The following is a 72089-nucleotide window of genomic DNA, read 5'->3' as shown; positions in this document are numbered from 1 at the left end:
CTTACAAGAGACTATTAATTCTCACCCTGTTAAAGGATTTAAACACCATGTCAGAAGTGTGCCTAGTTAAAGGACTTTAGAAAATTCATTTGGAATGTCACCCTATTAAAAGATTTTACAGTGACTATTAAGTCAACCTTAGTCTACAGGATTTCACTTTGTTGATACAGTTGTTAGAAAGTAACAGTAGAATGTTTGATTTGATGACTTACAACTTTAACTTGCTGGTTTCAAATCACCATTCTATCCTTCTTAATCCTTTCTAATATGATTTGCCAATGTTCAGTCTTTGATCCTTTGTTTTGTAAACTAATTCTACAATTCTTTCACTCTACTAAGTCACCTTGAATACTTTATGATCAATTCACCCCTTCTCTTCCTTCTACTCTTCGCTTGCATGCATACCTTCATACATACTAGATTATGGGGCTTCATCTTCTTAAAAATACTTTTTGGTTGCTTAGGGTTAGGTATGAATCTACAACTGAAATTCATTCATTTTTCCGCTTAATCCCTTCTATTTTTTTGATTGGTTGCATGTTGATAGCATAGGGAATCCAAATAGTTTCATCCTTATCTTCAAAGCTTCAAGATTTATCCATAAGTCAGTATAAAAATGGTTTACATAGTTGTTTATGCCATCATAAATAACTAGATCTAATATATGTTACTTGATACTTGATAATATTGATGCTCGGTGCATACTGTAGTTCTATTTTTGGCTTGGCACCTGAATTGCTCGGCGTCAACTACTTAATCGATACTTGAATCACTCAGCACATAATTGACTTGACACTAATTTCAACTCAACATCTATACATATTATACTCAGCATGTAAGCTTGGCATGAACTTAGTAAATATCTAAAGTGTGTTGACACTCAATTGTCAAAACCAATTTGAGATCAACAATCTCCCCCTTTGACATAAGTGTAAAAAACACTTAACTATATATACTAGATCTAATCTCCTCAGGTATAATACATTCATAGCTTAACATATACACAAAACTTCAAAAATTTCAAAATTTTGTAATAGACTTATATACCTCAAAATTTTGTAACTCTCCCTGAGTTAATGTGCCTGTTCTTTATCCAAAATCTATTCTCCATAGATCTTTTTGCTGATACTCTTTCGCTTCAAAAATACTGATTGATACTCTTTATATGATATAAAATCTATTTCTACACTTTTGTTGTTTACTCCCCCTTTTATTGTGTTCTCTTCCACTTTGGATTATCTCCCTATTTTGTTTATCTCTCCCTTGCATATTTATCTCCCCCTTTTTGACACTTATATCAAAGGGTCTATACACTAATTGTGTATTTGTTCAAAAAGTTCTTGTGAACTTCTATTATAATCTTCAAAGTGGTGTCCTAGTTGTCTAATGCAACATCGAATGATTTTATGTGGATGGCTATCTCTGCTACAAGGTGAACTAGTCCATCTAATGTTGAACGATTTGGATCCTTCTTCATCAATGTCTCTGCATATCCTAGTTCCTTGTGGAGTATCTCCATAATTAGGGTAAGAGAGGCTTGAATGTTAGTCAACATGGCTCTTATATTAGCCTCTTCTACTATTAATAAAACTAGTCGACTTTGTGTTTGTAGAAATGAATGGAAATGCTTCTCACTTTGAGCTAGATTTTTAGGTAATTGCATACCTGATAGTTTCAAATTGTCCTCTAGACTCATAATCTTATGGCCTATTTCTTGTGTGAAGAGTGTGGGATCACACAATTTTGTCTACAATGAGAATATGTTCTCAAGTACCTTCTTCACTTTCTCAATTTTTGTGGCCAATTTAACTTGTGAGAGTGCTATATCACCTAATATTTTCTCATTGACTTTGCCTTGGAATTTCCTTTCAGAACATTCCATTAATTTTACATTGGCTTTGTGGTCTTCATTATTCACCTATTCCACAATTTCTAATAATTTTTCTAATATTTTCTTAGATTCATTAGGTGTTTTTAAGCTAAAATAATCTAAAAAGATGTCTTTAATATGTTGTAATTCTTGCCTTTGTTTGTACTCTTTTTTGAGTATTTCCTATTGTTTCTTCTTTTCCAAGACTTCTTGCATTAAGCCAATTTTCTCTAGTGTCATGGTTGCATAGCCATATTTTGGTATCACAATTTCTTCATCTAAAATCACTTCTCCATAGTGAAATACCTTGGTAACCTTGGATGAGTTGGAGCCGAGTGCTAAAATTTGAAGTGGTATTACATCAGTACTTGGTTTGTGAAGGACTTTTATTGGAGTGCCAGATGTTTGTAATTTTACCAATGTTTGTATGGCTTCTTGCTCCTCCTTTGGTATGTCCTTTTCTTCAATTCTGCCTTGATCAATTATTAATGTTTGACCTACTCCTTGTGTTTGTGTTTTAGGTATAGATACCTCTTTTTGTCCTGTTTGTGCTTTTGGAACCTTCTATTCTTGAGCAGTCTAAGTTTGTTGTTCAACCATGTCAACTTTTGTAGTAGTGTTAACCTTTGTAGATGTATCATCTGATGTTTGCACTAGAGGTTAAGCACTAGTAGCTAAAGGATGGTAGAAGGTGGTTCTTGTGGATTCACCTTGTCCTTTTTTATATCAGCTACTACCTTCTAAATCTCTTCAACACTAGCCAATACATGATTCTCACACAACCTGACTTGTAGTGTGGATTGGTCAAGGATTTTCCTTAGATCCTCTATAGTTAATGGGTTGATGTTATGAGGTGAGTTATTAGGAACATCCTTTGTAGTTATGGTTTCTATAGGTGTGCTTGTATCATGTGGAGGGCTCATGGCTGGCACTTGTGTGTCTTCCACATTCTGTTATTCTTACTACTCTTGAGCTGTGGCCATTTCATCTTTCTTCTTTTGTGTCTCCTCCACATTGGTATATTCTTTTTCTTTTTCTAGCTCCTCTTCCTTTTCTTCCTCTCCTTCTCCATTATTTCTTCCCTCAAAGGGATCCTCTTCTCCCACTTTGATAGTTGTCAATCCATATATTGATTTCCACATTTGAGTGGATTTCTTTACAACATCTTCAATGTTGTTCTGAAGTATGTTGAATGCCCTTTATTTGGGTGCAATTCTAATACCATACTTCTTATTTGCCTTGATAATTTGCCCCTTTGTTAGGTCATGCATCACTTGGGCTAGGGTTGATTACCTTATGTATGAATTTTCTTTAGGGAAAGATTCACCCAAGATTGTAGAACTTGAACACAAACACAATTGTAGACCAAAAAGGAGTATGATCAATATATTAGAGTATGTCCTCATACATTGCTCTGTATTGTATTTAGATGATGTACACACTAGGAGTGCCTCTATATAAAGGCCTCTTAGGAAGCACCTAGAATGTCTCTAGAAAGAACTAGGAGACAAGATAAGCATGACAACTAAGAACACATCTTATCCATCATTCTAGATGAGAGGATAAGAATGAGAAGGTGTTTCTCAAGTGGAGATGTTGTAGACACCATGTGCTTAATTAGTGTGCTAACTCCTGTGTTGTAGACACCATGTGCATAAAAGAGCTGTGAATTCTTATGTTGTCAACATGCCAACTCACAAGAGTGTGCATACTCCTATGCGACTAAATAAATATTAAAATAATGCATTAACCTAAGTAAACTTAAGTAAGTGTAAATAGTGAATAATTATTTACATCAACACTACCCCTTAAGTGTAACTTAGGGGAATGTACTTAAGCTCAAAAAAAATAGGATGAAATGTATAATGGGTCCTAACTACTAGGCCATGTTAGGTACCCATGTACATAATGAAAATGCAATGCAATCTCTCATAAAGCAAAGAAAGAGGGAAAACCTCATGGAAAAAATCCTCCCCCAAAAAGAGAGATGAAAACTGGTGTAGGAGCACATCTGTGACAAGAAGTCTGATGGTGACAGGAAGGCAATCTAGAGTATTTGTAAAATGTAGAAGTTTTGTGACAGGAAGTTGCAGAAAATATTAAAATATAGAAGTTGTATAATGGTGAAAATGTTTATTTATTAAAGAAATATGCCTGATGGATGTGCCAAATGTAATGAAAGATCCTTTGTAATTGAAAGAGAATCCCAAGAGTCATTTGTAACTGCCCAAAATAATTGAAAAAGGGCAATGAGTAGTTCAAAAAATATATAGTTCAGAGGGAGAACAAAATGTGAGAATATTTCAGCCCTCTGGCTGTCAACAGTCATGTTGATAGTTCTAGTTGTTTTATGTATTTTTAATAAATTTTAGAGTTCTATGTTATTTCATTCTCTATTTTTTTTGTTATACTCTCTATGGTTCATGTTCCTAGTTTACATTCAAAGTTGGTTAATGTTGTCCATGTATTTGAATTTTTGTAAGGAAGAATCTGGTTGGTTTAAGTTAAATCTATGCACGAAAGTCAGTATTGCTACATGAAGTTGAATAAGTTCATGTCACATATCTACACATTTTTAGAAAAAAAACCATATTATTGTAGACTTGCAGAAATTATGTATGTTTACTTTGAGTCAAAGAAAAAATCAAATTTGGACATAATATTCAGATTTGAGGTTTACGGGTTATATATCATTGTGTTGATTAATAATTAGTTTGTAATTAGTTTGTTGTTCCATTTTTTGTATTTGCAGATGACCAAGGCATCCATGTATTTTAATATAAATGAGGAAGTGGTCGGGTTGCACTAAGTTGATGCAGGAAACCAAAATGTGGTTACAGGAGGTCAAGAAAATTCATATCGCATGACAATTTTCAGTGGGTATTGATAAAATCAGTTGGTTAATAGTCTGTAGGAGTTTTTAATCATTCCTAAAGTTCATGTTGCATGTTCTCATTTAAATATGTATAAGAGGAATCGGTTAGTTAATGGCTGAGATTGGTTTTACTTTGATCCTGGAAGATGTAGTGCCCCTTGAAGCAACTTAGTTGAGTGATTGATTTCCTCCTGAGTTTTCCAAGGTGAGGCTTTGCATCATTTTTGTTATGAGGAACTATTGAGTCCCTTGGTTTTACTTTGATCCTGGAAGATGTATGTGCCCCTTGAAGCAACTTAGTTGAGTGATTGATTTCCTCCTGAGTTTTCCAAGGTGAGGCTTTGCATCATGGTTTATTAAAAATGTTTCCATTGAAGGATGATGAAACATGGAAGGAAACAAGAAGTTTAGGTCTTATTGATAGGATAGCATTTCCAATGCATGATGAAGTGAAAGAGGAAGTGAAATAAGTTTTGGTAGAGGCAAATGAAACTGCAGAGAAGGTAGCCATAAAGAGTGTAGATGTATGTGAAGTTGCTACAAAAATCTCAACAATGATAGATGTAAGTTGTCCTTTGGAAGGGAAATAACATGAAGAGTAGAAAGAAGATAACTTGCAGGAAGAAGAAGTGCAAGAAGTAAATGTTGATGAGAAGAATAAAGAGGAAAGTCCTATGGGATTTGAGTGTGATAAAGTTATGGTTGGAATAGTAATGTATCCTTTGAAAATAGAGATGAGTACAATGCTAAAAGGTACTCCTATGAAAGAGCGTTTGGAGGAAAATAATGAAGCCTTCAAAATGCATGGTGTAGTGAAATGTCAAGAGAAATGACATGAGGATGGAGATAAAGATTGTGTAGCAGCAAGTTTTGAAGAAGAATCTGATTTATGGGAAGAGTTTATAGCCATCATGGGAGAATGGCAAAGGACTGGTGGTAGTATGGAGACTCAGCATGAAGAAGTTTTCAAAGAAGAGGTATTAGATGATGTTATGGACAAAGAAGATGAGGCTGAATATATTTATGAAAGGGCAACAAATTATTTTTAGGACATAAAATTCAGAATAAAAATTCAAGTGTATGCAGCAATAATAAAAATTCAGAATGTAATGAAGTTACAAGTGTATGTAGCAGCCATACAAATTCAGAATATGATGAAGTGGATGCATAGTGAGCAGAAAATAATTTTTATCATACCAATGGAAAAAAAACCGAAGGTAAAGATGAAGGAGAAAGAGAAAATTCAAATGATACAAGTTCAAGAAAGGCCAAGTTTTCTAATGGAGGAAAAGTACAAACCAAAAGTCAAGATGAAGGGATCCATATGTTTTTCTAATGCTTTGTTTTGTAGGTGTTTCCAAGGGACTTGGAAACGTTTGAAATTTGGGAGTATGGTGCAGGAACACGTCTGCGACAGGAAGTCTAATGGCAACAGGAAGGCAATTTGGAGTATCAGTAAAATGCAAAAGTTTTGCGACAGGAAGTTGCAAAAAATATTAAAATATAGAAGTTGTATAATGGTGAAAATATTTATTTATTAGAGAAATATGCTTGATGGATGTGCCAAATGTAATGAAAGATCCTTTGTAACTGAAAGAGAATCCCAAGAGTCATTTGTAACTGGCCAAAATAGTTATAAAAGGGCAATGAGTAGTTCAAACAATATATAGTTCAGAGGGACAACAAAATGTGAGAATATTTCAGCCATCTGGCTGTCGATAGTCATGGCCATTTTGTTTTAAAATATAATTTCACTAGGATTTTCCTGAGTCAATTTTTGCACATTTCAAATTATGTTTTGAGTTTTTTTTGAATGTATGAAATATTTGCATTGCTCTGTCATAGCATGGTATTGACATTGAAAGGTGTTGCTAGAACTAATTTATGGTTTATAAAATGTGGAATTTGGTTCATGATTTCAAGATATCAGCTTTGTTAATGAAATGAGATTCCAAGAGTCAGTTTCAATTTGGAAAGATATTGATTGGTTTGAAAACCAAAAGTGCAGATTTTTGCTTGGAAAGTTCTGATTTCTTTCTAATTTGGCACAAAGAAAAATCAGATTTGGACATATTGTTACAGATTTTCTTGATATAAATTTTTGTTTGACAAATATGATTTCCAAGGGATATTTTATTACCTCATGTGAATTGGTTTTGAAGGAATGATATTCTAGAAGTATTTTTCATTATGATAGGGTTGTTTGGGATTTAATAAGTTATAGATTTTGGTGGTCTGCATTTATACCCAAATCCATGATCAATATTAGAAGTTTCAAATTTTGTGAGGGTCCAAGTTTTTATCAAGAATCAGTTTTGAATGTTTTAGTTTGCTGCAAATCCATATGGTTCATTTGGTATCGATATATGGTAGTTTTGGGTTATACAAAATTCAGTTTTAATGTGTAATACTCTTGGTTATTCAAATTAAAAATGTTTGGCTTGCTACAGGAAGATGAATTTATGAGAGACTACATATATGCAGATTTGAATTTACTCTAAAGTTTATAATTTATGATGTAGAAAAGAAGATCCATTGTGGAGTCCCTATGGTGCAGGACCATGTTTGCGACAAGAAGTCTGATGGCGACAAGGAGGCAATCTGGAGTATCAGTAAAATGCAAAAGTTTTGGGACAGGAAGTTGCAAAAAATATTAAAATATAGAAGTTGTATAATGGTGAAAATATTTATTTATTAGAGAAATATTCCTGATGGATGTGCCAAATGTAATGAAAGATCCTTTATAATTGAAAGAGAATCCCAAGAGTCATTTATAACTGTCCAAAAGTAATTATAAAAAGGACATGATCGATAGAGAGAATGAGTTAGTTTAGAGGGAAGCGAAAAAATGTAAAAAATTATCCCACCCTCTGGCTGTTGACAGTCATGGTGATAGTTGTAGTTGTTTTAAGTATTTTCAATAAATTTTAGAGTTCTATATTATTTCATTCTCTATTTTTTTGTTATACTCTCTATGGTTCATGTTCCCAATTTATATTTGAAGTTAGTTAATGTTGTCGATGTATTTAAATTTCTGTAAGGAAGAATTTGGTCGGTTTAAGTTAAATCTATGTAGGAAAGTTAGTATTGCTACAGGAAGTCGAATAAGTTCATGTCACATATCTACACAAGTTTAGAAAAAAAACTATGTTATTAGAGACTTGCAAAAATCATGTATGTTTACTTTGAGTCAAAGAAAAAATCAGATTTGGACATAATATTCAGATTTGAGATTTACGGGTTATATAGCATTGTGTTGATTAATAATCAGTTTGCAATCAATTTGTTGTTCCATTTTCTATATTTTCAGATGACCAAGGCATCCATGTATTTTAATACAAATGAGGAAGTTGTCAGGTTGCACTAAGTTGATGCAGGAAACCGAAATGTGGTGACATGAGGTCAAGAAAATTCATGTCGCATGACAATTTTCAGTGGGTATTGATAAAATCAGTTGGTTAACAGTCTATAGGAGTTTTTAATCATTCCTAAAGTTCATGTTGCATGTTCTCACTTAAATATGTATAAGAGGAATTAGTTAGTTAATGGTTGAGATTGTTTTTACATTGATCCTGGAAGATGTATGTGCCCCTTGAAGCAACTTAGTTGAGTGATTAATTTCCTCTTGAGTTTTCCAAGGTGAGGCTGTGCATCAAAAATAGGATGCATGTATGGATGGAGTAATCAAGACCACCCCATTATGACATACATCAAGTATATACAAGAGAGAAATGGGAGAATGAAAAAACCCCCTTAGAGGAAAAAGTTCCCCCCATAAAGGAGAAGAGGAAGGAGACAAGGTAATCCACCCCGCACCCCCTAAATGTAAGGTGCCAACTACTGAGAAATTCTCCAAATAGAAGCTAATCTATGACCACTGAATGATGTTCCTCCCCTTTGGAAGAAAAAAATGCAAGGGTACAAAGGATATGCATCCCCTAGATGGAGAAAGAATCTTGATGACGTGAGGTATCTCTAAAACTAGTTCAAGTGTCCCTTTATCAATACTAATGGTGGCTCCCTCCAACAGTGTTGAGAAGGAGTGATGTAGAACCTATTTCAAGGAACCAACAATATTCTCAAATGACAAAGAGACCTCTAAAATTTTTTGTACATAAGTATCCATAATCATGCCAACATGTAAAGATTGATCATGTAGAGAATGGACATGATGGTTAGAGTGAGCCCTCACAACAACTGTAGAAGGATTGTCCTCAACAAAGAGAAGTAGTATATCATCAAAGAAGTCCTCCAAATCTATTGTGTATGACTCTACAAACAAACATGAAATGTTAGTCAAGAAGTCATCACCTGAGGTTAGAATTGGAAGACAAATTGTACCCTACTATTGTGAAGTAAATAAATCTATCACTACAACAATGAATGAAGTATTTGCCTCAAAGAGAAGATGAATATCATCAATAGTATCTCCCACACATTCAATGTGAGACTCCATAAATAGGCCTACAAGTGCAAGAAGGAAGTCATCACATGAAGGTAGAGTAGGAAGACATAAAGGGTCCTGTTGCACTGAATCCAAAGCATCTATGGCTGGAATAGGATCATTAGGACCAACATGAGTTGTAGGTGCGATCTCATCTAAAGAGGATGTAGCTAGAACTAGAGGTATAAGATCTTTTCGGAATGGAGGAATATGTAGGTATCCATATGTCTCCCAAAGATGAATCCAATGAACATATGGATTAGTTGCCTTAAGTTCAATAAGTGAATCCAAAACCTCCATATCCATATATAGAAAGAGAACAATACTAATGAAGGAAAAAGTCTCAATATCATATGTAAGTCCTTTTGCATATGGTAGTGCATTATGCTAACTAAGATATTTGATAGCCAATTGACTCCATTCTTGATAGTTGTTTGTGTTTAAATAAATCAAATCTTCGTCTTCCATATGCGAGAGGACTTACATATGATATTGAGACTTTTTCCTTCATTAGTAGTGTTCTCTTTCTACATATGGATATGGAGGTTTTGGATTCACTTATTGATCTTAAGGAAAATTCTTAAGATCACAAAAATAGAAAAGCATTGTCCGAGAGTGGAAAACGATCATAAAAGATGCCAACACAGTCACTGGGAATCTTTTATGCCACAAGAGAATCTATGACTAGAATATTCAACCACAGTGAGGTGGAGGTAATGATTTTGTATCAGAAAGAGTGTCTACTAGAGTTATCAACAAAGAAATGGTTGGGATATGCCTTTTTTGTTGCCAAAATGCTTGGAATAATCGCACATTCATGGGTGCATTGGACTCTAAAGGCTTTAAAAGGAAAGTTACATGCAATACAAATAAAGAAGTGCCTAGATTATGGGGACTGCCGGTAGGTGAGCTCAGCCAATCTGGTCACCAGTAATGCACACCAATGAAGAGTTGTGTGTTGTTGCCCCAATTTGAAAGTTTTCTACTGAATAGAGAATATTCCTTGTGCTAAATGGAATATGCCATGCTGTAGAGCCGGGGTGTGACTGCTTGGTTTTGCAAAAAAATTTCTCTACTAGGCCAACTGGCTAGAAAGATATTTTGAAAAAGCTATCTGAAAATCACAAAGAAAAAAAAATACTAGATCTAAATTAAATTAAATTGTAGATCTTAAGATCATACCTAAACATGCAAATTGGGGCCTCCAGGTGCCAATTTGCAATTTTTTTTTGCCTCACAATCGACTTTGGCCTAGGGTAGGTAACTTTATAGCCTATTTTCACCAAATCAGCACTCCATATGCAATGACAAGGTCAAATCTAGCTCTAGATGCTCCCAATAATAGCGATGTTCTAGATTTAGGCCATGGTGATGAAGCAAAAATGGTCTCGAATGACTATGTGAAGAGAAATTATCCAAGAGATTTGATACCATGTAAGAATTTGCCTTAGGGAAAGATTCACCCAAGATCATAAAACTCAAACACAAGCACAATTATAGACCAAAAAGGAGTACGATCAATATATCAAAGTATGTCCTCATACATTGCTCTATATTGTATTCAAATGAGTGTAAACACTAGGAGTGCCTATATATAAAGGCTTCTCAAGAAGCACCTAGAATGTCTCTAGAAAGAACTAGGACATAAGATAAGGATGACAACTAAGCACACATCTTATCCATCATTCTAGATGAGAGGATAAGAATGACAAGGTGTTTCTCAAGTGGATATGTTGTGGTCAACATGTGCTTAATTAGTGTGCTAACACATGTGTTGTAGACACCATGTGCATAAAAGAGGTGCAAACTCCTATATTGTCAACATGACAACTCAGAAGAGTGTGCATACTCCTAGGTGACTAAATAAATATAAAAATAATGCATTAACCTAAGTAAACTTAAGTAAGTGTAAATAGTGAATAATTATTTACACCAACACCTTATTTACTTTTCAAGGTTTAAGCAATAATTTTAGTAGTTGCTCAAAGTACTTGATGGCTTCATTTGGCTTGTTGAAACTTTTAGCAAATTCCTTTTCTCTTTTCAAGTTATTCTGTTGCTGTTCATTCTATAACTTTAGTGTGGTTATTTCAATGTCTTTGACATTCAACTCATGATGAGCATTCATCATTTGGCTTAAGGTGTCCAATTGCATGTTTGAGATCCTAGATAACTCTACTAAATTTTCCTCTAATCTATTTGCCAAAATTATTTTGTCTTCTTCAATTGTCTTCTATAGCTTTCTTCTTTTGTTTAGTCACCTCACACAATAGTATAGCTTGTGATTCTTGTTTCGACTTGAGAATTCTGATCTTTTCAACTTGTGCTTTTTTCTTTTCAATCAAATCTATAATTGCTTCATCAAATTCACTAGAGTTACTATCGATAAATAACTTTGTGGTGTCAATCTCTTTGTATTGTGTGTCATTGTCTACTATAGCAATCTCTTTCCTTCTCTTGAGGGAACTCGTCAAAGCATCTCTGGCTTCATTCAGTTGATGTAGTATGAGATGTATCTCAATCTCCTAGTTTTCAATGGTCTTTCCCAACTTGTAGACTTCCATTTCAAGATCTTTTCTCCAAGTTTTAAAGCTTATCCTCCTAAGAACTCAGCTCTAATACCAATTTTCAGAATTACAAATGGGAAACATACACTTCTGGGGGGGGTGTGAATCAACAGTTCAAACTTTAGCACTTAAAATTCTTATACAATTTATTAGATGCATGTAATTAACTAAAATTAAATATAAATAAAATGCATCAAATCATATAAGCATACACACATTTGACACCTGATATGATTACCCAGAAACTCTCCAAATATGAAGGTAAAATTGGGGTGGGAATGACACCCACAATTCTTCACTACTGTAGCAATAAAGTGTCACCTATTAAGGTTACAATATGTTGACCATGAAACATGATCTGCCCTATGACAGGCTTACCTTGTTAAAATCTTACAAGAGACTATTAAATCTCATCCTATTAAAGGATTTTAACACCCTGTTAGAAGTGTGCTCGGTTAAAGGACTTTAGAACAATCACTTGGAATGTCACTCTATTAAAGGATTTTACAATGACTGTTAAGTCAACCTTAGTCTAAAGGATTTCACTTTGCTGATATAGTTAGAAAGTAACAATAGAATGTTTGATATGATGACTTACAACTTTAACTTGCTGGTTTCAAGTCACCATTATGTCCTTCTTAATCCTTTCTGATTTGATTTTCCAATGCTAAATCTTCGATCCTCTGTTCTATAAACTAATTATTCAATTCTTTCACTCTTTTAAGTCACCTTGAATGCTTTCTGATCAATTCATCCCTTCTCTTCCTTCTACTCTTTGCTTGTGTGCATGCCTTCATACATATTGAATTATGGAGTTTCATCTTCCTTAAAAATACTTTTGGTGGCTTAGGTTTAGGTATGAATCTACAGCTAAGATTCATTCATTTTTCCACTTAATCCCTTCTAATTTTTTGATTGGTTGCATGTTGATTGCATAGGGAATACAAATAGATTTTTCCTTATCTTCAAAGCTTCAAGATTTATCCATAAGTTCACATAAAAATGGTTTACATAGTTGTTTGTGCCATAAAAAAAAACTAGATCTAATATGTGTTACTCAACACTTGATAATACTGATGCTCGACACATACTGTAGTTCTATTTTTGGCTCGGCACTTGAATTATTCGACATCAACTACTTAATCAACACTTGAATCACTCGGCACATAAGTGACTCGGCACTCATTTCAACTCAGCATCTATACATATTATGCTTGACATGTATTACTATCTTGTTATGAACTTAGTACATATCTTAAGTGTGTTGACACTCAATTGTCAAAACCAATTTGAGATCAAAAACTATGACATTGAAATCACTTGCAAGTGTCTTTGAGAATTTACAATTCAAATATTAGGAGGACTACAAGTTGCATAATTTTTCATGTATTACATATGCATTTACTTTGACATTGCTTATAAGAGTGTTTTAAGGTTGGGAACCATTTAAACATCCTTTGCATGGTTTAAAGGTAATTTCATTGTGGAAGACACTTCTACAAGGGAATGAGCTTCATGATTATGACATTTAAACATAAGAAAAACTTGATTCTTCAAATCCTTACACTCAACTCTTCACTAAATTTATTCTTCTAGTAGTGAGAATAGTTTCTACAAATTCCTAGGAGGCAAGGGAGCCTAAACCTATGCTACACTTTTCTAGAGACAAGGGAGAAGTTACTACCAACTTCAATACTTCATGACATTCTAGATCATATAGTGATGCCCAAATTAATAGCAGTAGTAGATACTTGGGATCCTCACAAGGAGACTCTGCCAATACATTCATGGTTACATCATTGGATTCCATTTTTCAGCCACTTTATGGAGCCTTTATATTCAACCATTTTTATAAGTTGGGGAATGCACTTCATGCCTAGCATGCAAGTGATGCATTTACATATGTGATTTTATCACCTTGGAAAGCTGTATTTGATCCTGCTAGTTGGGAACAACTGATTGTTCATTTTATTGTACCTAATCTGATGATAGTTCTATAGGAATTTTTAATCAACCCAAATAATTAGAAAATAGATCAATTTAATTGGGTTATGGCTTGTTTCTTTCTAAAAATATCTGCTATGATATGTTTTTAAAAAATTTCTTGCAAACTCTACCCATTTTTCCTAGTCTGCATTATTTTTGTGCAGGATCTTGAGGTAAGTCACTTAGCATTGGTTGAGTGAGTTTTATTGTTTTATTATTTGTATTCTATAATATGTATGCAACTAAATAAAATTTTCTATTGTGCTAAGATGTAATAAGCACTTTAAAAAAATCTCTTTGTATATATACATACATACATACATAGACACACACATATGTGTGTGTATGTACACACACACACACACACACACACACACACACACACACACATTTATTTATATCTCCATCTACTACATCAACACAAATCTCATTTCATATTGATGACTTATTTAGACTATCTTTCTACCATTAATAAGTTTTGATAGTAGCAAAGAACTAATTATCTTAGTTGTTGATGAGAACCAATAGATATTATTGTCTATCTTAGGGACATAAAGAGAAGATATGGGTACAATGAAGGAAATGTCATAATTTGTGTTTCATTTATGCCTCTTCATTTTGATTTTGTTAAAGGGAATCCCGACAATGCTAATAGAAAACAACAATGCACTTTCTAAGCTTTTACAATTGTTCAAAAAAATTAATGTTTTACAAGAAAATGCACTTGAAGAACTATTAGCTCAGAAGCAAGAACATGGTGTTGAAACCATACAAAAAGTGCTTGAAATGAGAGGTTTGCAAGTGAGTGTGTTGACCAATGTTAAAAACTTGAATGCTGAAATGAAAGCTATCAAAGATCAAACACCTATGCCAAAGCTGAAACACAATGTGAGGTTGATTTTAGATATGGTAGAGGCATATATTCATAAGTTTGATCAAAATTCAAGGCACATGAGAGAGTTTGTGGCAATATACTAGAAGGAGAAGAGGTGTCTTTTGAAAGAGATTGTACAATAGAAACAACAACTAGACAACATAGAGGATATTATGGGAGCACTGGATAGAATCTAGGAAATTTCTGCAATAGGTACAATGACTTTGGAATCACTTGCAAGTTTCTTTGAGAATTTAAAATCCAAATGTCAGGAGGACTACAATTTGTGCAATTTCTTATGTATTGCATCTATATTTTCTTTGCCATTGCTTATAAGAGTGTTTCAAGGTTGGGAACCACTTCAACATCCTTTTCATGGTTTAGAGTTAATGTCATTGTGGTAGAGGATTTTACAAGGGAATGAGCCTCGTGATTATGGCATTTACACACAAGAAAAACTTGCTTCTTTAACTCCTTACACTCAACTCTTAACTTAAGTTATTCTTCTAGTAGTGAGAATAGATGCTACAAATTCTTTCAAGCCAAGGACCCTAAATGCATGCTACTTTTTTTGGAGATATGGAAGAAGTTACTATCAGCTTCATTACTTCATAACATTCTAGATCATATAGTAATGCCCAAATTAACAACAATAGTAGATACTTGAGATCCTCACAGGGAGACTTTGCCAATACATGCATGGTTACATTGATGGCTCCCATTGTTGGGCAAACGTATGGAGCCTTTATATCCAACCATTTGTTATAATTTTTTGAATGAGCTTCATGCCTAGCATGCAAGTGATGCATCTACATATGCAATTTTATCATCTTGGAAAAATGTATTTGATCTTGCTAGCTGGGACCAACTGATTGTTCATTTTTATTCTACCTAATCTGGTGATAGTTCTACAATACTTTGTAATCAACCAAGATAATCAACAATTAGACCAATTTAACTAGGTTATATCTTGTTTCTTTCTAAAAACATCTTATATGATATGTTTATGTAAACTTTTGTGTGAACTCTACCCATTTTTCTTGGTCTGCATTATTTTTGTGTAGGATCTTGAGGTAAGTCATGTAGCATGGGTTGAATGAGTTTTATTATTTTATTATTTGGATTCTAGAATATGTATGTAGTTGGATCAATTTTTTTTTGTGCTAAGATGTAATAAGTACCTTAAAAAATATCTTTCTGTATACATTAATACATACATACATACATATATATCGACACACACATATGTGTGTTTATGTATGCATATATACATAAAGAGAAGCTTCTCTAATCACCTACTAGGGGAAATATAAACAGATACATGTTTAGAAGGAAAGAAAAGAACATTTACATAGGTACATCTTCTCCCCTTGAAGAAAATTGTAGAGAAAGGACACGAAGATGACAAGGGCATGACACAACAATGAAATCACAAAGTAAGGGCACATAGATCACAAGGGCATGACAACAAAATGTACAGATTACAAGGGCACAACAACGAAATGCAAAGATCACAATGACACAACAACAAAATGTAGAGATCACAAGGGCATGACAATGAAATGCAGAGATCACAAGGGCATGATAATGAAATGCAGAGATCATAAGGGCACAACAAAGAAATGCAACAATCACAAGGGAATGCCAATTAAATCCTAGATCTCCACTAGTTTCCACTAATGGCATGACAATGAAATGTAGAGAACCCAAGGACACAAAAAAAATGTAGTAGTCACAAGGGAATGACAATGAAATCCTAGATCTCCATTGATCTCCACCAACATCCAGATCTCTCCACCCTCTTTTGTGTGCAACTCTCCACAATTAATCAAAACAAATGGGAAATGATTAATGTTGTATTTTTTAATTTTGTTTATAATCATGCTAACATTGCAATTATGATGCTAACTATTGGAATGTTGAAATAGGAATAATGCTTCTAAGGAGGGGGGGGGGGGGGTGTGAATGAATCGGAAGTACTATGCTTTGACCATTAAAACTTTTTCTTAACTGAAAGAAAATTGCATGCATATAAACATATCAAACAATTATGAAAAACACATAAGCATCACAACATAAAAATTGAGATTTTGGTAACCTAGAAACCCTCCAAGAATAAGAAGGTAAAACTAGGGTGGGGATGATACCCACAAAAATTACTACAGCCATAAGGTTTAACCACTTCTGATGGTCTGCTCTGTTAAAAGCTTTACACTATATCAATAGTGACCTGGTTAAAGGATTTCAAACACTTTACAAGAAGTGTTACCCTGCTAAAGGATTTTGTCACCTATTTATAAGATTTAGAAAATAGCTGCTAAGCTAACCTATTACCATAGGATTTTCTTTCTAATACAATTGCTGGAGAGTATTAGGTATAATAAACCTAATAGCTTACAATCCTTCGATTGCTGAATACAGGCACTTGATCTACTTTTTTGATCTTGATCCTTTGTGATCTAATACTCTTCGCTCTGAGAATTAGTTTTCCTTGCACACCCTCATCCATCCACCATAGGGTTCAATGTGATTTCGTCTTCGTTATAAAGACATTCGAAGACTTAGGGTTAGGTATGGATCTATGATTCATATTGAATCTCTATTTCTTGCTTATTCCTTGCAAATTTACAATTGGCTGCATGCCTTCTCCATTTTTCTTATTGGCTGCATATTGATTGCATGGAAAAAACAAAAGATTCGATCTTATCTTTTAATCCTTCAAGATTTATCATATGTCAGCCATAAAAATGATTTACATCTGAATTTGTAATGTTACAAACTCATATGTGCATTCTGTGTTGCTCAACACTTACTAATTTCTGATGCTCGACACTTATGTTAAACTAGCTTACTTGACACTTGTATTTCTATATTGCTCGGCATCATCTATGACCCAGAACTCAAATGTCACTCGACACTTGTATCATGCTCGACACTTGATCTTCACTTGGCACCTGAAGGTTGCTCGGCATCATCTATGACCCAGAACTCAAATGTCACTCGACACTTGTATCATGCTCGACACTTGATCTTCACTTGGCACCTGAAGGTTGCTCGACACCTAAAGATCACTCAGCATCTGAAGGCTTCCCTGACTTGACTCATGTTGTGGCTTGGCATACATGGTGTACTTGGCTCCAATGTAGAAAGTGATTAAGTGTGTTGGCACTCAATTGTTAAAAACCATTTTGAGGTTAACAATCTCCCACTTTGACATGAGTGACAAAAACACTTAATTGCCCTTATGAGTACATGTACTAATCTGCTTAGTATATACAGAGGTTTTGAAAACCTTAATCAAAATTTGTAATGTAAAATATATATATATATATACCTCAAAAGTATTGTAACTCCCTCTGAGTTGATTGTGCAATTATCAGTGCTATCTTGGTAACCAAAATTTTTGATGTTGTATGCTCTACCTTTTTATCTTGTCTCCCCCATTATCTTGTCTCCCCAATTATCTTGTCTCCCCCTTTTTTATTATCTTATCTCCCCCTTTTTGACACTTATGGCAAAGGGTTTTTAAGGGTTAAGACCATATTTCGCCAAAAATGTGTTTTTTACCTCCATAATCATCCTAAGAGCTGCATCCCAATCATGCAAAGCAATTTCCAATGATTTATGCTGGAGGGCAGTCTCTGTAGCAAGATGAATAAGTCCTTCTAAAGTAGAAAGATTAGGGTCTTTCTTGAGAATAGTTTTAGCATAGACTTGTTCTTTATGGAGGATTTCCAAATGTGGGGTTATAGAAGATCGAAGTTATTATATTTTGGCCTTGATGGTGGCATCTTCTATCATTAATACAACTATCACTTTCTGAGTGTGAAGTGTTTGAGCAAAATGCTTCACACTTTGAGCTGGATCTTTAGGTAGCTGCATGCTAGAAATATTCAAATTTCTCTCCAGGCTCATTATCTTTTGGCTGGTCTCTTGTGTGAAATGTGAAAAGTCACACAAATTTTTCTACAATGAGAATATATTCTCAAGTACCTTTTTGACTTTATCTATGATATTTTCCAATTCAATCTGAGAAAGTGCTATTTCACTGGATATTTTCTCATTAACTTTTCCTTGAAATTTTCTTTCAGACCATTCTATGAGTTTTGCATTTGTTTCTAGGTCTGCATTTGTCACCTGTTCATAAATATCTGATAATTGTTCCATGATATGCTTTGACTCATCTAGTGATTGAATACTGAAAGCTTCCATAAATATATCTTTAATTTCATGCATTGTTTGCTTTTGTTGATACTCCTTTCTGAGTATCTCTTGCCTCTTTCTTCTATTTAGTGCTTCCTGCACCTTATTGATTTGATCAATGTTTATTGTTTTTGAGTCATAACTCAGTATGACTATCTCCTCATCTAGTTCGAGGTCTCCATAGTGAAGTACCCTTGCAATATTTGTAGAGCTTGATCCTAAGGCTGATATTTGTAAAGGCTTTTGTGAAGGAGTCCCCGAGGTAGGCAAATTTATCAATGTTTGTATTGCCTCCTACTCTTTAGGGGATTCTTCTATTTTCTCCTCCTGTTGTTTGCCTTGATCAGTTATTGTAATTGTAGGAAGTGCACCTTGAGTTTGTAATGTAGGATAAGATGTAATAGTCTTTCCTATTTGTTCTATTTCTTTGTCTGTTGCTATACTTGGCTTCTAAACTGTGGTGTCAACTATGCCTGTTGAAACAACTGTTGGCATTTGAAGTTGACCACTAGTAGCTATAGAGATGATGGAAGGTGGTTCTTGTAGATTCACCTTATCTCTAATTTTTTTCTACTAATTTTTGTAGTTCATCCATACTGACCAATACTCGATCTACACATAATCTTGCTTGTTGCGTAGATTGGTCAAGGATTCTTTTGAGATCCTCTACAATTAATGGATTGATGTTCTAAGTAGAAGTGTCAAGAACATCCTATACAATTATTGTTTCTATAGGTGTGATGGGTACATGAGGAGGGCTAGAAGGAAGCATTTGTGTGTCTTGCACAGTTTGATCTTGTTGCTGCTTTTCCTTAGCTGTTCCCATTTCAATTTGATTTTGTGTCTCCTCCTTTGTTTCTTTCTTTTCTTCTTCCTCCTTCTCACCTTCTTGTTTCTTTTCTTCTTCCTTCTTTTCTTCTCTACCTTGCTCTACTTCTGTCTTCTCTTCTTTCCTTTTTCTTCTTTCTTCTGGTGGAGCAGAAGCTTCTTCCTTGTATTCTTTTTCAAGAAAATCTTCAATCTTTTTGTACAAGTTCTTCCATGATTTGATTTTTCTTTGTACAATATCTTCCATTTTGTTTTGGAGAATGAAGAATGCCCTATATTTAGGTGTAAACCTGGCATTGTGCCATATTGAATCTCTATTTCCTGCTTATTCCTTGCACATTTACATGTGGTTGTATGCCTTCTCCATTTTTCTTATTGGCTGCATGCTAATTGCATGGGAAAAACAAAAGATTCGATCTTATCTTTTAATCCTTCAAGATTTATCATATATCAGCCATAAAAATGATTTACATATGAATTTGTAATGTTACAAACTCATATGTGCATTCTGTGTTGCTCGACACTTACTAATTTCCGATGCTCGACACTTATATTAAATTGGCTTACTCGACACTTGTTGTATTTCTATATTGCTCACCATCATCTATGACTTGGCACTCAAATGTCACTCAACACTTGTATCATGCTTGACACCTGATCTTCACTCGGCACCTGAAGATCACTTGGCATCTAAAGGCTTCCCTGACTCGGCTCATGTTGTGGCTTGGCATACATGGTGTACTCGGCTCCAATGCAAAAAGTGATTAAGTGTGTTGGCACTCAATTGTCAAAAACCATTTTGAGGTTAACAACTAACATTGATATAATGATGGCATCAAGCACATTTGAAAAAAGAAACATAAAAATCCTAAACGTATCACATCACCATCGCAAATTACCATTACAATTTGACCCCAAATGTTGTAGTTACCACTTCCAATTAGCTTACCATCAACATCATATATCTTGGTTTTTCTATTATGGAATTCAACTCTACAACCTAATTTTTTTACTTGTGAAACACTCAACAAATTATTGTTAAGTCTTTCGACCTAGCAAACATTGTCACATTTTATCTTGTCAATCAGTTGAATAGTACCTTTATCTTTTACAACACATGGGTATCATTGCCAAATTTAACACATCCACCCTTTGTATGGACCAATATCCTCAAATTTATCTTTATCACTAGTCATATGGTTGGAGCCTCCAGTCATATGGTTGGAGCCTCCACTATCAATTATCCATTTTTCACTTTTGTTTACATATGAGATTAATGCACTTTTCTCATCTTCATTAGAATCTTCTTTCATAACAACATAGACAACTTCATCATTATTACTTTGAGATTCATTGTTTGTTTCTTCTTCAATAATATAACAAGATTTCTTACCTTTGTTATATTTGTTTCCCCTGTAGTCTCTATCATCTCTTCTTCCTTTGTACTTGCTTTCCTTCCTTTAATCCTTATCCTCTCTATCAACAATATAGACAACTTCATCATCATTACAACATAGACAACATAGCCAACTTCATCTTCATTACTTTTAGATTCATTGTCTATTTCTTTTTCAAAAATATAACAAGATTTCTTACCATTGTTATCTTTGTTTCTCTTTTAGTCTCTATCATCTCTTCTTCCTTTGTAATTTCTTTCCTTCCTTTCATCCTTATTCTCTGAATCAGAAAACCTAGCAGCAATATAACCAACTTTATTGCATGAGAAACAAATAATAGGTAGTTTACATTTATACTTACCTCATCCTCTTCCAAATCATTTTACAATAAGGGCTTCAAGTTCATCAAGCCCATCATTAGAATTGTCACTCTCACTCTTCACATGTTTTCCTTTCCTTTTGCTAAGAACCAATTGTGACTTAAAGATAAATACAATAGTAAAAGCTATGTAGTTATCAAAGTTAGACATCTCAAAAGAAAAAATTCTACCAACTACACCTTCCAAGGTCAAAGTATTACTTGGTGTGTACCTTAGTTCTTGAATTGCAGACACTCTAATGGCATATATAGGGAGTATTGTACTCAATACCTTGCTTATTACTATTTTGTCTTTGATTTCACCATTTGCACCAAAAATAGCATTAACAACTTCTTTGACTCTTGAGCATTAGTGCACTATATTCCCTCCTTCCATCATTCTCATATCATCAAATTACCTCTCAGGCTCTTTGATTTGGCTCTTAAGACAATTGTCATCACCTTTATATATGGTTTTCAATTTGTCCCACATCTTCTTGGCACTATCACATTCTTTTAAATCATCAAAATCAACATAGCTTAGGGCTAAGGCAATTTCCAACATTGCTTTATTGTGCTCTTTCTTTTTCTTTAGTTGTTCAGCTATTAGATGAGTAGTTGATACCTTCACATACTCATTATCTACAAAGTTGATAGCAACATCACTGATACTAAATATACGTAACCTCATCAAGGTTTTCCATGCAAGAAAATTCTCCTTGTTTAATTTTAGTACCTCTCTTTTGGAAGCCATGATCTTTAGCTTTAAGTACATTCAAAATTTTCTCTATAAGCACTTAGCTTTAATACCAATTTTTAGAAATGTTTAGAATAATTGAGAGGGGTAGGGGTGGTGAATCAGTACCCAAAGGTCCATAAGTACCATTTGAACTTAAACATAAAACATTCACTATTTTTCTTATCCTATTGTCACTCGGTCTCCACTGTATTGATAAAATTACTATCCCAAACATAACATACTTTGTTGAATGTAAAATTTAACAAATGTAAAATGTATAAAGCATTTAAAACAAGTTTGATATTATAATTATTATGTGGAAACCCAATTTGGGAAAACCAACAGCAATATGTCACCAGTTTTTCACTCTTTTGAAGTGAGCTCAGTTAGGAGCCAACCCTATTAAAGGTTAAAATATACAGAGTTAAATGTGACTTGGTTAGAGGATTTAATCACCCTATTAGGACTAGCCTTGTCAAAGGATTTTGATCATTCCACTTGGAATGTCACCTTGTTAAAGGATTTACAAAGACTATTAGTCCTTCAAATGAGTGTTAGGTCAAAAGGATTTCAATACAAACTATTTACAATGATTAGAAAGAAAATAGTAGGGTTTGATCTATATGATTACAACTCACTTTTGCAGGTTCAGATAACTTTTTAGTTCATGCAATGATTCAATAATTCTCCCCATTGTCATCTCTGTTATTGATTTACTTGGTAATCCTTCAAGCAATCAATCTTCTTCTTTCAACCAAACTTAAGCCAACTACTCAGATTCACTTATCAATATCAACAACATCCATGAAAGAAATCTCCTTTTTCTTTTCTTTCACTCTCACACACTTGTGTTCATCCTTGTGTGTCTCTAATTCACCTTTCTTTGTACACCTCTCTTTAAGTTTGGCTCTATACCTCTTTAAATAGGAAATTCTTGCTTCTTCATTTATCATGATCACTGTAGATCTTAGGGTTTATGATCTAGTTTATCAGGTTCATTGTATCCATTCATCTTCCTTCTTTTCTAGAATTTTCTCATTCATTAAATTAAATCATATGTATCATACCTAATCCTCACTTTGAATTTAATGATCCAACTCGTCAGTCTTATCTTCAACATGATTTACATCTCCCAAGAAATCAATTGAGTCAGCTACAAATCACAATTTTCTCAAATTCATTCATAGCAATGTTACTTAGAAATCACTAAGTTCTGACACTTGGTCACTATAATTTTTTTAGCAATGCATAAACTATCTTGCCTGGTCTATACTGATGCTTGGTCAACACTTAATTTTCTCAACACTTACTATGACTCGGTTGACACTAGCATCACTCAACATTCCTTAACTTTTTACTCTATTACTTGACTTAGCTTTACATTCTTGATATAAAAAATCACTTTATCTTATCAAAGTCTAACTAATTAAATTTTCATTGTAGTTTCCTTTCCATAACTCAACGTTTCCTCTAGGTGCTATTGTTATGAACAATTTCTCAAATCCTCTTCATCAATCAAATAGATATGATATTTAAATTAGGTAGCAATATGTCTTATCAATAGATTTGACATCAATGAAAAAACAAAAATTGTTCCAATTGTAACGTTCCAACAAAGCAATGACTAGAGAAGCTAGATTATCTTGTACATGGATGAGCTCTTCTTGAAGGGTGACTAGTTGTGATTGAAGGTCTAACACTTATTTCTACATTCAACAAATGGTAGCAACACAACTGTAGATTGGATTATTCACTCATGCACTTGTTTCATATACCAAGCTTGTTACTATTTCTCCTCTCTTCTCAACAAAAATATCATGCACAAAAGTAAGATATGGTATTGAATTAAAGTCAATTTAAGAAAGGAAGGAGCCTACAAGACAATTTTGTGAATCTTTTATTTGGAAGATCTTATGGTCAATAAAAAAAAAAAATTGAAAACTAATCTAAGCATGGTCTCATAATCTATCATAAAATACCTAAATAGAAATTGATCCATTTAAATGATTTGAATTGAAATGTTTAACCAAAAAATGAGGAAAACATAAGGTTTATACTTGCAAGATTTTGGTAATGTTACTTGTTCCAAATATCTTGTGTACAAGCAAGAATATGAGGGTATCATTTGGTGGGTAATAAGGAGCAAGCATGCATTCATTTCCACATTTTCTTCAGTGAATCTTGTAACCAACACAAAGATATAAAATATCCAACATCTCTTGGGATCTTTATTCCAGCTAAATCTATATATATTATGTTTATAGAGAAAAAAGTGTATAGTAATATTGAATCCTATTTAATCATTTTTTAACAGTACACAAAAATAATTTAACTACTATTCAACTATTATCTATTTTTTAAATTACATGATATTTTTTATTTGATTTATATAAAATTATTAAAAATTATATGATTATATTTTAAGATTATCTATTTGTTTTTTATAAATATTTTCAACGCATTCAAGATTGTAAACATCATTCTATAATGGTGCATAAAGAATAAAAATATTTCTCTCATTAAGTCTTTTAGAAAATTATTTTATTATATCTATGTTTCATCTATCTGTTAATTATTTATCTTAGCAATATACATGAATTGTATTTTAATACAAATCATGTGTATGTATGATTTAAAATATGTTAAAAATTTAATAGTGGTTTATAACTAACACTACATAATACTTATCATGAATGAAAATTGATAATTTGAAAAGAAGGTTAAGGGATCTATAAAAAAATATAGAAACATAAACACATATGATCACATTCTAATAAGTATTTTATAAATTTTATTGAATATTTACTTATAATTGTATCACCTAATTTAATAGTGTAATAAAAGGAATACTAACTAATAATGAAAGCATATACAAAACTAAATAATTAACACTTGTGATAGGATGCGGTTATCAACAAAAGGAAGGCAAACCAAGAATGGTAAGCTCCTTGGGTATAACCTACAATGATGTAGATATGTCCTTGATGGATAGGGGATGTATGCTCATGATGTGATCAAGATTCAATGATGATTGTTTTTCAAGCATGGGAGTGGATGGAGGATTCAACAATGGCAGTGAAGGTGGATTTTAGCATGGCTATGGTGCAAAATAAGGTATGATGTAGTGCTGAGTGGGGAATTATAAGTTTGCATGAAAGTGTATGATATTTGTGAAGAGAGAGAGTTTCATTTATAGACTAAGGGGTAGAGAGATTGAGGATCAAGATGCTTTGATGGAAAAAAGGTGAGGGAGGGTTAGGGTGCTTTGAAAAGGGAGCACATGGATTGTGCTTGTTCGGAGCCAATAGGGGAGTGACACTTGTTGCAAGGAGGATGAGCATGAGGGGATGGTATAATGGTTGGTCAAAGGGAGTAATGAGGGAGGAGGTGTGTTTAAGAGGGATGTAAAAGGCATTAAGAGGGATGTGAGAGGTATTAATGGCATGTAAGATCCATTAATGCTCTTGGATAAGGATGGAAGAGGATAAGGAGTATTTGTTGACTTTGACTTGGGTTAGAAAATCTTAACCCTTGCTTAAAGTTGTGCATATGTTTAGGAGGGGGATTAGACTTAGTTTAGAAAGGGGGTTAGGGGGAAAGTGGCTTAGCTTTGATGGGATGGGTTAGTTAGGTGGCTAAGTGAGGTTAGTATGGGTGGATGGGTTGGATTAGGGGTAAAGATAGGGTTTAGGGATGTTTTAGGGGTTAGAAATGATTTATTAAATGAATTATTTAATAAAATGGGGGATTTGGGATTAAATTAAACAGATTTGAGGATTTATTTAAATTTAATAGAGGAATAGGGATTTTATTGATAAATTGATCTCGAGTTATTATTTGATTTTATCAATTGAACTATAGTTAATTAAATTAATTAATGAACTAGGGGATGATGATTAATTAATTAAATAATAAATATTTAATCAATAATTTCCTAGGAGATGACTATATATGATTACCTATTTGTGTAATCAGATTTAGGTTTCTACATTTTTCCCCTCTTTGACATAGTGTTGGGACAACACTATTTCAAAGAAGTTCGAATATAAATGATGTGAAGAAGAATTTTTAGAGAAACATGGTTGGCCTAGTTTTTAAGTAGAAGAGAAGAGAATAGACTGTGTGATGCCCCCTCAAGAAGGTGGTAGGGAGAAAAGGTGAGGTCCAATAGCTTCTTGAAAAGTACAAGAATCTGGGGCGAGTAGGAGGACTGAGAGTGATTAAGAGAGGGGACTTAAGAAAGCACATACTCTCACTATGGGAGAATGATATAAAGGAAAAAATTGTGCACTAGGATAACCAATGGTTAATAACACTGGTGACAAGGGGAGGGGGGAGGGTGATTGTTTTTTTTAAATTGGTGATTGGCTATTTTAAATTGTACCCAGGGAAGTGATTTGGAAGATGGGAGGTTTGGGGAGATTATGATTCTAGGATTTAAGATTGGTGATGACTAAGATTATGATTAATGCAAGAGACATGATTATGATATGGATAAAATTGTTGGATCATGATTGTAGGACTGATTGGATGGGATGCTTGGATAGGATGGGATGTTGTGATAGGATGGGATGCTTGGATAGGATGGGATGCCTTGATAGGTTGGGATGTTTTCATAGGATGGGAGTGTAAAGTAATCCATTGAAGGTTGAGTGTGGGTGTGTTCCAAAAGGGAGCACCACCATGTAGTTGGGAACTTATTTTTGATATAGGAATACTGGGGATATACCAATGTTACTAAAAACATCAAGGCCTTTGCACCAATATTACATAGTAAGTAATCAAACAAGCATGCAAGGATTGCCCAGCATCACACATGAATCCTGAAGAAAGTAGCGTGGAAACGATGTTGGGTGATCCATAAGAAAATGATATTTCCCAACTACATCATGTGATCATGAATGAAAACATGTTTGGAATATGCAAGGGTGGTATACACTGACTCACAAGTAGAAAAAGATGTTGGTCAAAACCATGCTTTCGAGTTGCCCCAGCCAAAGCACACCATGATATAGAAGACCATGGAAACTATGAGGAGGGTAGATCACCTAGAAATGAATTATTCAAACAAAAATATACAAAAAACCTAATATCAAAAGAAGAAATCCATGATGAAGTAACCCTTTTGCAAAAGAGATTGGTAGGACTAGATACTAATAGGACAAGGTTAAGTACAAGGAAGGATGCATCCTATAAGGACCTAACAATAATATGTTGGCGATAATGAAAAAACTTGAGCAATGATACCTTTCTATAGATAATAGGCTAATGACATAGGCTTTCACTATAACACTCAAAAAATGTACAAGGACTATACAATGGGTGAATGACTCAAGAATGTATGATAGAATACAATAGGGGGTGTGCGTATGATGGGGAGTATCTCATGATATAAAGATAAAATTGATGCATTAAATCTATTGTTACATGGGTATGATACAAGAAGTTTGTTTTTGTTACCAAGGTATGGTACATCGAATATTGTTGTTGTTACAAGGATGTGATACATAGACATGATAATAAAATAAGCCTGATATAATACACGTGGTAGGGTATACAAATACATTTGATATGCTACATGTGGTAAGGTACAAGGATAAACTACATACGATATAATACATGTGATAAGGTATAAGGGTGGGATAGATATGCTAATCATGGTAGAATATGTGATTTAGGGAGGCTTTCCAAGCTAATGGATGCAAAAAGGAAATGTTCAGAGTGTGGTGGATTGTGAGGATGGAATTCTTGGAACACTTTGAGAAATGGGAAGATGGGTGATGAGGTATGGTGGGGGTGGGGGGGGGGGGGGGGGGGGGGGGCAGTGATGGGAGGAAGGCATTTCATTAATAGATAATAAAAGGGCTAAGAAAATATAGTGCCTAATTGATAGGTTTTCACCAGGGTACCTATCCAAGGTGCTTGAATTTCCAAGTTTTTACAATTAGATGCTTATTTTTCTTTACTATTTTTCTTTTCTTTTCTCTTCCATTTTCTCATTTTGAGGGAGTAGGATACATTGAAGATTTTTAGGCATAGAATTTCTAGAGGTGAATGATGTTGGTGGGATCATTCAGGAATTCAACCTCAAGTGTGGATAACTAATAGGCCCCTGAATCAAAAGATGTTGTGATCACATAAGGACCAAGCCATGTAGGCTTGAACTTGCCTTTCTTTTCTTAGTCAACTTGGACATTCATGTTTTCTTTGAGGACCATGTCTCCTTCTTGAAATTGGCATGGATGGACCTTCCTATTGAAGTTGCGCTTGAGGCAATTTTGGTAGACCATGAGGTGGTCATAGGCCTATTTCCTTTTATCATCAAGTAAATCTAACTGGTTAAGTCTAGCCACTTTATAATCCCAATCTAATATCTGGCCCCACAAAGAAATGCAAATTGATGGGAGTTCAACCTCAATAGGTAATATTGCTTTAGCAACATAAACCAAGGAGTATGGGGTTGTGTCTATGGATGTATAGAATGAAGTGTAGTAAGCCCATAGGGTGGGGTTGATTTGTAAATGCCAACCATGGATAGAATCATTGACAACTTTCTTTAGGATTTTGAATAGGGTTTTGTTAGTTGCCTCTACATAACCATTATTTTGTGAGAAGTATGGGCTAGAAAAATGGTGATGGATATGAAGGGAAGTGCACAATTTCTCCATATTGATATTTTCAATATTACCTCCATGGTTAGTAAAAATGGTAGCCAAGATGTTGAAGCTACATATGATATGATAGAGAATAGACTTGGATACTTGAACTCCTATGGCAATTAAAAAGGGGACTGCTTCTACCCATTTAGTGAAATAATCAGTGGTGGTGATTATCCACTTATGTCATTCTAAAGAGAGAGGTGCTATAAAACCAATAGCATCAAACCCCCAACATGCAAATGGCTATGGAAATACAACAAGTTGCAGATCTTGAGCTAGGGCTCAGATCAGATTAGCATGTTGTTGACAGGGTAGACACCTTTTTACAAAGTCACATGCATCATGCTCTGAAGTAGGCCAATAATATCCAACCCAAAGGATTTGCTTAGCTAGAACTATTCCACTAATGTGAGCACCACAAAGTTTGATGTGTACCTCTTTAAGGGCCATTGTAGCCTTGTTTTGGTCTAAACATCAAGAGAGAGTATTGTGATAGCCACAATGATATAGGATTTGAGCTATGATAGTATAATAGGATGCTTTGTGACTAAGGTTCTAATGTTCAGTTTGTGTGAGATGGGGAGATATGATACCATTTTGTAGGTAAGTGTGAATTCCATGGTACCATGGGGATTGGGGACCAACCAAGACACATACCTATGTTGATTCATCATTCTCGTATGCAAACTCATGTACATGCTTTACTAATAATGGCCATCTCTATGAACTAAATCTAAGTGAACCAATAATGGCCATCTCTATGAACTAAATCTAAGTAAAATTCTCCTTCAAATGATCTACCAACTCCTTGTAAGGCTTCATTTTGTCATCTTTAGTCTAATACTCATTTAGGACCTATTTGATGATAAGTTGGGAATCTCCAAAGACCTGTAGCTCTGTGATGTTCCACTCAACTACTATTTTGATCGCTACAATAAGGGCCTCATACTCTGAGATGTTGTTGGTACACTGGAACTATAGTTTAAAAGATTTAGCAATGTAATCTCCTTGAGGTGTGACCAAGAGTATGCCAGTGCTAGAGCCATGGGATGTGTAAGATCCATAGAAGTATAGTTTCTAGGATGGTTGTTCTTCTATTAAATAAAGGTGTTGATCTAGAATTCCATAATGAGAGGGTGATCTACAACCAAAGGTGCATCTGCCAAGTGATCTCCTATAGCTTGGCCTTTGATAGTCTTTCTGTCAATATATTGGATGTCAAATTTACTAGGAAGCATGACCCATTTAGTTAGATGCCTTGTCAGTACTGTATGGGACAACATATATTTTAAAAGATCAATTTTGGATATGAGTTGCATAGTGTGGCTTAACATATAATGATGCAACTTTTGAGAGGAAAATACCATGACTAAGCAAGCCTTTTCCATCAATGTGTAATTGAGCTCATATCCAACTAGAGTATGAATGATGTAGTAAATAGCCCTTTCCTTTCTTACATCATCAAGTTGTGCTAGAAGAGCACCTAGTACTATTGGGGTATTTGTGATGTATAATATGAGTGGATGGCCTGCAACCTAAGGAACCAATATAGGTGGATTAGCCAATTATTGCTTGATCAATTCAAAGTTACATTGGAAAATGGGGACCCACTTGAAATTCTAATCTTTTTTGAGTAGATGTGTTAACGATTGGTACTTATTAGTGAGCTGGGAGATGAATCATTTGACTGATTGTAGTTTCCCTTGAAGAGAGAGAATTTGTTTGAGTGTGTTAGGAGGAGCCATAGCCATGATGGCCTTGACCTTTTTATGATCAATCTCAATACCACGCCATAATAAAATGAATTTTAGGAGCTTTCTCGAGGTAACACCGAAGACAGATTTCTTAGGATTGAGCATAAGATGATATTTGGCCAGTCAATCAAACACTTCCTCAAGAGGAGATATTTGATCAAGGGAATTAAGAGATTTGACCAAAATATCATCCACATAATCCTCAAGAGTCTTATGGATCAGGTCATGGAAGATGATTGTCATGGTGCATTGATATATTGCCTTGGCATTCTTTAAACCTAATGGCATCATGCTATAACAAAATTTCCCCCAAGTGGTGGTAAATGTTTTTTTATGTTGGTTTGCCTCTACTATCTAGATATGATTGTATCTAGAGAGACCATCCATGAGTGATAAGAGCTCATGGCCTATAGTGAGATCAACAATCATATTGAGGTTTGGTAATGGGAAATCATCCTTCAAGCAAGCCTTGTTGAGATCTATGAAGTCTATACAAATCCTAATATCATGAAAAGGATTTGTGATAGGTACCATGTTGGAGATCCATTATGAATAGTCAATTGGGCAAATGATCTTTGCCTCTAGCAATTTTTGTAACTCTACATTCACTAGTAAAGCAACTTTGGGGTGCATCTTTTAGAGTTTTTTCTTGACATGTTTAGCTTTTGGATCTATGGCTAAATAATGTACCACTAGCTTGGGGTCCAACCCTAGCATGTCATGATAGGACCATGGAAAGCAATGAACATTTTTATAGAGGACTTCGATGAGGATTTTTTCCTATTTAGGTGATAGAGATGCCACAATGTATGTGACTTTTGGTACTTTGATCAGATTGATATTGACCGGACTAGTTTCCTCTGTCAAGATTGATGAAATGGTAGGCCTCTGATCCTGTAGGGGAGGATGAAATCTCCATCTTTGGGTGCATCCAAGAGGTTTTCATCATTGGATGCATCTTTTATTTTCTTTTCATTTTTTGAATCATCTAATGGTGCTCCAAAGGAGTTTTCACCAGAAGATGAATTTTCTTTTGTTTTTTGTTTCATTTTTTAGGTCAATTTTGCAAATAGAGAGTTCCTCCTCCCTAAAGTAACATGCTAGATCAAGTTTGTAGACACATGCCAATGGTAGTGGTGGTTGTTGATGTGGTTTTTTTGCCCCCATGAATCAAAGGAGTGTGTGCTCTGTAGAAAATTCATCAACATGGACAACACTTGGTTGGTCCCAATCAATGAGTTCAGGGTGAGCAAGTGGTAGGTCTATGAGATTTAGGGATAATTGGCAGAGCATAGAAGCTCCTAAGATAATTTCATCAAGGAAGATATCATCGTAGGCTTTTTTTTCTACTTCCTTGTTGATGTCTTCGACCTTGGTGAGACTATTTTGGATGTTTGTGAAGGCATGGCCATCATTCATGGTGCCCCTAGTTACAAGAAGTCCATAGTCTAAGCCTTTATTTTTCTTTTCTTTGTATTCTTCCATAGGCTACTTAATGCCTAACTCCAAATGGCCTAGACCACCTCTTTGATAATCCCGTTACTCAATAGTAGGGCAATGTGACCATGGGTATTTTTGTTTGAGTTGATTGAGAAGTTCTTCACTTTTTAGAGGTGGCTGTTTCTATAGCCATATACTAATGTCTGGAATAGTTTCCCTTCCATTGAGGATATATTTGGTAATAAATGTGGTAGAGCCCAGTTGTCTAAGTTGAAGGGTTGTATTTGGCCTCGGTCCTTGATGTCTCAGGTGCCCTTGAGTATGTGGATCAAGTGGTAAAGCACCAACAAAAAAAGCATCTGTCTCCACAACCTTGGTAGTTGATCTTAACTATGGAAAGGGTAGAAGCTAAAATGGTATCTGGATCGTGGAAAGCTCTAGAGGAACTAGTCATGGTGTGGTCAATTCAATTCCAAGAAAATGGTTGGTGTATGAAGCTTCAACCACATTGCAATAAGAAAAGGGTTCAAGATTTGCATGGATGGTTACCTCAATGCCATTATGCAGAAACTTGATGCACTGCTGATATGTGGATGGAACAAATTTCATGGCATGAATCCATGTTTAGCAAAGGAGGATGTTGTATGGAAGGTTAAGATCAACTAGGTGACAAACTATTTTTTGAGTGGCTAGGTTGACTTTAAGAGGTAGCAAGATGGTTCCTTTAATGCTGCACTCAAAGTTGTCATATGCTTTTATGGTAATGACCTCATTAAGGATATTTGCCTCATTGTATCTTGCTTGTTTGATGAATTTTAAAGTACGTAGATTTAGAGCCAATCCATTATCTGTCATGACTCATTTGACCACAAATTTAGAAACCATGAAAGTGATGTGAAGTGAAAGTATATGATCAAGTTCAATTGCAAGGATGTCAAAGGCTTTGAAGGATAGAGCGTATGATGTGGAAAGGTGGCTGACCAAGTTGTAGAACCCAGTGGCATTTATGTTAGTGAGGACACATGGCTCATGGAGAGTACTATCAAGGATCTCTTAATAAAGTGGGCTTGTTCATAAGAGATCTAGAATGGAAATGTGGGCTGGCATATTTCCAAGGTGTTCCAAGATATTATATTGTGGTCCTAATGGGGGTGATCTTGACAAAGGTGGTCTTGATGGAGGTGGTCTTGATGGTGTAGATACAGATGGGCCAACTATATTGAGTCAAGCTCATCAAGTAGTAAAAGCACATTAGGTGTCTGGGCCTTTGATATTGATAACATTGATAGAGGGCTCAACTTGTGAGATGCATTTGATAAGGTTTCCATATTCTAAGTATGCTAAGGTGTAGTTTTGAGATGTATCTCAATTATCTCCTTATTTTTTTTAGCATTGTTGAGTTTGTTGACAGGAGTGTTTGTAGGTGCTTTACCTATGTTTGTGTTGTGAGGAGGAATTTTTTTTTGGTATTTTAGTAATCCTACATTTGGTGAGGCTGGTGCCCCCACCGTGATCTCTTTCTGATCAATAAGGTCTTGGACATAGTCCTTGAGTTCCATGCATTTGAGGGTGGTATGTCCTTTGACATGATGAAATTTTTAAAAATCATTATCCTTATACTAGGATGCCCTAGACTAATTTGGTTCCAAGGGTTGTGTTTGTGGATGTTGAATAAGATTATCCTTGGCTAGTTTTTCAAAGATTGCATTGAGGGGCTCCCCAACAGGGTGTATACACGAGGTTGAATCTAAACACATGGTTTAGGTCCATTAAAAATTGTGATAGCATTAGTTTGATTGTGATGGCTAGGTGTTTGGACATTATTTTGATTGTTCTACATAGGTGGCTACTAATAGATTGGTAGTTGTTGCAAGTAAGGTTGTTGTTGACAAAACATGGTGGGAATTTTAGTTGTTTCCCTAATGATATGAACATGTTGAGTTTCAGTGACACCATCAATAACTATGTTCTTATTTTTATTCCAATACCATGGTTTGTCATTGCTTGGACCTTAATCCTAGGTATTTTCTATGTAAATTTTGATTACACCATCCTTCATGAGCCCTTGCTTGAGTCCCATCCCTTTTTCTTTAATGTCTTTATATGTTTGTAAATAGTTCATAAACATGTGATGGGAAAGACTAGTATGTGCATTGTTAATGAACATTTTCACAAGGTGACATTCGGGGATGGTGCATGAGATCCTAGTTGTGAGGGTTTTCCAACATTGTAAGTATTTTGCAAGGCTTTCTCCTTCCTTTTGCTTGGTATGTACTAGGTTCACTACAAATAACCCAATCTCAACCAGAGTAGCATATTGAGCCATAATGGCTTCAAAAAAATTAGCAAAGGTCTTAATGACACCTTGAGGTATATGACATAATCATTCAAGGCTAGGCCTCCTAAGCTTTTCAAAAAAAATTGCATGAGGAACACGTCATTATAGGCCACTTCTTGGTAGTGCATATAGAATTCCTTGATGTGGGTGACTAAGTCACTTTTCCCTCTAAATTTATCAAACTTGGGGATCTCAAAATGCTTAGGAAAAGGTTTCATCATGATGGTTTTTTCAAACAAATATGGGCAATAATTTTCAAATTTGAAAATTTTGGAGTCTATCCCATCCTTGAGGGCTTTAAGAGCATTTTTCATCTCTTCCCATTTAGAGTTTATAGGTGGGGTAATGGGTGCCCCGGATGCAAGTGCCCCTAGTGTGGGATATGTAGTAGATGTTGACGACTAATATGGGAAACCTTGACTACCATATAGTGGTGGCTAAAAAATAGGTTGCCCTACTATTGGGATAGATGTTATGGGTTGTTGGAATGTAGTTTAGGCATACTGTTTTTTAGTTTTTTGTTACTTTAATTTTACTTTAATGGTTTAGTTTTTTGTTACTTTAATTATTCATTTTATTGGATTTTTTCTATATATTATTTACATCTTTAAAAAATAAAATTGTTATATAGAAAATAGAAACATTAATAATTTTATAGAACTATTTTTAAGCTTTGAAAAAAAGTCATAATCTAGATTTTAATATAAACTTTCTAAACTTTCCTACATAGTAAAATATTTCTATTTTTTAACATATTTAAATATTTTGTATTCTAAATATTTTAATTTAAAAAATTGACTCATGAATAGTTTTTAAGTATAATGTAGATTTTAATATTTGTATACTTTTAAACATGTTTTTGAAATATATTTTATTTTATTAAAAAAATATTGACTAGTAAATAGTTTTTAAGTATAATGTAGAATTGTTGGTAAACAGATTTGTCATAGTAGAATTTCCCAACGAAATGTGTGGCAAACCATTCACAATAGTTGGATAGGCCCTTGGTATGTGGTCTTCCAGCTGTTGTGAATGGTTTGCCACACATTCCGTTGGGCAATTCTACTGTGACAAATCTGTTTACCAATAGATTTTTGGCAACTCCGCTGGGGATGACTGAACAAGAAAGATTGACAGTCGCCTGTAATGAAGCACAATGGTGCTACCACATGAGAAAATTTGTCTAGTTCTCCAACCAAACCTTGGCTTCCAAGACAACCATGAGGATATTATTTCAAACTTGAGCACTCTAGCCTGGAGTTGTAGACGAAGTGCACATCAATATCATCAAGTAAATCAAGTTCTTGAAGAAGAAGAAGACTTCAAAGAAATCTTGCGAAGAGCCTCTATTGGTCAGAACATTGTGGTTGTTGAAAGGATAGTGGTCATTCCAAGAAGAAATAGGAAAAACCTTGGTCACATCCAAAACCAAGTGAAAAATAATTAACAACATGGTTGATTAAAGGTACCTTCCTTGGAATGAAGGTTGGCAACTCTATTTTAAAATATTTGTTATCAGCGACTCTATTTATAGGCAAAAATTTAGAATCATGGATTCCTGATGAGCCTCTACAAGTTGAATTCTTGAAGAATTTCTATGGTGGCAAGAGGCTGGATCCTAAAACGGTTCATCCCCACTTACTTCAAGTTTTTCAAAAGATTGAAGAAGAGGATGGAAAGGATTATGGTTTTCTTTTTCATGATGAAAAATCCTTTTTGGAAAAAGATTCAGCATATAAAGATAAAGAAGGCTTTACTGAAAAATGTCTTTCATCTAAATCAGTTCTGAAGAATAATAAAGGTATCTCTCATGCACCTCTGCCTGAACAAAATCAGATTTTTGTTGATCCTATGCAAGCAAGCTTCTTGAAGAGTTTCTATGGTGGACAAAAACTAGATCCAGGAGAGACTCATCCATCTTTGCTCCAGACATTGCAAAAGATCGAAGAAGAGGATGGTAAAGATTATCAATTTTTCTCTCACAAGCCCAAATCATCTTTATCTAAACAAGTTCTACATGTAATTATAAGGAAGAGTTTGGCCAAAAAAGTGATTCGTGTCAATCAAAGATAGATAGTGTGGGTCAAAAAGGTGCCGCAATATCCGCACCTATTGCTCATCAAGATCATGCTCCTATTGATCCTAATCAAGTTGAATTTTAAAAAGATTCTATGGAAATGCATGCCTAGATCCTGACAATGTACATCCTCCTTTACTTCAAACACTGCAAGAACTTGAGAAAGAAGATTCATCCAAGAATTATTTCCTTGGTAACAAAATATCTCTTGATCGAAATGTTAGAAATGACTCATCTAAATCTTCATGTGTCAAAGAAGATGAGGATTCTATGTCTAATCAAGGAAATGGTCAAGAAATGATGTTTGTAGAAGAAGGGTCTAGTAATGTATCAAGGAATCATTGTGAAAATTCCATGAAATAGGAGAATGTATTCAATCATCTCAATCCTATTGAGAAGGGACAAGAAATATCAAATATTTCTCAAGGAATTACAGAAGATATGATTAAAGATGGGGGAAATGCAAATCAAGGTGAAATTCATACTACTTTTATTCCTACTTGGTGCCTAAATGCTTCAGATGATGACTTTCTCTATGGAGAAGACCTTCCTATTAATTCGCCCCTAATCATTAATGATGATGACTCTTTTGATGAAGTCAACTCTTTAGAATATTTTTCACAATCTTCTACCACCACTGGTGAAGAAATAACCTCAAGTGAAATCTTGCAGACATCTCCATTAACTCCTGATTTTGAAGTCTTTACTTTTGCGAATGTTGAGGAGTTTTTAGAAAGTGGAATGATCATCACAAGAGTAGAAGATAATTTTCAAGAGAAAGATGATGAGCTGTCAAGAGATCCCCTTCCAAGTTACATGCAAGTGGAATATGAAGTTTTCCCATTTTGTGAAGATGGTCATCAAGAAAAATTAATGCACCAAGCTGGTTTAAACATTGATGAATATCTAATGACAAGTACAATAGACATGTAAATGAAAGATAAGTTTCAAGTAAGAGAAGATGACATATCAAGTTCTTATTCTTCCTCATGCATGAAGCCTGAATTTGAAGCATTTCAGTTCACAAGTGGAAACCATATTGAAGAAAACATTATGATGGTACCTTGCACTAGAGAAGTAATTGGCCTTGAAGAAATGTGTTGTGATTTAATGATTGAAAAATGTGAAGATGAAGGCATAGATGACGACACTCTTTTAAATGAATTTTCCTTACATCAATGTCACTTGATGATGAATTCTCTTGATCAGATAGACTCAATAGAGCATACGTGCACCGAAATAGAAAGGATGATTGTTTCTTCTTTGAGCGATTTGATGGAAGAAGAGGAAGAAATACATCATGGGAAGATTCAATGTGAAAAGGATGTGCATTCATATCAGAATAATTTCATAGAGAATACAAACAAAATCATTCCCATGAAAAAGAAAGAGTGTCTGGTGTTAGAAATGAATTCAAGACTCCATGATGACCAACTACTAGAAACTCAAGTAGAGGTTTTTCCAAGTACAAGAGAAGATCATAAATTTTTTGAGAAACTTGAAAGCCTTATACTTCAAATCTTTCAAAATGAATTCATCAATGACAGGCAATAGGAAGTGGAGATGATTTTAAAGTCTGAGATTTTTGATGAAGCCTAGTTGTTTGGATGCGTCCCTTTATTTAGAGATGTGGAGCATTCTAAGAATCTCATAATTAGAATTCAAGGAGTGGACTTATATCTGAGCCCATGGGAACTTGGGAGTTGTCACATGCTAGCACACTATGGTATTTATTTTCCCTAGCTAGTGAATGGATTTGCATGATTATACCTTGAGTCACGGGAGGTAGGGAATCCTACCTTGTATATAGTCTAGATAGGAGTTTTTGTTGTGTTGTTTTGTTGCCTAGTTTTTCCTTTCTGTTGTCTCGTTTTTGGTGTTTGTTCCCTGTTTTGTAAATCGGTCCCTCAATTCACTCTATTTTATAGCCCAATGGATAAGGCACCACTTTATTCATTCTAGATTCGAGCTTTGTCTTTGTCAGTCCTTGTCCCCAGTTAGAGCCAGCTGTTGCCCGGCTATAAAATTTTGTTTCAATTTCGTGAGCCATGGTTAATATTTAAAACTTGCCCAGTTTTAAACCTTAAATTGGCCATTCTATCTTTGAATTTTGTGAGTCTTTAAGCTTCCATGTCTCTTGCTCATTAGCAATTCTGCATTGCACTTGAGATCACTGAAATCCGACTCCTGAGCCTCAAGTAATTAAAGGTTAATGATCGCCACTCAAAATGTGTTTTTCCTAACCTCCCAATAGGTTAATGATAACATTCAAAAATACATTTTTCCTAACCATTAACCTCTCAAAAGGTTAATGATAACCTCCAAAAATGTGTATTTCTTAACCTCTATGAGGCAGTTTTTAACCTGTGTCACATGTAAGTTTTAAAACAAAGTGGCAGTTGTGATTCAATGGCATTATCAAAGAGGAGGAAAAACACTCGAGAAAGCAAGAGATATGAAGTATAACGGCAAGGATTCAATCAAAGAAATACTATCGGGCATGATTTAAATTGTAACAAAAGAAGAGGATATTATACACTTCATGGGTTCTGCTACAACTCGGAGGTTTAGATTTTACAAAGATGAGAAATGGAAGACTACTCTTCACACAGCTTCAGAGAAAGGAGATGTAGATGCATGTGAGTTGCTTCTTGACCGAGGTGCTTCAGTTACTACTCAGGACAGAAATGGCATGACACATCTTCACTATGCATTTGAAGGAGAGATTTATAAAGTTTTAGTGGGGACAAAGATTTCATAATGCCTAGTAAAATGGTAGATGCTACACGAGATGTGTTTGATAAAATCCCTCAAAGAAATGCCTGTGCGGACTGCAAAGCTTTGGAACATGGCAAAGAGATTCATCAGGAGATAATTATAAAGGATTTCTACCTAATATCTTCATAGGGAGTGCCCTTGTTGACATGTATATAAAATGTGGCAATGTGGAAGATGCACAAGAGCTATTCGACAAAATGTTTGAACAAAATGTGGTCCCATGGAAAACTGTGATTGTCGAACATCTATGGTCATAGGTTTTGCATAGAATGGTAATGTCAAAGATGCTTATAAATTATTTCAAAGAATGACCAAGCATACACTTGTTGTATGGAACACAGTGCTTGCAGGATATGCACATAACCATGTTTTGATGAGAGCCTAGAGCTATTTGGCCAAATGCTTTCATCTGGTTTGAAGCTAGACAGTAATACATCAGCCATTGTTCTCTCAGCTTATTCCAAATTAGCAAATTTAGAACATGGCAAACAAGTTCACCAAAGATGTTATTAGATCTGGATTACATTCAGATATCTTTGTGGGAAGCACCTTTGTTGACATGTATGCAAAATGTGGAAATATCGTGATGTAGCAATGGTTGAAATTAATGTTTTAAATGTCTTTTCAAAGCATGATAAGAGTATTTCTAGATGCATGGAGATACGGAATTGGTTTGACTTTGAGAGCCACATTTGTATTGTTTGTGAGAGGTTTGGACCAAGCTTATTCGATTTTCTATGCAAAAACAAATATCATCCATTTCCTGTTGATCTAGTCCGGGAGTTTGCTCACAAAATTTTGGACTCTGTTGCATATATGCACGAGTTGCATCTCATTCATACTGACTTGAAGCTAGAAAATATACTTCTTGTTTCTTCGGACTATGTAAAAATTCTAGAGAATAAGAGAACCTTCAATATGGTTGACTGCCTTCAATGGAAGAGAATTTTAATGCTTCATTTTAAAATTCATGGACATGTTATGGAGGATGTAAGCATACATGAGATTGCGGTTGACTTGTTCGATGTAATGCCTAAATAGAAAAGTGGAGAACATGGACAAGGCATGTAGAGTGTTAACAAAATGCTCAACCAAATGAAATGCTCGTTCTTGACCCATAACTTGAGTTGCTTTACAGAGTTTACCTCCAACTTTAAGTAATCCATTCAGATTAGCATCCTTGTTTCCTGTGAATGGAAACATGGTCATCTCCAATCAAATATAATGTTGGCATATCTTTTTGATAGAATAGTCAGATAGCCACTTTGAAAAGTAAATAAGGAGTATAGTGCGAGGTTGAAGATATTTGATCTAAGGTCCAAGTTTTAGGTCACACTGGGTTAATTTTATTGAGGTTAATTAACCTCACTCAAATCATGTATTTGGGAGGTAGTTACTAAGCACAGAGGGGCAGTTATTAACCTCTATTTCTATATAAGGATGCCTTTATGCTTTGTAATAGGACTTTTTGGTAGGAAAAATAAGGGAACACTATGCTGAAATTTTGATCTAGGGATAAATTTTGGAAAGTATGTACACTTTTTATCTCTGAATTGAAAAATCTCTATTGCTTTTCTTGGTGCAAGGAAATGAAATGAGATCTGCTTTGGGTTTCTTATTTTAAAATCCAAATTGTTATACGTTGTAGTGGAAATTCTCATGGTGCTATGCGAGTGTTTACGGATGATAATGAATGTGCTTAATAATACATGTTGCTTTCAAGCGTAGTTCTTGAGCACCTCTGTTATCGATCGTGTTAACCACAGAAGGTTGTGAGGGTGTGTGGTGCATTCGTCTTCCATGACTTTCTCTTGAACTTTGAAGTTTTAGATTCTTTAATCGAAAAACCTTTTAAAAATTATATCATACGAGGGAGCTGCCCCTCAAAATGTAGAGGAAGGCCGCATACCAAGGGCCTATCCAACTGTTGTGAATGGTTTGCCACACATCCCGTTGGGCAATTCTACTCTGAAAAATTTGTTTACCAACAAGAATTTAATAGAAACTTTCTTTACTTTTAAATATATTTTAAATTTTTTTTTTTCAAAATTGAGTTAGTTTTTAAATACAATGTAGATTTTAATAGAAACTTTATGTAATTTTAAGTAGTTTTAGAAATTTATTTATTTTTCAAAATGAAGTTACTACATAATAAACAAGTGTGATATAGTGGCTAATTACTTGTCACATTATAATAAATATAAATTATTGATATAATTTTTTAATTAAATTGAATATTTAAATATAAACTCTATAATTTATTTTAAAATTTTAAAATTAAGTTGCAATATCTTATTTAATAAAAACTTTCTATACTTTTAAATAGTTTTAGAAATTTATTTATTTTTCAAAATAAAGTTACTACATAACAAACAATTGTCACGTAGTGGCTAAGTACTTGTCGCATTATAATAAAAATAAATTATTGATATAATTTTTTAATTAAATTTATATATTTAAATATAAACTATACAATTATTTTAATATTTTAAAATAAGTTACAATATCTTATAATATTATTTAATTATATTCTATTTGAATATAATATTTTTCTTAAATATTCTATTTTTAAAATTAAATTTTTAATGAAACGAAATATTATGATTATAAATCTAAACTACTTGGTGCTTGAAGGCATGTCTTTCACCCCTAATAAAATAGAGTCCATCAAATATTGTCCATCAGAGTGTCATAGCTAATCAAATAATCATAAATTTTTAACTTAAAAAAAGTGCATGTATACTATAACAAAAAATTAATTTATTGCACATAAAAAGAGATATGTAATTTTAATTGGTAGAGATTGGTTGGAGACATTATATTTAATAACCAGTTAACAGACAAGATTCAAAAATTGATACAATAGTACTTAGCCTACAAAAAAATACTAATAAATGATTACTTACTTTTATTCTAAAAATGTGTGCTCTTTTTGAATTTAAATTATGAGTTTTTTTAATTAAAAAAATCACTTTCTATACTTGTTTTCATTCTAAAAATATCCGCTCTTTTAAAATTTGAATTATGAAAAAAATAAATTAATCATATAAATGTGTATTTTTAAAGAAGATCAGAACTATGAATAGTAATTATTAATATCATTCTTTACCACAATTTTCTTCCCATATTAAATATTATCTCTAGTTCTATTTTTTTACAACCTATTAATCTTGATACATAATGATTAAAAATAATAATTATAAGATTTGGGAATCTTACACTAATTCAATCTAATGCAATCCATTTACAACCTCTACATTGTGATAAATTAAAATATCAATTATATCTTGTATTTCCAACTATATAAAAAAATGCAACAACTACATAATATACAGAAAGTGCATATGCCTACAAAAGAAAAACTTTGTGTATTAGTATAGCCGATGATTATTAAATTGAAGTTTATGATATTTCAAGTTCTAAGTAACACAAACCATAAACAAAGAGAAGGAAAAACACAACCAGAGAAAACACTTAAAATTCTCCTTTTAACAATGTCATTAGACAAAATTCATAGCCTTTCTTGAACGAAATGGAGCTCCCCAAGTTGCCTGAAATAGATGCCCTAGGTGTAAGTGACAAAGATCATTCAAGTAGGTGAGCATGGTAAACTTTACAAAGATTGCCTAGAGAAGCAATGTAATTTAAACTTTGAAGGAGAAATTGCATTACAACAATAAATATGAAAACAAATTTGGGAAAGGTTACAAGTTTGGTGTAAATAAATTCTTAAATCTCAGTGACGAAGAATTCAGAAATCCTTCAAACTATAGCCTGAAATCCTTCAAACTATTTCCATTACCACCGCTATATAAAATTTGGAAAATGAAATTAAAAAGCCTCAAACAACTGTTGCAAAAGGAAAAACAAAATGAAAGCCCCAAACAGTAGTAGAAAAAGAAAAAAACAATGCCTATGCAATGCAAGAGGGAAAGTTAAAGAAAAGAAATAAAAGGGCGATAATAGAAGTGTTTTTTGAGTGGGTATCTCACTTTGGCCTTAGCCTATAAGGATAGGATAACATTGATGCCCTAATTATCCTCCTCACTAGGGGAGACATCCCTATAGTGATCCTGGATGAGATTTATAGAGAAGTCTAAAAGCATCTTGACTCCTCCTAAATGTTTCATATTCTTTTTTTTCCTTGAAGGTTGATGTTTCTTGCTAATTCCCACCTCTTCATTATCACTATCCATTTCCTCATCTTCCTCATCATACCCACTAGAGGAGATGGTCACTTTAACATATTTTTGGTCATAGGGGTTCTAATGATTTTGCTAACAAGGTTTCCTCTCCTCTACTTCTTCTCCTTCATCTTCCCATGTTTTCTTCTTGCTACGGCCTACATCCTCGTCATTAGTCTCCATATCTTCTCACCCTTAATAATAGTCCTCATAAGAGGATATACCCATCTTAGTCTTCTTTTTAACCAGAGGATATTTCTTCTCTTTCTTGACAAAAACCATAGGGGCCATAGAAGCTAACCCTTTTACCTTTCTCTTATTTTTGATAGAACTATCATACTCTGAATGTATAACCTCACTATCTTCAATTTTAGACTATCCCTAGGAATCCTTCGACTCCTCTTCATCATTAACCACACCCTTCTCCTCAATATATTTCCCCACATAGTGAGCCCTAATATGCTCATAGATAAGAATCATTAAGTTGTCATGGAGGGGAGGGTTAGAGAAAACCTTTTTCCTCATACCACTAATGCTAGCATTCAATGAAATATATAGATGGAAATGATTCAAAAGATTTATACCAGGCCTAAAATAGTTCATAATGGAAAAGTGGCAAGAATACACCCTAGAAAACCTATTATCCAAGGTAACATACTAGATGATGACATGTAAAAAAACACACCATAGTTTCTTAATATAATTAGGCTTAAAATAAGTTTTACCTTCAGTCTTGATCAAAGCCTCACTTCACCCAACTCCCTAGGGAATTTGTCAATAATAGCATTAAAAAACTTGTGATCCCTATATAACTTCCTATCCATAATTGGGATGACAGTCACTTTGGAGATGAGTTCCTTTGTGACGATAACACTCTGACCACCCATATACAAGATTCATTCATTCCACTTCCTCAAGAACTGATTGCATAACTTTAGGCTTCCTACCATGGAATCTCTTCATGAATGGGTTTAGACCCCCCTTCTATAAAATCTCCCAGACCTTAGTTCACCTTTTCTATTTCTCATAGTTTAATAGCTCTCATATTCTACGGTGTCGACCCATATGTTTTCTCTACAACTTAATTAACCAAAGTTCTATAACAAAAGAAGGAAGTATTCACATCAAAAACTAGGGTCCAATTAATACATATACACACTACAACTCTCAAAAACACCCATAATACCTACAAAGTAAAGATGAAATAAATAGAATGTATATCCTTACACTGCAATTAGCTCCTCGTAATCATCAACCAAACTCTTCTAGGTACCTCCATTTTCTGTGCTCATGACTCCTTCCTTCCCATTAATGAGGTCATAATCAATACTTGACATGAAAACCTTAGGAAATTTTATATCTCCCTTCTATAGTACATTTTTATCATGTATTTCATCACCACATTGGCAATCGAATCCATAATCATATTCAATTCCCTAAATACATGTAATATATGGTACTTATCCATGGATCTAAAGATATCAAGAGTTTCCTTTATGATATTATCAATAGTCCATGAGGGACTCAATGTAACATTTAGATACTTAACTATATTCATTGAATCACCCTCCAACTAAAGCTTGGAAACATCATTATCTTTAGCCAATATGGTAATCCAATGAAATGTTATATCATAGTTTTTCAATTTTAAATTAGTATAGATCACTTCCTATTCTTATATTTGGATTATATGACATGAATATTAGGGTATGTGTAGGATCATGGTGCGCTAAAAAGTGGCGATGTGAAAAAAATAGTTTGAAGATGTCTAAAAGCGTTTCAAAATCCACTCTGACTTTTTTTCACCTATCTAGGTACCAAACCTGGAAAGTAAGGCCAAAGCCTTATTGGATATCTGATCTAAGATAATATATCTGATATGAAATTGGATATCTGATTTCATATCCGATATCTGATATCAAATAAGATATCTGATACTAGTGGCAGAAAATTTGGAGGGAAAAATGAATTTGTGAGTTATATGACTAATTTGAGTTATGAAATATGTAAAGATATAATATATAATAATATAATATTATATAATATATAATATATATAATAACTTAACATAAAGATATAATATGTAATCTATTAATATATAATAATATATTATGTTATATATATATATATATATATATATATATATATATATATATGTGTGTGTGTGTGTGTGTGTGTGTGTGTGATTATTAGACTACATTATTATTACTTTATTATATTATTTCTATTAGAATCTTTTATATGGGTTGAAAGGGGCCACAGGATGACCTATGACCCCTTTCAACACATTCCATGATGACATATGTCCCTAGGGGTCCTAGGACCCCTAGGGACATATTAGAATCATTTATATGAGTCGAAGGGGGTCACAGGAGGACCTATGACCCCTTTCAACACATTCCATGACGACATATGTCTCTAGGGGTCCTAGGACCCCTAGGGACATATTATAATTGTTTATATGGGTCGAAAGGGGTCATAGCATGAACTATGACCCCTTTCGACACATTCCATGACGACATATGTCCCTAGGTGTCCTAGGACCCCTAGAGGCATATTAGAATTGTTTATATGGGTCAAAGGGGGTACATATTAGAATCATTTATATAGGTCAAAGGGGGTCATAGGATGACCTATGACCCCTTTCGACACATTCCATGATGACAACATATATCTCTAGGGGTCCTAGGACCCCTAAGGACATATTACAATCGTTTATATGGGTTAAAGGGGGTCATAGGGTGACCTAAGACCCCTTTCGACACATTCTATGAAGACATATGTCTCTAGGGGTCCTAGGACCCCTAGGAGCATATTAAAATTGTTTATATGGGTCGAAAGGGGTCATAGGATGAACTATGACACCTTGTGACACATTCCATGATGACATATGTCTTTAGGGGTCCTAGGACCCCTAAGGACATATTAAAATCATTTATATGGGTCCTTTTGACACATTCCATGATGATGTATGTCCCTAGGATTCTTTCAACAAATTTCATGATGACATATGTCCTTAGGGGTCCTGAGAACCCTAGGGACATATTAGAATTATTTATATGGGTCAAAGGGGGTCATAGGTCATTTTGACACATCCCATGATGACATATGTCTCTAGGGTTCCTAAGACCCCTGGGGACATATTACAATAGTTTATATGAGTTGAAGGGGGTCATAGGATGACCTATGACGCCTTTCAACACATTCCATGATGACATATGTCTCGAGGGTTCCTAAGACCCCTAGGAACATATTAAAATTGTTTATACGGGCCGAAAGGGGTCATAAGATGACCTATAACCCCTTTTGATGCATTCCATGACGACATATGTCCCTAGGGTTCTTAAGACCCCTAGGGACATATTATAATTATTTATATGGGTCAAAGGGGGTCATAGGTCCTTTCGACACATTCCATGATGACATATGTCCCTAGGGATCGTAGGACCCCTAAGGACATATTATAATCATTTATATGGGTTGAAAGGGGTCATAGGATGATCTATGACCCCTTATGAGACATTCCATGACAATGTTTGTCCCTAGGGTTTCTAGGACCCCTAGGGACATAATAGAATTATTTATATGGGTCAAAGTGTGTCACAGTATGACCTATGACCCCTTTCGACACATTCCATAATGACATATGTCCTTACAGGTCCTAGGACCCTTAGGGATTTATTAGAATCATTTATATGGGTCGAAGGGGATCATAAGATGACCTATGATCCCTTTCAACCAATTCCATGATGACATATGTCCCTAGGGGTCCTAGGACCCCTAGGGACATATTAGAATCATTTATATGGGTCAAAGGGATCATAGGATGACCTATGACCCCTTTCAACCCATTTCATGATGACATCCTATGACCTCCTTCAACCCATTCCATGATAACATATGTCCCTGGGGGTCTTAGGACCCCCAGGGACATATTAGAATCATTTATATGGGTCGAAGGGGGTCATAGGATGACCTATGACCCCTTTGGACACATTCCATGATGACATATGTCTTTAGGGGTCTTAGGACCCCTAGGGACATATGTCGTCATGGAATAGGTCAAATGGGGTCATAGGTCATCGTTTATATGGGTTAAGGGGGTCATAGGATGACTTATGACCCCATTTGACACATTTCATGATGACATATGTTCCTAGGGGTCCTACGACCCCTAGGGACATATTAGAATTATTTATATGGGTCGAATGGGGTCATAAGATGATCTATGACCCTTTCGACACATTCTAAGACAACATATGTCCCTAGAGGTCCTAGGACCCCTAGGGACATATTAGAATCATTTATATGGGTCGAAGGGGGTCATAGGATAACCTATGACCCCTTTCGACACATTCCATGATGATATATGTCCCTAGGGGTCCTAGGACCGCTAGGGACATATTATAATCATTTATATTGGTCGAGGGGGTCATAGGATGACCTATGACCCCTTTTGACACATTCCATAATGACATATTATATGGGTTGAAGGATCTTATGACCCCTTTTGACACATTTCATGATGACATATGTTCCTACGGGTCCTAGGACCCCTAGGGACATATTAGAGTCATTTATATGGGTTGGAGGAGGTTAGAGGATGACTTATGACCCCTTTCAGCACATTCCATGACAAAATATATCTCTAGGGATCTTAGGACCCCTAGAGACATATTAGAATCATTTATATGGGTCAAAGGGGTTCATAGGATGACCTATGACCCCTTTCGACACATTCTATGATGACATGTCCCTAGGGGTCCTAGGACCCTTAGGGACATATTAAAATTGTTTATATGGGTCGAAGGGGGTCATAGGATGACCTATGACCCATGACCCATTTCGATGTATTCCATGATAACATATGTCCCTAGGGGTCCTAGGACCCCTAGGGACATATTAAAGTCATTTGTATGGGTTGAAGGGGGTCACAGGATGACCTATGACCCCTTTCGAGACATTCCATGATAACGTATGTCCCTAGGGGTCGTAGGATCCCTAAGGACATATTAAAGTCATTTATATGGGTTGAAGGGGGTCATAGGATGACCTATGGCCCCTTTCGACACAATTAATGACAATGTATATCCCTAGGACCCCTAGGGACCCATTGGGAATGCGTCGAAATGGGCCACTACGGGCCCTAGGGACATATGTTGTCATGAAATGCGTTGACATGATGCATTTTATGACAATATTATATTTAATAGTTATATAATATTGTATATTTTAATATAATAATAATATATTATTATATTATATAACAATAATAATCATATATGTTACTAGATTATAGATTTAATATAAATAATAACCATATATATATAATAATTTAGTCATATAATATTACTATATTTATTTAATAATAATAAAATATATCATATATATTACTATATTATATTTAGTTATAATAATAATTATTATATTTATAACTATATTATATTTAATAATTATAATCATACATATTACTATAATATAATAATAATTATAATAATATATAATAATAATGTCAATGTCCACAATTTTTTGAAATAAAGTTCCCTCTAAAATAGTTTAAAGTTTCCCTTTGAAATTTATTTCCTCTCAAATTTCCCTCCCTCCAAGTTTAAAATTGAAAAAAATCTCCCCTCTCAAATTTCCCTCCAAATTGGTGTGGAAAATTTCTGCACGTGATCGGATATCCCATTTGAAATTAGATATCCGATTAGGCCTAGTATTTATCAAGCCTATTTGGTCAACCAAAAAAATTTGTTTGAGAAGGGTTTCACTAACACTCAAACTTCGGGTAGCCATCTGACAATGTTATTTTGATCGAAATTCAATAAAATGAAATAAATTTTTTGATATCACTCTCTAGATTCTATTGATATAGTTGCTGTCAAATTCTGAGTTCGAGAAGTATTTATTAGTTAATTTTTAATGAAGATTATTGTAAAGTGCTGATTGACATACTAATTGAAAAATAGCTATAACTTTCAAATGATATAACATTTTTTAAATCCAAAAGTTGCGTCACATTCTATGCTTCTCCTCATATAAGAAATTTAAAAAAAAAAAAAAATATTGGTAAAATTTTCTATTAGTTAAGGTGGTCAGACACGGGAGTTTTTTTTTTTTCAAAATTTTTTTAGTAGAAAATTCATATTTAATTATTTATTTGGAATAAAAATACCCAAAAATATGCGTCACATTTGGTCATGAGTCTACTTTTTATATCTATAATTATATTAAAAAAATATTATCATTTGATTTTTATTAAGGTGGTTAGACATACACCTACTTTTTATTTTTGCCCTGAAATTTTTGTAGTACTGCATTAAATTCAAACTTTTGACCAATCAATTATTATTTTTCTCTAGATAAGGCCTAGTAGTTTAGAAACTACATTCAATTTTCTATAGATTATTTTCTCACAACTTTTTGATATACATTTCATAACCACTTTAAAATTATGTGTCAAGTTGACATAACCCTGATTTGGTGGTTTTCCACTGCCACTTAGGGCCATAGTTTGGCACACCATGATCTTGCACATACCCATTAGTACCTTACATTTATGATTATTTGAGGCTGCACCATAAAAATATTAGTAATAATAATAACATTATATAATATTTTAATTACTATTAAAAATTATTTTTTTGATCATACGATCTTTCATTTTTTCAATTGAATGCTTACCCAATTTCGCCAAATTCTAGTACCTATACAAAGCCAAATTCTTATTGATACAAACAATTATAATTTTAAGAAAAATTATATACACCAAATAAAACACTTTAAAGATCATAGAATTATATTATTTTAACCAAAACAAATGTCAAAATTAACACGTAAAAAATCTTGTAAGCATTTTAACTACCCATAATTGGATGGAGATATTAGAAAAAAATCAAGAAGAAGTTTGAAACTCACCAAAAATGACAACAAAAATGGGCACCCATTTTGTATTTAAATCCCAAGAAAAAAATTTAAAAATGTATTCATTTGTGTTCATGATCTTAATTATAATGAGTATTTGTTTAGAGAAAATAAATTGGTACAATGTATCTATTTAAGTTTCTAAAAATTATTTATTTTAAGAAAATGGTTGTGTTATGTTGATAAAAATTATTCAATTATATATTGTCAGTGATGTTACAGAAATGCCACACTCCAACCGAGCATTGCCAGTAGTAACCAATCTTAAAAGACTCCAGTATCAGCTGAGCAAAAGATGAGAAGAAGCCAAGTTTAGTGATCAAGTGTAAACTGAGCTAGGTCAGTCATTGCAAGAGTTCAATGTAAACTGAGTCAAGTCAGTTTCCAAGGAACTTAGTAGTAACCAAGTGAACTAGTTTTAGTGTCAGCTAACCTGCACCAAAATTTATTTTTTTATTATTTGGTTTATTTAAGTTGACTTAGTGGATGTTAATTTTTTATTTGTAAGGGTGTTCAAGATGACTTGACATTGGTTTCATATATATGAAATGTCAAGTTGTGGATTAAAGCATGGAAGTAGTGGAAGATGATAAGATACAAAAAAGGAAGGACATCTGATTAAGAGAAGAATATCTAGAGAGATGCAAAGAATATTTTGATTAGGAAGGATCCAAAGGATAAACTAGAATAATGATTTAAATTTGCAAATTAGTTGCTTCATCAATCAGGTCAATCATTGTTACTCTCTAACAATTGTAGCAGTGAAGAAATCTCTTAATAGAGTACAATCATTTTGTAAATCCTCTAACAAGGTGGAATTTCTAGATTTAAGTGTCTTAAGACCACTAACAAGGCCACTCCTAATATGGTAATTTAAATCCTTTAATAGAGTCATACCTAACAATGTGTTTTGTAACCTTTGATAAGGTTGGCTCCTAATAGGGCTTACTTTAGAAGAGTGAAAAGTTGTAACTAGTTGCATTGGTGGATTTTCCAAAATGGGTTTCCATGTTAAATCTTGGTGTCTCTTATGTTCATGATATTTTCTTACTACTTTATCTTTCTGCAACTAAGTTACTAAAGGTTAATGCACATTAATTACTTTGTTATCCGAGTTACATTGAATATCGAGTTCTAATCGATTTGTGCAATGATTTGAGTTAATAAGAAGTTTGTATTGACATCTAAGGGATATGGAATTATTGTAGTGGTAACTAATTCACCCCTCCCCTCTTAGTTATGTTGGCGCTCATAATTGCCTTCCCATTTTTTAGCACCATTGAAAAATCAAGCCCTTAAACACTTTTAAAATGTATGTGCCTGGTTGTACCCGACTGTCCATCTAAGACCCCTAAGGTGTTTAATGTTTCTAACACCCTATATTCAGCTGTCTAAGTGTTCCATGATGTTAAATTGATATTTTGAGCTGTTTGGCGAAGTCCTGTTTCAAGCTTTTGTCAGATTTACAATTCTGCCCTAGTGTCAAATAACGACAAGAGGCTGTGTTTGCATTTGAATATCTCGCACCCAAAAGGGTTTTGTGACTTTTTTCTATGAGAGTGTCTAGTGTCCATACCTAAGAACCTATGTTTCATATTTTGAGTCGTTTCGAGTCTATTTGACTAGGTTTTGAATCCCTTGAAGTTGGTCAGTTACTGTTTTCATGCTGATGCACTTTATTCAAAATCTTGGGAAGCCCTGTTTAACGAGTAATAAATTTTGACCAGTTGATCCAAATGTTGAATTTCCTATTGCATTTCATTAGAGGCATCAGAGACTTGTTATGTTTCAAGTTTCATATCATGACGAATCCGTTTGATCAGTTTTCAAACGCGATTCCAAACTCAATTTGTAACTTTTTACTGGTGTTAGCATTTGCAGATTTGTCAGTACCCCTGTTTGTGGCATTATAACTCTTAATCCATGATTGGTGAGATCAAATGGATTGTACCATTGTTTTGTCCTCCGAAAATACTTTAAGTGTGTTAGTTTTCAAGTCTTGATGAATCTGTCTTCACACTTTTCCAGGTCAATTCCATTCGCAAAAAATGTTTTCTGTCAGCATGTCCAGTTTGCAAAATTTTGAGTAGCCCACTTTGAACACTCGCCATTTGTGCCCCATGAATTTTCATGAGCCCAAATCGCATTTTCATAATGTCTTCATGACAGAGAATGAGTGTCCCAGTTTTTGTTTCCCCATGTGCTCATTTGCCTAGTTTTCCAAGCCGATTCCAGAGCCAATTTGTTGTTTTCGGACGTGTGTGCTTGCAAGTAATTTTGAGAAGGCAATTTTGATGGCTAATATCTTTTGATTGGGAATTCATCATGAGACGAGATTTGACAGGGTACAAGAATGCAGAGCAAAGATTCAGTGTATTCAATTTGAGGGCATGATCAGTTGATTTGGTCAGTTTTCAAAGCCAGTCAGTGGACCTCCTGGTGCATATTTGACAGTTGATTGAACATTGAAAAATGAGTTTTAAAAGTGGTTTTCAATGGTCGAACTTGAGTTTAATTAGCATCAGATGGTAAATGGATTAATTTTGAGTATCAGTTGTTTGAAAACGAAATTTTTTTTTAGTCGGACCCACTTTGGGTCCCGACTAAATTTGTCAAATTTATGACATTTGTAGGGTTTAAGGATGTCTCAAAACAAATTAATTTTGCAAAAAGAATCCTTTTAGATTTTTCTATAATCCTTTTGGATGTTAAATTCTTGAATCCTTGCATGAGATTTGAGCTATCACTATCTTCCAAGAAGTTAAAGCAACACAATCAAAGTGCCCATTTTGCAAGGGAGATATTAATGATTTTATTTTAAGACCACGGGTGAATGAAAAAATGGAAAATGTCATACAGTCACTCCAATATAAAAATAAAGATAGGTTTGAAAGTGATTGCAAGGTGAAAGAAGTTTAGTGTGAGTTTGCTGAATGAAAGCCAGAGCATATTAAAATAGAAACCGATGGATGCACGAGCCCATTCACAAATGAAAACCCATCTTTATTAGAAGAGCCAACACCAAGAAACTAGAGAACCCGCAGCTTTAGGATAGATGGGTGCTGAAATTATTAGCAAGGAATAAAGAGCAACATCAAGTGGTTTTTTGAACATTCCACCCATGCAAGAACAAAGAGACCACGGGTAGTTAGAAAGAGGACGTCTCAGCCAAACCACATAAGGAAAATCCCACGCAGCTTGCAAAGACAAAGGGCAGACACGTTAAAGAAAGGTAATCCATGTTTTAAAGTAGTAAATCCATGCTCGGAGATGGTAGTTTAAGGGAATGTTTCAAATAAAAACCCTGGTGTTAAGAGAAGCCGCTGCCAGTAAGAAGAAATCCGCAGACTAGTAAAGACAAAAGCAAAACATCACGTGAATGGAGAGTAAGCTGCCTGTTAACGAGAAAAGCGCATGGAAAAGCATTTAGAGGTCATTATCCCACATCGTCCATGGGAGACCTTCTTCATTTGTTTAAATGCAACTTTACATCTATAGTGTGATGTCTAAAAGACAACGACCCTTTTGAAGGCAGTGCTTAGGCTTATGGGGCCCGTGGTCAGATTAATGATGTCAAATTTGAAGCCTTAGCCAAATTTTGAATGGATATACAAAGTTGCTGATGTGGCGATGAGCGCCGAATTTTTGACACGTGTCTTGATCTTGTGGCAGGTACTATCTCGCCATGCAAAGATGCACACTGGTTACCATAGCGAGATAGAAACCTCGCGACATGTGGCAGCAGGCTTGGGTCGGGTGGTGACATGGTGACTCTGTCAGTGTGTTGAGGTGGTAGTACAGGCCAATCAAATCTGGACACGTGGCAGAGAACAAAAGGTCATGCGGTGAGCAGGTCTCATGGTCGCGCTAGATCATGCCACGTGGCACAGTCTGACGATAGGTACTATGTCGCTATCAAAAGTTGCTCACTAGTTACCATAGCGACATAGCATGAGCGAATCAAAGGGCGCCATGTGGCAGAAGCTGGTTGACCCAGATGGAATGAGATGGAGAAATATGATATGTTTGAAAAATAATATTTTTATTATTTTTCCCAAAAGGAAGTGACGTTCACATTCTTTTAAATCTAAAGGGGCTTATAAGCTAAAGTTAAAACTTTAGCTTATTTTAAATTTTGAAATTTAAAATTTTAAAGATGTGCAACCTGAACCTTCTAGCAGAGGACTATTTTTTGAAATAAGATTCTGGAGGTTTTCGAGAGGCTAGATAGGTGATGTTATATATCGCCAGAATCAGGAGAAGACGAACTTTCCAATTCTAGAGTCAGTTTTTGCACAGGTATCAGTTAGTTTGAGCTACACAAGGTTTTCTATAAGGTACCTAAAGTGCCACCATATTCATACCAGGAAGTTCAGATTTGTTTTTTCTCAAGATAATGACCTGGATATCAGTAGAATGCAATGGAAATGCAGTTAGGGTCGAATTTGTTCTGATTTACTCAGTAAAAACTCATTTTCACTGGCTTTTTCATGGGGCAATCAGATATTTTGGCAAGTAAAGGGTTTTCATCATTAAGCAAGGATATTTTACAAGTTTGTTATAGATTAATGATGAAACAAAATCAGATCAGAATGGATGAAAGGAGAAAGAGGTTTTTCAGTTACAGAGGATTGGATTTCAAGTGGACACCTGGCAATTGCATATTAGATCCGAGAATTCATTTCTTGCTATATCTTTCTTTCTTTCTTCACTTGTAAGGGTTCCAGTTTTTGGACTGAGAAACCATTCTTCAACATTTTTTCTTGTATTGAACAACATTTTAAGTTTTATGCAGATAGTTCTTTTCTATTAGGTGATCTATGAGTTATTTTCTGTACATTTCATGTATTTGATTTCAAGGAAAACAAATAAAGTGCAGCAAAAGTTTGAAGTTAAGTTTGAATCTTGTCTCCTGATTATGGCTCTGTTATTTCTTCTAATTTGTGATCAAAGTGCATGAATTAGGTTGCATTACATTTTGAAATGTATGTGGTTAAAATGTCTTGCTTATGGAACAAAGAACCATGTAATTGCTTGATATTTGTCACAGGGTTTGCAAATTTCATGATAGGATTTTCTGAGTATGAGATTCATTTTGTAGCAAATGTCTTTTCACAAGGTGAAAGATAGATCAAGGATCTTAATGTAGAGATACATTTGAGGTTTCTAGGAGATGTATGGTTATGATTCATTTAATTGCCCAACAGATAAGGCACTGGTCAGAGATAGGATCATTAAGTTCTATTGCTCATACTTGGGTCTTGCTAATATCAATCTATTAAATCATTTTCATTTTATTGTTGAAAGGTATTCAAAGTATAACCCGCACTTAGCTTTCCAGTTTCATGAGTCATGTCCTTAGCTATTTCATGCTTGTGATCTCCTGGTTAAGCATAGAAGGATTAGGGGTTTTATCTACTTTTATAGATCCTGAATATGGTTATTGCACTGGTCACATAGTCAGATCTAAAGAGGTTCACCCGCCTAGGTTTTACAGAGCTTGAAGTGCAGAAGGAGTACATCCTTATAGTTGGCCTGGTGTCTGAATGGATGTGTTGATAATGGGAGTTAGCTGCCCCTAGATGCATTTTTTTCTCATCAGGGTAATTGGAAATGGGTAACGTTTTCAAACACCAACAAGTTGCTCTTCTTATATTTCTAGTTAGTGTTCATCTATTCTTTTATTTTGTGTTTTTGCAATCATGACAATAGAGTAAAATAATAGAAACTAACAAAGCTTTGTAAGGCTTATTATTATTTGGGAGGTAATGAACTCTACTAGGATTTTATAATTAGGTCTTGTCTTTTTATAAAAATATTGTGTATTAGTCTATTTCATACCAAATTTACTCCAAGAGTCCTTAGAGTATTTAATGGCTTTGACCAACTTTATCCTAGTAGCTAATACTAGTGCTAGAGCTAATGTGACAAAATATCATGGCACTACCACTAAAGAAACATCCTCGTAAGTTTGTGTTAAGGGTTTTTTACAAGGAATGGACCCCTCGTGGAATTCATCTTGATGACGTTAAAAACCTTACTAAGGGCATTTTTTATTTGTTTTGTTTCTTCAACCCCTCCTCCGTTGAGGTTATTCTTATAAATGGGCCATGGTTGTTCCACTCCTCCTTATTGGTTTTCAAGAATTCATCTCGAGACTTTACTATCTTGGATGAAAAAAAATTTAAGGGTTCTTATGTGGGTTTAGTTCCCTACTATTCCTTTGTCTTATTGGTCTTTCATGCAAATGATTATACAAAATTTGGACAAGGCATTTTATCTTGAAACTAGATAATTTTTTTAATCCCCTCCCTCAAAGAAGGCTTTGTGTTGAGGTTGACCTTTTGTATGACATAAAATACACTATTGATATTAAAGTGTGTAATAACACATTCACCCAAAAGGTGTAATATTTGAATATTCCCAAAACTTTTTATCAGTCCCAATCAGTAGAGAAAAAGATTAAAGATTATCCATTGGTTATGCCATGAATGAAATCTCCTTCAAAATAGTTCACCTCTCAGCTCATAGAAGTTTCTAAAAAGACCAATGGAATACTATAGTTCATAAATGTATATGTGAAATGCGGGGCTCAGATCCTCACACACAATTCAACATGGTCATTATCTGAAAGATCATCCCAGAATGAATTTGAGATTATTCATCCGAGTAATCCAACCGTTCGACCTGTTGCCTTCTAACTAGAAGGATTTTTCATTTTCTCTTAGAATGAGAAGCATGCAACCAAACCTCTAGGATGAAGGATTTTAAGCTATATGAGACATGCAAGATTAATCTAAATGTATTCAAGATTACTCTAAGAATAAGAAAGAACAATTAATCTAAATGGATGCATTGTTAAACTATATGAGATTGATATGTAAGAATATTAAGCTAAGAATGCAATAGAAAATGAGTAGATATTCCAATATAAGTTTGATGCAAACTCAATTCAACCTCCCTAATGAGGAATCAAAGGCTTCTTAAATAGAAACCTAGAATCAACTGATGGTCAAGATTAATCAGAATGAACGATCCAAACTGAAGGTGAGACTCAGTCATAATGGAAAATTCCTTAAGAAAAGGAAGTTAAGTGGTTGCTATTGAGTGTAAAAATGAGTTAACTGATTTAATTTGGAGTGTAATAAGGAGTTAATTGATTTAATTTGGAGTGGAATAAGGAGTTTATTGATTTAATCCCTTTTCTAATTTTAGTTCACCTAGAGTTTCCATTTCCAAACTGAAGAGAAGATTTGGAGAGAATATTTAATTTAATAAAATAGAATATGACCTCATAAATGGATAAACTTTAATTAATTGAATAATTAAATTTATTAATTAAAAAGAGGAAATATCTTATTAAATCAAATATATTTAATTCTTTTATACATTAGCTAAAGGGGTGAATTTAATTTAATTAAAGTATGAACACTTATAATTAAACTAATTCAATTAAATGGTTAATTTAGCCAATTTAATGAATATTCAAGAATTAATTAAAGTAAGTGATTGATATAGATCAATGATTTTCTACATCTGACACTTAGGCCAAGTAGAGATTATTAGAATTAGAATTTCCTAGTAAAATAGGATTTAGGAAGAATTAAATAGACCTGAATTGTTTAATATGGCAATGTGCCAATTTTGGGGTATTACATTTTGCTCCTCTTTGAATGAATGTGTAAGCAGCATGTTCAATTCAAAGAAATTAGAATTATGAAGCATATATCAAGAAACAAGATTGGTTTCAAAATTGATGACATGGAAATCAATTGATAAGCATTTAAAGGTTATCTCCAAAACGAAGCTTAACCTTAGGGGATCCAGATAGAACACCTAGATACCGAAGTTGATAAGCTTTTAAAGATTATCTCCAAAATGGAGCTTAACCTTAAGGGACCAGATAGACCACCTAGATATTGAGATGATAAAAGAGATAAAAAGACCTATCATGAGTCATAGAATCATCCCTAGAATGAGGCTTGATCCTCAAGAGTCAGGGTTTAGACTATCCTGATACCTATCCATTTAACTCTGACAAGAACTATAATAAGGTTGATCAACTAATCAAAATATAAGATAGATGAAAAATGATGCCAAATAGAGGGGACAAGATGCCTCGAGTAATGAGATGCCCTGAGAAATAAAGACATAAGATTCATATTAAGTTGAAATTTAGATTCAATGATGTAATCATCTTACCCCCTCTGGAGTGAAATCAAAAGATAACACACCAGAAATATGATGTAGAGACACAAAAGAAATATGAGATTCCAAAGGGTATTGAAGGGATCAAAATGATCAAAAGAAAATTTAGAGTCAATTGGAAGTGATTGTGAGGGCCAAAAGACCAAGTTTGACAAAAGTTGACCAAAGTTGACATTTTCCAAAAATGTTGGAAAATTTGAAGAAAAATGTGATTTGAAAAGATTCCAAGATTCACAAAGTATCAGCAAAATTGGACTACACAAGCATTTGATCATGTCGGTCCCAAAAATTTAAAGTGTAAATTTTAGCTGTTTAAGTGTGTTAGATTTTGAATTTGATTCTAAAAATGAGTTTAGAGCAACCAAACTAGCCAAGAGGGTGATTAATTGATCATTTGTGCATTGGTAAAGAAACATGATACTTTGCAGATGTCAATGATTTCTTGTCATGAAGGAAGTAAGTAAATCTGCAATCGAACCGTGTGTCTATGCAATGCAATCCTATGCTAGATGCAATCTTAAACTAGATGCAACCCTAGGTTTGGTTACCAAGCTTCGATAATTATCATCAATGAGCATGTAGAAAATCCCAAACATCATACAATCCCCACTAACATTTCAATCATAGTAATATGAATAGGGCATCTGTTCTAATTTTGTTGGGATTAAATTAAAGCATTTGAGGCACAAGAAGCCAAAATGACTAACACACTTGTCCCTTTAAATATAGCAAGTTAACATAAGCATCAAAGCATAAATGCTAGGATGACTAGAATGTTTCTTGTGTATAGAAACACTAGACACATGAGAGATCCTTCTTATGCTAAGTAGTTAGTAAGTATTCTATCCATAATGACCCTTGCATTTGTAACCTGAGACAGAATTGTGCTAGATATACTCATAGTGATCTATACGTTCACTTAGTAGGAAAAGTATTAGTAGTTATTGTAGCATAGAGAATTCACTCTAACAAGCAAGGAAAAGAACCAACTAAGCAATGAAGAGTCCATATAAAAGGAGTCGAGGTACACACGGCCATCAAATATGAGTTGAAGGCTCTTATAGTGGACACCCCTCTTAATATTGATGCTTCAAATCATTGGAACTAAATTGAAAATAGAAAATAAAGAAAAGATCATGCCCCCAGTCCTCACTTCCCTAGTCAAAAGAGACATCATTGAGTCACTTGAAGAAACATGATAAAGAAAAAGAAAAATAGACAAAGACAAGCTCAACATATCCCAAATAGAGTCATTGTTTTAGTTCAATTTTTGTATTTTAGGATTGATGTCAAGTATCAATGTTCAGAACATGTATGAAAGAAATCTCTTTAGTAAGGTGGCAACAGTAGATAGACACAATCATAACAAGTGGTGACTAAAGTCAAAGAGGAATCTTCAATAAGAAGAACCTTGTTAGGAAACTGAGCAACAGTAGATAGACATAGTTAGGAAAAATTGGTGAATGACATGAGAGAGATCTTCCATGAGGGGAATCTCAAAAGTGACATAAACAATAGTAGGTAGATACAGTTAGAAAAATGGTGACTAACACTAGAGAGATCTTCCATGAGAGGAATTTGAAAAGTGACACAAGCGACAATAGGTAGACGTAGTTAGAACAACTGGTGACTAACACTAGAGAGATCTTCCATGAGAGGAATCTCAAAAGTGACATGAGTAACAATAGGTTGACACAGTTAGAACAACTGGAGACTAATGCTAAAGAGATCTTTCATGAGAGGAATCCCAAAAGTGACACAAGTGATAGTAGGTAGACATAGTTAGAACAACTAGTGACTAATGCTAGAGAGATCTTCCATGAGAGGAATCTCTAAGTGACATGAGTGATAGTAGGCATACACAGTTAGAACAATTGGTGATTGACACGAGAGATTTCATGAGAGGAATCTCAATAGTGACACAAGTGACAGTAGGCAGATATAGTTAGAACAACTAGTGACTGGCACGATAGATTTTCCATGAGAGGAATCTCAAAAGTGATACAAGCGACAATAGGTAGATGTAGTTAGAACAACTAGTGACTATCATAAGAGATTCCTATGACATTGTAGGGTGTTGCTCCCAAGTTATAACAAGATTCAATCCATGGATACATGAGTGAAAGCAAAAAACTAAAGTAGGAAAGCAACTTTACATGAGCTAGAAGATGTGTTGCAAGATATAGCATTGGGAACAAGAGGCATGTTTACCAGGTTTTCACCTTCTTGGTAGAGGTTTTTTTTTTTTTTTTTTTTGCTACCATGATGCCTGTTTCCAAGTTTTCATCAATGACACTTTTTTATTTTTGTCTTTTTTCAAATTTGTTGTAGTTCTCTTTTTTATTTTTATTTTTTGTATTTTTAAAATTTTGAATTTTTTTAGTATTACCAAGGTGCCTATTGCTAGTTTTTCACTAAGATAATGATTATTTTCAAGACTTTTTGCAATTTTTAGAATTTTTTTAGACATTTATATATATACAAAGAGATTTGAAATTAGATCATCTATAGAACCGCTTTAGGTAAAGAGTGTTGATGGGTTCCTTGAGCACCTCTCCCTCAGCTTTAGAAAGCTGGTAAGTACTAGACCTAAACATAGTAGTGACTATGTAGGGACCAAGCCACTCCATATACTAAGGGAAAGGGCATTGTACTCATTGGAATTTTGATACTTGTTCTATAAGCCCATAGAGTTGGATTAATCTGAAGATGCCAGTCCCTTCCAAATTTTCTAAATATATGATGCAAGATTTTAAGGATTTCTTTGTTGTATACCTCCACTTGACCATTACCCTGAGGATAATAGATAGAAGACCAGTGTTGCATAATTCTGAACTTTTTCCATAACTTTTTAAGATCCTTATTTTTAAACTGTCCTCCATTATCAATAATAATGGAGGAAGGTAAATATACTTGTATATGATGTAATTTGTTAAATAGAGCTACAATTTTGACATTTTTTATAGAGAGAGGTACTGCCTCTACCCAGTGAGTGAAGTAGTCTGTAGCTATAATAATGAACTTGTGTCCATTTGAAGAAGATAGGTGAATCTGACCCACAAGATCAAAGGCCCATTGTTGGAATGGCCACAACATGATTGATGGAAGTAGCTCCTTGGCTAGAGCATGAATCAAATTCCCATGAAGCTGGCATTTTTTATAGGACTTGGCATATTTGATTTCTTCTTGCTCCATATTTGGCCAATAGTAACCATCTCTAATAAGTTTACAAGCTAGTGCCAAGCTATTAGAGTGAGATCCACAAATGCCATCATGGACATTGATTAATGTGTGTTTGGACTCATCAGGTTCTAGAAACCTAAGGAGTGTTCTGTTGAGACCTCTCCTAAAAAGCTCATCAACAATGATGACATACTGTAAAGCATTATAGATAAGGTGACATTTTTCATTTCGGGTTAGACTGTCTAGAATGGTTTGGTCACGTAGATAGGAGTATATATAATGGTAGATGAATCATGTCCTATAATAGAATAGATCATCTGAGATTTGGGATTATCATAGGTAGGGTAAAGTAACATTTCCACTAGGAACTTGTGTTGAAGATCATTCTTTGGCATCTGTAACAAAGAAGCAAGAGTAGCCATGGCATCAACCGCTTTGTTATCTACCCAAGGAATTTGTTGAAAAGTAATATGAGCAAAGTATTTCTTCATGTCATCTACCATGCATTTATATAGGATAAAATTCTCATCCTTTGTCTAATGTATGTCATTGACCTAGTTGATTATGAGCTGTGAATCACCAAAGATGCTTAATTGATCTACTCTCCATTCAATTGCCATCTTCATGCCATTAATGAGAACTTCATATTCTACAATGTTTTTTGTACAAGGAAAAAAAATCTTGTATGCTTTAAGTAGTGAATACTTTTGAGGTGTTATGAATAGTAGCCTAGCACTAGATCCTCATTGTGTGAAAGAACTATCAAAGAACATCACCCAAGTTTGGTGTGCAAGCATTAGAAATGATTCATTAGGAAAGTAAATGTGTAGGGGAAGAAGAATCTAAAGTGGTGCCTCTGCTAACTAATTAGATATTGCTTGTCCTTTGATAGCCTTCCATTCAACATAATGAATATCAAACTCTCTTAAGATAATGACCCACTTAGCTAGTCTCCCTATTAGAGCTACCTTGTTGAGTAAATATTTTAGTGGATAAATTTTAGCAATTAGTCACATAGTATGAGCAAGCATGTAGTGTCTCAGCTTTTAGGAAGTGAAGATGACTACTAGGCAAGCCTTTTCTATAATACTGTAGTTCATTTCATAGGAGATCAATGTGCGACTTAGATAGTAGATATCTCTTTCCTTATTATCATTGTCTTCTTGAGCTCGCAAGATACCTAGAGATGTTTTTGTTGTGGAAATGTATAGAATAAAAGACTTCCCATGAATAAGAGGCATTAAGATAAGTGGATGAGCAAGGTACTTCTTTATTTGTGTTAAACTCTATTTGAAATCTTGGCTCCAATTATATTTCACACCTTTATGTAGAGTTTTAGTAAAAGGTTGCGACCTATCTACAACTTCTGAGATGAATCTACAAATGAATTGAAGTCTTCTTTATAAGCCCCTCATCTGACTGATATTACAAGGTGGAGGCATATCCATATCACTTGAAATTTCTCTAGATCAACCTCAATTCCTTTTGTAGACACAATATAATCAAGCAATTTCCCAGATGTTACCCAAAATGCACATTTCTTGGGGTTATGTCTTAGACTAAATTTCTCCATGCAATCTAGGATAGGTTCCAAATTTTGAAGTTGAGTTTTGTGTTTTGTGATCTCAACCAAAGTATCATCTACATAGTCTTCCATTTTTTTATGCATCATGTCATGAAAAATTGTAGTAACTACTCTTTGATATATAACACCAACATTTTTCAAGCCAAATGGCATCATATTCCAACAAAAAGTTCCCCTTGCATAAGTGAAGCCTATCTTTTCTTGATCTTTTGGTGCAATTTTGATCTAATTATAACTAGAAAACCCATCCATAAGTGAGTATATTTAATACCTTGCTATCATGTCCACTATCATATCAATGTTAGGTAGTGGAAAATAATGCTTCAGACATGCTAAGTTTAGATCTCAAAAATCTGTATAGACTATGATAGATTTGTCATGCTTGGAGACTGCAATGATGTTTGATATCCATTTAGCATAACCAACAACTCAGATGAAACTAGCTTTTAGAAGATTTTGTAGTTCAACTTTGATAAGCAATACAACATGAGGATGCTTTTTTCTAATTTTTTGTTTGACTAGTTTAACTCCTAGTGCAATGGACAAGTGATGCATTATGAGATCAAGATCTATTCCTAGCATATCTGAATACGTCCATGCAAAGTTAATCTTTTTCTCTTGGAAGAAGGCAATGAATTCCTATTTTTCATCTAGAGATAGTGATTGTGGATGATGTATCATGTGAGGTTTTTCCTTTGTTCCCAAGTTGATTGCCTATGTTGGTTCTATCAACATCAATGATCTTTCTTGAAAATGACTAGGAAATGCATCAAATATCTCATCTATAGGCACCTCAGAGAGGTTTTCACCCTTGGATATGTCTTTTATTTTTACTATTTTAGGTTTTGATATTGCCACAATGTGATTTTCACCTTTAGACCTTCTATTTCTTTTCTTTTTGATTGTATGACTGAGATATTTGATGTCAAATTTAGTCATGTTGACACTTTGTCCACTGGTGGAAGGCATTACTGATTTGACAATGTTTAAGTAGTAGACAAGACAACAATCATTCTAGAATGTAGGGACTTTACTAGATGCACTGGAATTCTAGTTTGAGTTCAGGATAGGTGAGTGAAAGAGATGTGGTAGGCGAGTCAAAGTCCTTTGAGCACTAACATCATTAATTGAAGACCCGAGGACACTAGTTGGATATGAATTGTTTGACTTAACCCTAGATGATTCACCTACTTTGAGGAGGTTTTCAAAGACATGAACTTGATCTATGTTTTTGTTTGTAGTTGCTTTTGAGAGAGAGTTGAATTCATACTCATGGGAATCTATGCTACATGGATACAGACTATAGATTTCCCCAAAAGTGATAGGGACAAACTCTCCTTCATCCTCTTGATTTTTGAAAAGGTACTCAATGTGTAGAGCATGACTAGACACTTCTTGTTCTTGTTCTATGTGATGTTCACCCATTCTAGTTTCTTTAAGCTTTAATGACTATTCAATTTTCTTTAGGTTGTTATCATGATGGTCTATATATTCCCTATTAGTAGGTACAAAGTTTTCAACATATTTCAACATGTTATAGGTATAGCTAGTATTTGTAGGCATGGTGACTTTAGAGCCATGAAATGGGAATTTTACGCATTGATGAAAAGTAGATGGCATAGCTTGGATCTCATGTATCCATGGTCTTCCTAGTAGAATATTGTAAGCTAAGGAATGTCAAGGACTTAACAAGTGACATCTCTTTCTATAGGACCAAAATGGAGAGGCAATACCACAAGACCTAAAGATTTTCACTCAACTTCATCATATGCTTGATAGTTATATTATGGCAGGGATCAATGGATTCTTCAAAATAGTCCAATTGCCTAACTAGAGTAGCATAGACAATGTTTAAAACAGCACCATTATCAATGAGCACATGACAAACACATTTTTCATGTATCATGACCTCAATGTGTAGAGGTTGATTATGTGGATGACTCAATGAGTTTTTGTCAACCTTAGAGAAAGACATATAGTAAGATTAGGTCAGATGATCTACTATAGATTGAAATCTCTCAAGATCCAGATCTTGAGGTATGTTTGCCTCAATGAAAGCTTCATTGAGAATTTGCCTATGAGCAGGCAAGATTTTCAATAGTTCAAAGATTGTAATTTGAGCATTAGTTTATTGTAACTAATCAAGAATACTATAGCTAGTAGTCGCATAATTTGTTCCAAGTTTTGTTCCTTTGCTAGATGGATTGACAAGAGACTTGTCTTTGTGTTGTTTTATCTTAGGTGCAGAAAGCACATGTCCTTTGAGAACTAACTTAGTGCGAGAAAATGTAACAATAGTGACACAATATTTTGATAGTTCATTATCAGATGAGAAGGACCCCATAACAAAAATGGTGTCTTAGGTTTAGTTTTTTCTTGTTTGCCCTTGATGGTGATAACATCATAGTACTCAACATCCACGAGTTCATCCATGTGGACTATCTCATCATTATCATTAAAGTATGTATAGTTGATTTTTTTTTGAGATTTCTATCTTGAGTTTTCTCCTTTTTCATAAGATGGAATGGCTCCTTGAAACCCTTGTGATCTGCATTCTTGTTATTTCTTTCCACAAGAATGTCACCATCATCAATTAGGGCTTGGATTTTGTGATGCAAGTTGATGTAATTGCTAGTTTTGTGACCTTTGTTTTGGTGATATTTGCAAAATGCAATTTTATTCTACCATGGTGGTCATGATTTTGGATCATAAGGATGAGAGTTATCCAACAAAGAGAGCTTGTTCTGTGAGGTCAATTGGAGTTTCTTCTTTGTAGATCCATACAACAATAGCTCCGTTTTTATATTCCTCCTCAAGAGGTAAAATAGCTTTGACAAAGGTACCAACATACTTAGTTTAAGGATTCAAAAAAAATGGTCTCTTTGCTTCAAAGGATCTCCCATAATGATAAGGAGACTTAGGAAGAGATGTCAAAGATCGAATTGGTTCTATGTGATATTCACCCATTCTAGTTTCTTTAAGCTTTAATGACTATTCAATTTTCTTTAGCTTGTTATCATGATGGTCTATATATTCCCTATTAGTAGGTACAAAGTTTTCAACATATTTCAACATGTTATAGGTATAGCTAGTAATTGTAGGTATGGTGACTTTAGAGCCATGAAATGGGAATTTTATGCATTGATGACAAGTAGATGGCATAGCTTGGATCTCATGTATCCATGGTCTTCCTAGTAGAATATTGTAAGCTAAGGAATGTCAAGGACTTAACAAGTGACATCTCTTTCTATAGGACCAACATGGAGAGGCAATACCACAAGACCTAAAGATTTTCACTCAACTTCATCATATGCTTTGATAGTTATCTTACGGCAGGGATCAATGGATTCTTTAGAATAGTCCAATTGCCTAACTAGAGCAGCATAGACAATGTTTAAACCAGCACCATTATCAATGAGCACATGACAAACACATTTTTTGTGCACATGACCTCAATGTGTAGAGGTTGATTATGTGGATGACTCAGTGAGTTGTTGTCAACCTTAGAGAAAGACATATAGTAAGATTAGGTCAGATGACCTACTATGGATTGAAATCTCTCAAGATCCAGATCTTGAGGTGTGTTTGCCTCAGTGAAAGCTTCGTTGAGAATTTGCCTATGAGCAGGAAAGATTTTTAATAGTTCAAAGATTGTAATTTGAGCATTAGTTTATTGTAACTAATCAAGAATACTATAGCTAGTAGTCGCATAATTTGTTCCAAGTTTTGTTCCTTTGCTAGATGGATTGACAAGAGACTTGTCTTTGTGTTGTTTTATCTTAGGTGCAAAAGTTGCATGGCCTTTGAGAACTAACTTAGTGCAAGAAAATGTAACAACATTGGCACAAGATTTTGATAGTTCATTATCAGATGAGAAGGACCCCTTAAGAAAAATGGTGTCTTAGGTTTAATTTTGTCTTGTTTGCCCTTGATGGTGATAACATCATAGTACTCAACATCCACGAGTTCAACCATGTGGACTATCTCATCATTATCATTAATGTATGTATAGTTGATTTTTTTATGAGATTTCTATCTTGAGTTTTCTCCTTTTTCATAAGATGGGAATGGCTCCTTGAAACCCTTGTGATCTACATTCTTGTTATGTCTGTCCACAACAATGTCACCATCATCAATTAGGTCTTGGATTTTGTGATGCAAGTTGATGTAATTGTTGGTTTGTGACATTTTTTTTGGTCATATTTGCAAAATGCAATTTTATTCCACCATGGTGGTCATGATTGTGGATCATAAGGATGAGAGTTATCCAACGGAGAAATGAGCTTGTTTTGTAGCATGGTCTTGTAGATCACATCCAAAGGTTCACTAAGAGGTGTAAATTCTCATTTTGGGTGCGTAACCCAACGTGAGCTATTCAATTTTTTTCCAACCATATTGTTATTAGAAGGAGGTTTCTCAACATTCTTGGATGGTTTGAGATTGTCTATGGGATTGAAAGCTACCTTAGTAGGCTTAGGATTAATTTTATCAACAACTCCACCATGCACAACCTCTTAGTTTTTGTTCACATACTTGGATTTGTCCTTATTAGAGTTGGATCCTTGTTTAGTGTCCTTTTGAAAGGTTAACTCACCATTTTTTATCATGAATTACTCTATCTGAATAGCTTGTGTGACCATATCTTCAAAGGTATGTTTACCTTGAAGTTGAACCTTATACCCAAAATCAGGTAAAAGATTATCCATAAAGATATCAAGTTTTTCTATTTTAGGGATTTTACATGAGTGTATGTTTTGGTAGGTTTATCTTTATCATGCATCATTTGGCAAGTTGTCTGGCATAATCTTTAGTTTTTTTTGCAATTTAGATGTTTCAATTTCCTCTTCAGGTGTAATTATAGTTTCAATGTTAAAGTGATGAGGTAGCTTGGCTCCCTCTTGAGCAAGTTTGAGAAAGTATTTCTTTTTCTCTTTGTTAAGCAAGATCTCCATGACTTTATGGAAGTTTCAGTCTTTACAAATTTTTTTGATATGCTCAAGGAGTATTTCTACCTCTTCTTCATTCTCATTAGTAAAAGGTTCCCAATTTCTTTTAGTCCTATGTTGATCTTGGTCTCTACTACATTCTCCATGTTCTAGGTTTGGTTTAGCCATTGTAGGGATGTGATAAGTTTTAGTATATATTGGTTGAAAAGGTTGTCTAAATAAGAATTTAGTTGTGTTGTTTGGAGATGTATGACCTTTTCTAGTTTTGGGATCCTCTTGATACAAGGAATTCCTTGTTTGTTGTAAGTTTATAGAAAACATTCTTTGAACACAAGGAGATCTGATAGGTGAAGGAGATCATGAAAACTCCTCACTAGATGAATTTGACACATAATGTGTATAAACTAAAGAGAAACCTCTACCATGATTATGACCTCTAGCTCTCCCTCATCTAAATCTTGAAGGATAAAACACATTTCCACTTCTTGTTTCCATAGTCATAGACAAGGGCAAAAAACAAAAGCCTAGACAAGGACCACAGTAGAACATAGTCTCAAAAAAGAAAGGTAAGAGTGTTGTATACTAGGGTACAAGTTGTCTGAGTAATGGTTAGAACAACCAAATATTATGACTATCATGACACCAAGTATGACAAGCACGAAGGAGCAAAGGCGAGTTAACTGAGAGATCAGACTAGTTTTCATGTAGGTCACAAGTGTTTAGCTAAGCAAGATGCCACTATTTGACACTATTTATAGACAAAAAAGAGGTGAACTATTACAAGTAATATACAAAAATTAGAGCATAGATGTCTTTAATAGAGTAGTTTGATAGTTTTAATGCAAGATCCCAAGTGAATATTCCCTAGGGAACCATGTAAAAAGGAATGAAGAACTAGGCAAAGATTTAGAACAACAAATTTTGACTAGGTTTCTAATGCAAGGACTTGTATAGAGCTGTGTGAGGATGTGCTAGATTGACAAGAAAATAGGGTTTTGACACAATAGGATAGATTGCAAGATCTCATGTGGAGATTTGCATAGGACTGAGTGAGCACTTGGACAGGGCTGCGAGAAGAAGTGCAAGCTCAACAAGTTCTCGTGCAAAATTTCATAAAACTATGTGCAAAAATAGGGACCAGACTGACAATTGAGATAGAGTTTTGAAGAGATTTTCAATGTTTTCAATAGTTCTAGACTTGTTATTGGTTATTTGATAGATTTTAGGTAGATAGAACGATGGTTTTCAAGTTTTTGAACAACATTTTGTTTCAAAAAGATAGTTTGTTTTTAGATAACACAAGAAGAAAGCAGTAGTTGCAAAGAATCCAACCATGAGCAAAGAAACTCAAATGGATGGGGAAGTCTTGGCCTTTTTTTTTGTTTGACAAGTTTGGACAAGTTTAAGATTCAATAACAAATACACTTTTATCCCTATAACCAAAAATGGTAGAGGAAGCAAAACCTTTGTCCCACAACTTATGTGCACGCGTTCACTTCACATAGCTATGTCACCTCACTAGAGGGTGCCTATGTTTTTGTTATATTCCAAGGGATCAATAAAATATATGTTGAATGAACACCCTTGTGGTAGGGGTCAAGTGCATATACCACCTTCCAACACCCATGTACATGCCTATGGTGAGTTTTATAGGAGAGATTCTTTCCCCTCCTTGCATAAAGATTATGCCCCCTTCGGAGGTGAATAGGGTAGCAACTATCTTTGAAAAAGCGTCCTACAATCACACAATTAGTACTTGTTTCAAGTGTTTTGATAAGGTGTCTTTGACATGCATCTTGCAAACCATTGTCAAGTTGTTTAAAAACCAAAAATCAGAGATAAAATGCTTTAGAAAAAACTGTTAGTCAAATGGAAGCTTAACTATGGGAAAATAAAATTTAACTTTTTTTGTTCTTTTTTATACCCATAAAATAACTTAGAAAATGTCAAAACCTATGAAAACATCAAAAGTCAAAATTCATTTTATACTTTAAAAAAAAAATGTCCTATTGTTGAAAACCAAAAATTTGAATGAAAATGCTTTAGAGAAAAATGTTATTCAAATATGATAATAAATTGGAATATGAAAAACTATTTTTTGCATTGCTGGTGAAAAATTCTGTGCAAAATCATGCACAAACCTATGCGAAGAAATGATGTGTATCACATGAGAATCTACATAATTATTCACTCTTTTGAACGAGGAAGTGTAGAGGAAAATGAAAATTCTTCAATTCTTTTTATGAAAATGAGATTTCTTGCATTAATATCTGGGATTTCCACACACACTTCAACATGGTCATTATTTGAAAGATCATCCTGGAATGAATATGAGATTATTCATCAGAGTAATCCAACAATTTGACTTGTTTCCTTCTAACTAGAAGGATTTTGCCTTTGCTCTCAGAATGAGAAGTGAGTCACCAAACCTTTAGAATGAAGGATTTTAAGCTATATGAGATATGCAAGATTAATCTAAGAATAAGAAAGAGCAATTAAAATAAATGGATGCATTGTTAAACTATATGATATTGATATGCAAGAATAGAATGCACGAGAAAATGAGTAGATATTTTGGCATAAGTTCAATGCAAACTGAATTCAACCTTCGTAATGAGGAATTGAAGGCTTCTTAAATAGAACCTTAGAATCAATCTACAATCAAGATTAATCAGAATGGACAATCTAGATTGAAGGTGAGACTCGGTCATAATGAAAAATTCCTTAAGAAAAGGAAGTTAATTAGTTGCTATTGAGTGTAAAAAGGAGTTAACTTATTTAATTTGGAGTGTAATAAGGAGTTAACTAATTTAATTTGGAGTGGAATAAGAAGTTAATTGATTTAATTACTTTGTTGATTTTAGTTCACCTAGAGTTTCCATTTTTGAACTAAAAAGAAGATTTGGAGATAATATTTAATTTAATAAAATAGAATATGACCTCATAAATGGATAAAAGTTAATTAGTTGAATAATTAAATTCATTAATTAAAAAGAGGAAATATCTTATTAAATGAAATATATTTAATTCCTTCATACATTAGCTAAAGGGGTGAATTAAATTAAATTAAATTATGAACACTTATAATTAAACTAATTCAATTAAAAGGTTAATTTAGCCAATTTAATGAATATTCAAGAATTAATTAAAGTAAGTGATTGATAAAAATTAATGATTTTTTGCATTTGACACTAAGGTTGAGTAGAGATTATCAGAATTAGAATTGCTTAGTAAAATAGGACTTAGGAAGAATTGAACATACCAGAATTGGTTAATATGGAAATGTGCCAATTTTGGGGTATTACAAAAAAGGAAAAAATGCATCATCTTTGACTCAAAAGAAACTTGTGGTTTTAGCCTCTTAGGCCATTGCGGTTGCTCCTTCACAAACAAATTCTTCTTAGTTAACAATTGGTTCACACCCTGGGCAACAAGGGAAATGTGTTCTTGTTTCAAACCCTATGCAACAAGGGAAGGATAGTGCAATGAATGGCTAACATATGGGCCTACCCAATTTTATTTCCACTTTCCTTTCATTTTCATTTCATAATGTTTTAAGAGCTTTCTTTAAGGAATAGATCACCTACTTGGAACACACTAGTTTTTGTCATCATTTTGTAATGCCTTGACATTCAATTCATATATACTTTAAGATCTTCATATGCAAGGTTTTATGATCCTCTAAGAATTATAGTTATCCAAAATGAGAGACCCTATAATCTTCATTATTTAACACTTCATGCAAAGAGACTCTTAAAGATGAGATTTCTACCTCTAAAGATAATACTACTTCAATTCCATAGAACAAGGAAAATGGTGTTTCCCCCATTGGCGTCCTCACATTTTCTCAATAAGCCCAAAGTGTAGGATTT

This window comes from Cupressus sempervirens, chromosome 5, assembly GCF_028749045.1.
Source record: "Cupressus sempervirens isolate cs-2001-9-10 chromosome 5, ASM2874904v1, whole genome shotgun sequence".
Taxonomy (NCBI): domain Eukaryota; kingdom Viridiplantae; phylum Streptophyta; class Pinopsida; order Cupressales; family Cupressaceae; genus Cupressus; species Cupressus sempervirens.
The sequence above is the reverse complement of the archived record's forward strand: the minus strand, read 5'-3'. Positions refer to the sequence as shown.